The following is a 55000-nucleotide window of genomic DNA, read 5'->3' as shown; positions in this document are numbered from 1 at the left end:
TTGGCAGACCAATCCATATACACGGGACATGAGCCTTCCGATACGAGCCTGTCAGTGTCTTTAATGAATCACTGGTGAGACAAAATTGTATTTTATACGAAAGGAGTAGCCCGGTCGGATGAAAATACAGCCAGGGATTCTGTTAAACAGGAGAGGGCGTACTTCCGATGGCTTCTCAGGTAAGGGCGAAGGGCATCTATTTTTATAAAGCCCACTGCTCATACTATTAATTGCATGTGCATATTATTGAGCGCTTATATGTGATCCCAGTTTGTCTGCACATATTACCTCATAGTCTCACTGTCATTGAGTTTTGCATGAACTTGTTTATATTGCAAATTGAAAATATGGATGTACGTGTTTACTCATGCGAAATCGGTGTTGTTTATTTTTTTCTCGTATATTGTGACAGTAAATATTTAGCTTCAATTTCTATATGAATGATAAGTTTATTACAAATAATGCTATGGTGTTTTAACCTGAGCCAGTCTCCACTCTATATTACCTACATGTACCCCTCTCCTCATCTACTCTCATTCTCTATCTCACTCTCTCTCTCTCTCTCTCTCTATTTCTCTCTTCCTTCTAACTTCTTCACTTTCTTTTCTTCACAAATCGATATAGGAATAAAATTCACTTTGAATTTGATAATATTACTTTAATATTTTTCACGTAGATATTATCTAAGAAGTTGTTCTATATATTCATGTTATATACACAATCATTTATAGTACACAGGTAATAGGCACATTCAATCAAGGTAGAACATTATTTTACCGACTCTTTTTGCAAGTTAACTATAGCGTATTTTGCCATATTCAGAGAACAAGCCCTTCTTTTATTTTTGATTTCAACCATTTACAGATATTTGGTCAATAAAGAAACTTGACATGTCTTGTAAAACATGTCTTAATAGGAAGTTCAAATGCTGGGATGTTCAATTCCAGACTTCCACCGAAAATCGCACTTCAGCTTCAAAGTGTCTTGTCTTTTCTTTTGAATAGTTAATTCATGACATCTAATTATCTGTGTTAAAAAATTAAAACATCTGATACATAGAGATCTACCTGTATGTGAGATCTGTGATTAGATGACACCGTCTTGGACTGACGATGCATAAGTTCATCTATTTTGTAACACAGCACTAATAATAAAATGTAGCTCACTTATTCATCCTAGCAACAAACAGTTAAGATATTTGGTATAGTACTATATGCCTCAGCCCAAATTAACTTGCGGCACCTTTAAAGGGGGAATAAATTACATATGCATGTTGACTTGTGTTGATCTGTAATAGTGTATACATCACATATCATTTGATTTTTATGATGTACATTGATGTCATATATATCATTTTCTTTCTATTATTGTTGTTCCACCTGCTAAAAGAAACCTCCGAAAGCAAATGAATTTATTTATCTATATACTATATATCTTCTGACTCTGAATGAATTTATTCCGTCCTCTCTCGGAAGAGGTGGCGCTACACCTCTTACATCTTCCACTTTCTTTTAAACCATGTTAACAAAGTTGAATGAATTGACTTTTGCACATACAATCATTTTCAACTCTCTCTTCAGTTTCCATGAAACCTACCATATTAACCTTTACATTCATGTTTGGATGAAATTCTTGAAATGTAAAAATAAAAAGATCCAGTTGTTTTAGACACACAGCATTTTCATTTAAACTTGTGTTTAACTAAAAATGAGAACTCCAAAAGAAATACTAAGCAGGTCCTATGATGGCGACAACTGAACATAAATAATGGTCAAATCAATAAACTGCTGATGCAAAAAGGCTATACAACGTTAACGTTGCAACCGAAAGTCTACTGCAAGTCTACTGAATATCAACATCACCATGCAAGCCGATACTTACAAGCAGCAACTGATCAAAATGTATAATATATAATAAAATGAATAAAATAATAATACAAATAATCTGCGACAATTAACAGAATATGTTTGTGTTTGTGTTTGTGTTTGTATTTGGAAGGAGGGGGCGGGGTAGGAAGAGAGGGGGGCATTTAAACATGACGAGCAAAACATCGTTTTGACGTGAAATGAAACGTGGCTACAGATAGTGTATTTTCAAAATAATAATTGCAACCCCTCCCCCACACAGACACCCTCACAAGTTTGACGTCGGGTGTCTGAAAACTACATCGAAATGAGGGAGTTTGTTTATATTCTTCTTTTCATTTGTTTTCAATGGCTATTTAAGAAAATTAGGAGGTTACCTGTTGCAGAAAACAAACATGTTCACGATGAGGGAAAAGGATGTCCAAGGGTAAGTCTGCTGAAGGAAAAATGAAACATGGAAACACAAAATATTTATACAATATTCATTTCGTGCATAAACATTTTCCTTTCTTCTTAATGTTTTTTTTTTCTCTCTCTCTTTTTCTCTCTTTCCGCTCTTCTCCCTAGGACAACTACCCCCAGACAACTACCCCCAGACAACTACCCCTAGGTCAACTACCCCCTAGGACAACTACCCCCTGGCATTTACCCCCATGAATCGTTTTCCGGTGGTAGCTGTCCTAGGGGGTAGTCGTCCTAGAGGGTGGTTGCCCTAGGGGTGGTTGCCCTAGGGGTAGTTGTTCTAGGAGGTAGTTGTCCTAGAGGTGGTTATCCTAGGGGTGGTTGTCCTGGGTGCAGGTGTTCTAGAACCCTGTGCGTATGCGGCACGTGTATTTCTTTGTGTAGTAGTAAAGGTCATCTGGGGCAAAATGTCAGACAAAGCCGCCCGTCGGAGCTTAATTATCTCGCAGTGGTAATCCCTCATTTGGTTTTAAAAAAAATTGATGTATGGTTGTATGTACATGTATTTGTGATATACTCAGTGATCTCCGACGTTATTTTTGACACTACAATTTCTGGTCCAACTGCCAAATTAATTTTAGAACATTTAACGCATGCGGGTGTACAAGAGATATTAAACAAATTCTTGACGATACGTATATATTTCATAAATATGGAGGCAACCAGTCATGTAGAACGGCCGTGCAGATACGGAGAGAAAACCATACGCCGAGTATTACAAAGTGAGATTGTAAACTAAAAGCACTCGTTATAATTAATTACATGTACGTTATGATGAATGAGTATTGCTTCTGAATCCCATTAGACCATGTCGGAAGTGCAAAATTAAATGATAAATTATATATCAACGGAAAACGAATAATCCACAGACGAAAATAACATCAATGATATGGGTTTTTAGTGTCTGTCACAGGAGTATAACAGCTCTCTGAAAATGCGAATCTAAAGGAATGAAAATCGCAAGGTGTCGACCTAACGACTAGTTTCGACTTTGAAAATTAGGTTTTAATTTGCTTTTGTGCAATACTAAAAAGGGATTTTTTTTTGCTTTTCCTTTTTATATATTATTCAACATTCATTCAGATATCCATTGATTAAAAAAAAAGTTTGAATTTTCTTCGGGTAGGGTCTTTAATATCTCAAAGTCAAATGGCATGTCGCTAATGTTACATCAATAAGCAAAACTATGACGTATTGGGCAAAAGATGTTAGTATATCCATGGAAATGCTAAGCAGGTCCTATGATGGCGACAACTTAACATAAATAATGGTCAAATCAATAAACTTTTGATGCAAAAAGGCTATACAACGTTAACGTTGCAACCGAAAGTCTACTGCAAGCCTATTGTATATCTACATCACCATGCAAGTCGATACTTACAAGCAGCAACTGATCAAAATTTATAATAAAATGAATAAAATAATAATACAAATAATCTGCGACAATTAACATAATATGTTTGTGTTTGTGTTTGTGTTGGGAAGGAGGGGGCGGGGGAGGAAGAAAGGGGGCATTTAAACATGACGAGCAAAACATCGTTTTGACGTGAAATGAAACGTGGCTACAGATAGTGTATTTTCAAAATAATAATTGCAACCCCTCCCCCACACAGACACCCTCACAAGTTTGACGTCGGGTGTCTGAAAACTACATCGAAATGAGGGAGTTTGTTTATATTCTTCTTTTCATTTGTTTTCAATGGCTATTTAAGAAAATTAGGAGGTTACCTGTTGCAGAAAACAAACATGTTCACGATGAGGGAAAAGGATGTCCAAGGGTAAGTCTGCTGAAGGAAAAATGAAACATGGAAACACAAAATATTTATACAATATTCATTTCGTGCATAAACATTTTCCTTTCTTCTTAATGTTTTTTTTTTCTCTCTCTTTTTTTCTCTCTTTCCGCTCTTCTCCCTAGGACAACTACCCCCAGACAACTACCCCCAGACAACTACCCCTAGGTCAACTACCCCCTAGGACAACTACCCCCTGGCATTTACCCCCATGAATCGTTTTCCGGTGGTAGCTGTCCTAGGGGGTACGCGTCCTAGAGGGTGGTTGCCCTAGGGGTGGTTGCCCTAGGGGTAGTTGTTCTAGGAGGTAGTTGTCCTAGAGGTGGTTATCCTAGAGGTGGTTGTCCTGGGTGCAGGTGTTCTAGAACCCTGTGCGTATGCGGCACGTGTATTTCTTTGTGTAGTAGTAAAGGTCATCTGGGGCAAAATGTCAGACAAAGCCGCCCGTCGGAGCTTAATTATCTCGCAGTGGTAATCCCTCATTTGGTTTAAAAAAAAATTGATGTATGGTTGTATGTACATGTATTTGTGATATACTCAGTGATCTCCGACGTTATTTTTGACACTACAATTTCTGGTCCAACTGCCAAATTAATTTTAGAACATTTAACGCATGCGGGTGTACAAGAGATATTAAACAAATTCTTGACGATACGTATATATTTCATAAATATGGAGGCAACCAGTCATGTAGAACGGCCGTGCAGATACGGAGAGAAAACCATACGCCGAGTATTACAAAGTGAGATTGTAAACTAAAAGCACTCGTTATAATTAATTACATGTACGTTATGATGAATGAGTATTGCTTCTGAATCCCATTAGACCATGTCGGAAGTGCAAAATTAAATGATAAATTATATATCAACGGAAAACGAATAATCCACAGACGAAAATAACATCAATGATATGGGTTTTTAGTGTCTGTCACAGGAGTATAACAGCTCTCTGAAAATGCGAATCTAAAGGAATGAAAATCGCAAGGTGTCGACCTAACGACTAGTTTCGACTTTGAAAATTAGGTTTTAATTTGCTTTTGTGCAATACTAAAAAGGGATTTTTTTTTGCTTTTCCTTTTTATATATTATTCAACATTCATTCAGATATCCATTGATTAAAAAAAAAGTTTGAATTTTCTTCGGGTAGGGTCTTTAATATCTCAAAGTCAAATGGCATGTCGCTAATGTTACATCAATAAGCAAAACTATGACGTATTGGGCAAAAGATGTTAGTATATCCATGGAAATGCTAAGCAGGTCCTATGATGGCGACAACTTAACATAAATAATGGTCAAATCAATAAACTTTTGATGCAAAAAGGCTATACAACGTTAACGTTGCAACCGAAAGTCTACTGCAAGCCTATTGTATATCTACATCACCATGCAAGTCGATACTTACAAGCAGCAACTGATCAAAATTTATAATAAAATGAATAAAATAATAATACAAATAATCTGCGACAATTAACAGAATATGTTTGTGTTTGTGTTTGTGTTGGGAAGGAGGGGGCGGGGGAGGAAGAAAGGGGGCATTTAAACATGACGAGCAAAACATCGTTTTGACGTGAAATGAAACGTGGCTACAGATAGTGTATTTTCAAAATAATAATTGCAACCCCTCCCCCACACAAACACCCTCACAAGTTTGACGTCGGGTGTCTACATCGAAATGAGGGAGTTTGTTTATATTCTTCTTTTCATTTGTTTTCAATTGCTATTTAAGAAAATTAGGAGGTTACCTGTTGCAGAAAACAATCATGTTCACGATGAGGGAAAAGGATGTCCAAGGGTAAGTCTGCTGAAGGAAAAATGAAACATGGAAACACAAAATATTTATACAATATTCATTTCGTGCATAAACATTTTCCTTGCATCTTATTGTTTTTTTTTCTCTCTCTTTTTTCTCTCTTTTCCGCTATTCCCCCCCTCTCTCTCTCTCTGTCTCTCTCTCTCTCTCCCTCTCTCTCTCTCTCTCTATCCACCTATCTCTATTTTTTTTTTTTTGCTGTATGTATTTTTGTTTAATTGCTGGAAATTCGGGCCCTTTGTTAAAAAAAAGTTATCATAAGGAAATGTTTAGTTCGAATATAATTATGCAATAACACAATAACTAACGAACCCTCCGTACATAACCTATCGTATCTTTGTAAATATATGTAATTATAAATAAATATACATCATATATACAATAAAACCACGAACAAATTAATTTATACAGGCAGTTTGCACGCAGACTTACTCAGTCCTTATGCAAAACGCTACACAAAACAAAACTTTCTTTTTGTTTTTTTTTTACCCAGGAATTTCTTTTCAAACGGATGCCAATTTTAATTTACATGCATTGCTTATTTTATCTTTCAACGTTCCCCCACATGACACTTATATTCTATATTATCTCCTTTTCATAGAAATCAATAGAAACTTATTCCATATACATTAGTGAAAGACTATATTTGATGCATGATATAAGTAGGCGAAAAGTAAATATTGGCTATCTGGAATGACACAAAACAAACATTAATCAAACGCATGATGGTCGGTGTAAACGTGAAAGGGAACGCAAAACATTAATCAATACCACGTTGATGTAATTAGGTTGTTTAATTTCCAGTTGTTATGGTAGCTGCATGGCCTCCATTGGCGCTATTCCTATTGTTGGTTTAGTCCAATAAGGGAGTTTACAGATAGCACATGGTACAAATGACCCCAAATATCCACAGATCTTTTACACATGGAGAAGTTCCACTTTGAGCATCTTAGAATAATAACTGCCTAAGTCCTAGATGTGTTTCTAAATACCTTTTGTTTGCCCTCTTGAAAAGAATACTTCCACCTGCGTATCTTAGAATGTACCGTTGGTGCATAAATGAATAATGTTACATAACTTTCATGAGCGTATATCCAGTATTCATCTCTGGTGAGTTTTACCTTTTTGGTCCAAATGACCTTTATCTGCCCATGCGCAGATTGTATCTGTAAACTCCCTTATTGACCTCTCTTTCCCGATATCACTGATGAAAGACTGGTCGTGGTATAGTGGTTCATACACTTGACTCCCGACCTAAGGTATGAGGATCCGAATCTCAGGCCGACACTGACGTCATTTGGCAAGATGTTAATCAACATTAAATGAGTAACCTATCGCTTTGGTAATGATACTCGCAGGGCCTTCAGGGAGAACACTAGGGGCTTTTAAATTTGCGTAGACTGAAACGTGTGACGTCCATTCAAGGCAGTGCATTTAAAAGGACGTCGATCGTAGCAATCCCCGTTGTCTTCGTGCGAATCTAAAAGTCCCTAATATTGAAGCTGATGAGACTTCCCTGGATTAATAATGTTATATATGGTAGGCCTAAAATCTTGCCCGTTTGCAACTCTTTGCACGCCTTTCTTCGTAAACTTACAGTTCATGAAGAGTCTTCAAAAACCGACCGCACACTTTACGATCTCACCAGGGTCCCATCCTGGAAGAACTTGCAATAGCATTTTAATATGAACATTCAAACTTCTAAACTCTTAATGATCGATTATTAGAACAGTTAAATGATTAATCAAGTCATTACTCCAATGAATTTCAAGCTTCCTTAGAGGGAAACTGAACAGTCGTAGTGGCGTCATCATACCAAAGTGCCACAATCTACGATTTGAAGCCTTTTTCGCTCTTCATTCTATGAATGCTTAAATGCAGTAAAATTCCGGTTATTAGTATTCTTATCAGTTTTCATAGACGTTAAATAAGGAAGATGATCTTTGTTTAGATTTCTATATACAATTACCAGTTCTGTGTACACTATGCGATGCGATGGGCTTACCAAGTTCCTTTAGACAAAAATCTTTTTTCCATTGCGGTCAATATTTTTAGAAAAATGTAGTTTTTCTTTGTGTGGATTTTAATCCGGAGTCAACGTTGAACAAGAGCAACTAAATACGTACACATACTGTAAAACATGACTTAAAACTCTCGCTAGTTTCTTTGATGAATTATTTTTGTTTCTCTCGATTTATAGCATTTATTCATTTTTCCATCATATACATTTCCGCTATCAGTATTCCAGTCGAATAAATATAAAAAGCGCCATCCGAAGATTTAAAAGTCGACATATTTGTATATGGTTGCGACTATAGGCCACTCAGTATTGGCAGAGACAGAAAGAGAGAGATTTTTGTGTGAGTAATTTTTATTTAGATTTCATTCAATATCAAAACAATACAAATAAGGTTTTCAAATCCCATTCTTTTTCATTATGATAACATAATACAATTAACTTAATTCATGTAAAATTCCTAAATGACGACCGAAAAAAAATGACTGAATGAAATCAGTTTTAATATACTAATCAACCTCACTACATCGCCCTAACAAAACCCGCTACCAGGCGCCTACACAGGGGGGGGGGGGAAGGAGGGGGATTAACCCCATCCTCAATTTTTGTTTATGTGTGTGTGTTTTGGAGGAAACTCCCGTCCCCCTCAATTTGTTTAAATAAACGAAATTATAATAATTATTAATAATTTTTGCTAAAGGGTGACTAACAAATGACCATACGCCCCCCCCCCCTCCCCTACTGAACGAAATATCGGTCGGAATAATTTTCCAATTTTCGGGACAAAAAAATATATGTGCGCTAACCCATCCCCCCCCCCCCTCCCCCAAACAGTAGAGGGCGTACTTCCGATGGCATTTCAGGTAAGGGCGAAGTGCATCCTTTTTTTCTTTTAAAGCCCACTGCGCACACTTTTAATTGCTATGATTGACAAACATATTGTAATTTTTAATTTTATCAGATTTGAACATTGGTATGACAATTCGTACACATGCAGACTTTATAGCGACTCGCAACCGTTAAGCCCATGATACCCAGACGTTCAACTGTTTAACTATAATATTTCACTATGAGACTGTCAAGAATCTCAAACGGAAATATCCCATATGCTCGAGTTTTCTTTGGGAAGTCCTTTGCAAATTGTTCAATCAGTTCGTAAACCTATGGGCCCAAATTCACAAAGGAGGTATGTCGACTAAGCGATGTATGTGCGTCATAATGACGCGTTTCGAAGCGTTTCCATCCTAGGTTTGAAACGCGTCATATGACGCACTAGACCTTGGGTTTTTAGACAAACCTCCTTTGTAAATTCGGGCCATAATGTGCGTACTGGGGGAGTGGGGGGGGGGGTGAGGCTTTAAAGTCACACTGATTGCCCTACAGCTGCAGACACTCCCCAAATCTCTATTGGGCAATGTATATATGTGTCCTTGTCTGAATTTTGTTGCCCCCCTCCCGCAAGAACCGCTGTAGCTTTGACGGTTCATTAAATAATTAGAGAAAGGAGACGATTCGTTATACTGTTTTCGACTCTCAATCCTTGTCTGAATTCAGTTTCCCCCATCCCGCGCGAAATACTGAAGCTTTGACGGTTCATTAAATCATTAGAGAAAGAAGACGATTCGTTGTACTGTTTTCGACTCTTAATTCTTGTCTGAATTTAGTTTTCCCCCTCCCGCGCAAAGCTTTGAAGTTTCATTAAATTTTACTCTTAATCCTTGTCTGAAGCGAAGCGCGGAAACTTTCATGTTTCATAATATTATTAGAGAGAAAGACGACGATTCGTTGTACCGTTCTCTACTCTCAATTTTTTTCTGAATCCAGTTTCCCACTCCCGCGCAAAGCGCGGAAGCTACGACGATTCATTAAATTATTAGAGGAAGAGGAATACTCGTTGTACCGTTTTTTACTCTTAATCCTTGTCTGAATTCATTTTCCCCCTTCTGCACAAAGCGCGGAAGCTTTAACGTTTCATTACATTTTTCTCTAAATCCTTGTCTGAAGCGAAGCGCGGAAGCTACGACGATTCATTAACTTTTTAGAGAGAGAAGACGATTCGTTGTACCGTTCTCTACTCTTCATCCTTGTCTGAATCCATTTTCCCACTCCCGCGCGAAGCGCGTAAGCTACGACGATTCATTAAATTATTAGAAGAAGAGGAATATTCGTTGTACCGTTCTTTACTCTTAATCCTTGTCTAAATTCAATTCCCCTCCCCCCCCCCCTTCTGCACAAAGCGCGGAAGCTTTAAAGTTTCATTACATTTTCTCTTTATCCCTGTCTGAAGCGAAGTGCGGAAGCTACGACGATTCATTAAATTATAAGAGGAAGAGGAATATTCGTTGTACCGTTCTTTACTCTTAATCCTTGTCTGAATTCAACCCCCCCCCCCCCCTTCTGCACAAAGCGCGGAAGCTTTAAAGTTTCATTACATTTTCTCTTAATCCCTGTCTGAAGCGATACGCGGAAGCTACGACGATTCGTTAAATTACAAGAGGAAGAGGAATATTCGTTGTACCGTTCTTTACTCTTAATCCTTGTCTGAATTCAACCCCCCCCCCCTTCTGCACAAAGCGCGGAAGCTTTAAAGTTTCATTACATTTTCTCTTAATCCCTGTCTGAAGCGATACGCGGAAGCTACGACGATTCATTAAATTACAAGAGGAAGAGGAATATTCGTTGTACCGTTCTTTACTCTTAATCCTTGTCTGAATTCAATTCCCCCTCCCCTCCTTCTGCACAAAGCGCGGAAGCTTTAACGTTTCATTACATTTTCTCTTAATCCCTGTCTGAAGCGAAGCGCGGAAGCTACGACGATTCATTAAATTATAAGAGGAAGAGGAATATTCGTTGTACCGTTCTTTACTCTTAATCCTTTTTTTATTTCAGTTTTCCCCCTTCCGTGCAAAGCGTAGCCTATCCGATATGCGTCGGGCTTTACAAGTATACCAATCGCGTTATGGAGACTAACATCGGCGTGGGCGCTAGCTCGGGCTGACGCCCGCGCCGATGTCAGTCTCCATAACGCGATCAGTATATTTGCCATAAAGCCCGACGCATATCAGATAGGCTATGCAAAGCGCGGAAGCTTTGACGATTCATTGAATTATTAGAGAAAGAAGACGATTCGCTGTACCGTTCTCTACTCTTAAAGATAACGGCCAGTTCTGGTCATGCGATTGCATTGTGAAAGAAACGTTGTGGAATCGATCAGAAAAGGCTGATCATCTAGCATATAAGTATTGGTATGTACTGCAAGGTTCTGGAATCATCAGAATGATAACAAATCTGGCCCAGTCTTGGTAAAGTTACAAGCACTGTACACAGAAAGATGTATATAGGACTACGCGTCACGTGCGCGATATCTATCCGGACCGGATAGATATCGGATAGATATCTACTAATTTACCAAATATATCAATTAGTAGACGGTTTCCCTGCAAAATTTGAATCATCACGTATTAGTCAAAACATATTCTTCCACATGATTGGTAATAAGAGCTTCCATTTCATTTTTTGAGAGGGGGGCGTTTCCAAAACTGGTCTATACCTTTAATTCTTGTCTGTATTCAGTTTCCTCCTCCGCGCGAGACAAGGAACTTTTTACGTTTTATTAAATTATTACTCTTAAACCTAAACCCTCCCCCTTTTCTCATTTTTCCGGACAGCAGCGCCATTTTACCGCAATCTCCTGACAGGTGGGGTGTCTACCCCCACACCCCCTGTAGCAAAGCCCCTGGTTGTTTTCCCTTCTCAATATAATCCCTTACCCCCTTTTTTCTCCTCCGCCTTTCCCTCTTTTCTTCATGTTCCACTGTCTTTCTTTTCCCCTCCTTTTTCTTTCCCCTCCTTTTCTCCTTTTCTTCCTTTTTCTTTTCCCCCTCCCCCCCCTTTTTAACGGAGGGGGGGGGGGGCACAAGCACCCTGTGTCCCCTGCATCCACCACTGTATATCGTTTGAGTCTTTCATGATTAAATTGTGCTTATTAAAAAAAAACATCAGGATTTTTTTGTTTCCCTTCTCTATAAAATGTAGATTTTCGCACTGCGACCTCAAAAATCTTAAAATCTTTGCTCGCTCGCTCCGCTCCCTTGCAAATAACATTTTCAGATCATCACCCCCTACTGAAAAGTATGATGCCTATTAAGCAAAGTATCTTGGATCATGTAAAAATAATGTCGAAATCCTCCCTGATAATGTAACCTCAATACAATGTCTCAATGTCTAAACATTATATATTTTCGCTTTAAGGTATTCCTTTGCAGGTTTCCTTTCTTTCGAGAAAGTGCCCCTTTTTCTTGGTGCTCCCCCCCCCCCTACTTTGTAAAACGCTCCGCCGCCCCTGGAAATGGGAAATGGTTATTAAGGAATCCAAGAATAGAGGAGAGACGGGGGCAGAGAAAGAGACAGGCATGGAACGAGGTAGACGTTGTTACGAATATGCAAATTAGATGATTCGCAATATGCTAATGTTAGACGTTGCTCGAGTTTGGATCAAAAGGTAACAAATCGTCTCGATTTTCTTATTATATTAATATAATTCTAAGCTGTGAAAGGGCAAAATGTGAGTTAATTGCCCCGACTCAACACATGTGCGTGCGGGTGCTGTGTACATGTATGTAACAAAGAAAGAAGGATGGGGTGTCAGCCTTTCTCACTTTATACTTAATATGACCCGGGTATCTGATGATAGTCTTGGGGTTCCGATTAATAAATCTTATTATCAATAACATGAAACGATATGTGTTGCATGTGAATGGCCATGAGTAGATATCTCATAGATCTTTGGCAATTGTTATAATTGATAAGGGGCTTTATGAACCAGGCCCGGATATACATGTGCCTATATTCGACAATTTGTCGATTGCATGTGAAGGAGTAAAGACAATTGTAGAAAACTGTTGTATCCGAAGAATTTGATGTCCTATTTCTGATACCTTTATGTGCGTCTTATAAGGACGAACCCATTTTCTACTAATTTTGAAGAGATTTGTGCCAATTAAATAAGAGCCGACATTTCCCATTGTAATGTACGTCTGCTGACTATAGCGGAAATGAAAAGTAGGTTATCCTACATAAAAAATAATAATAATGATATTTCGATTTCAAAAATGTATGTCTACAAAACATGTATTTTTCCAGATATCTGAACAGGATCTTCCTCATAACAAGAAAAAGCAATTGAATCCAAGGACATAAATAAACCTATACAGTATAAAGTAGAAATACACCCGACGTACGGTGGCCTGTACTTATAGCGAAAAAGAAGAAGAATACAGAAGAATTACCGGGAAAAATTACCTAATACATCCGCCGTGGTAATCAGATCACGTACTCTGAGGTATTTGAGGTCACAGCCACACCGCCAAAACAACTCCACGCAGACTTTCCAAACCATACGATCTTTGACTTTGGCCATTCGGGAGTAATCAGGGGCGGATCTAGCTTTTTGTTAAGGGGGGGGGGGGGGTTGACCAAAATAATGACGATGCGGAGCATCGTCCACGAGCCGCGAGCCGATTTTTTCGGGGGTGTTTATTTGAACCCCGTAAGTGATGTTTTCCTGGCATCTATTAACACAATGGAGACCATAAAAAGCAGTGCATGATAACGTCTTTTTTAAATCAAGTAACAGTTTAATATACAGTTATATCCAGAGTTATCATGTGTTTGGTTAGGTTACCAGATGAGTTGAATATCTTCTCACAATATTTGCACTTGAAAGGGTTTCTCTCCAGCGTGCGTTCTTTTTTCTTTCTTTTTCTTCTTTCTCCCCCCTTCTTTTTTTTGGGGGGGGGGGGCGCCCAAGGGGGGGGTATAAACCCCCTAACCCCCCCCCCCCGTAAATCCGCGCCTGGTAATCGTTAGTGTACTATTTTGTTCGGTATAATGTGATCGATCTGGTGTTGGTCTCGTTGACGTGACTAGGGTCTTACGGATGAAAGTATTTAAATGGTAGTTGAATTGATGCAGCGACTAGTTATTCAAAACATTGCGTTGTTGGATGCACATGCACAGAGAGGACTTTTCCCGCTACCAATTCTTGATAGAGATAATTATGTTAAGTCGACGCAGCATGTGCAGTGTTTCGGTTTTGGCGTTGATCTTTGTCGCCGGTCCAGCCATCATCGAGTTGCCAGGAGCTGAAGCAGGGATGTGCGGATGCCCACCTCTATGGACGGGCTTTAATGATCATTGCTACCGGTGAGTGTGTTCCCTGCTCCAATTAATTTAGATTGGATAGTAATTCCTCATGGAATCAGAAATCTAATCCTCATTTGCCACTTTCGATCCAGGTGTCGATGGGTACCTGATAGTTGACGGGGTAATGACAATTGCAGGAACCTCAGGAAGAACAACATTGATGCTGACGAGGCTTCCTAGCTGGGTACAAAGGGCTTTCAAATTAAAAGCCACCGAAGTGTCGAGTTGTTCTGGTCCAGTGCATCGTTTTCCAACCGGGGTGCCGCGAGAGTAATTCAGTTAGATGATTTCAGGCAGCGTATAGACCTATAGTGCCTAAATACCGCCGTATCCAATCAACGAAGTGCCTAAGTATCCTCCTATTGTACGATGAAGTGCTCGAATATCGTCATATTCGGGAAGCAAGCTCCCCGACGTATAACAATTTTTACATTGAAAGTACAACGCGATGCCCGAGTAGTCATATTCGTGTATCTAGATGACCCGAATACTATGATTTTTGTATCAATGTACATATTCTGCGTCGAGGTGTCCGGATATATAACTTTATATTTTTTTCTTTTATTTTTATTTTTTTTTTTCTCTCCATCCAGGTGAAGCAAATAGATTCAAATTATTATGGTATAGATGAGCTAAATTTAGGGTAAGGGTCAAGGGTCATTATGGCTCAAGGCATGGGCACACAGAAGATTTTATTTTTTTGGGGACCCCCAAAATCGCAACGACTCAGTCAGCCGCTGAATAAGCGGGGGGGGGTGTTAACCCCCCCCCCCTTCCCCCTCCGACCGCGCCTGGAGAGAGCTATATAAAAAGAGGGTCTTCTAGGAGAAATAAAACGTACAAAACGTTCAGAGGACACGAAATTGTCTTCCTAATAACAATGTCTACTTAATGACTCATTTTTTCACTCAAAATGTCCCTCTAATGACGCCTTTAGAAAAATATCTCTCTCTCTATATATAATTGTGTGCGTGAGTGTGTGTGTGCGCGCGCGTGTGTGTGAGGGTGCGTGTGCATGTGGTGTGTGAGCGTGTGCGTGTGTGTGTGTGTATACATTTATATATTTAAAAACCGCGAACACACTATTCATCAAAACAAAAGCATTAAATGCCTTTCGTTCCATAGATTTTTCACCTCGGCAAACATCTCCTGGTTTGATGCTGAACTAACCTGCCGAACCTTTAGTACACCATGCGGTGAGGAAAGCTCATCAAGCAGGCTGGGCCATCTTGTCTCCATCCATTCTCAAGACGAAATGGACTTCATTGTAGCGATGTACGAGTCGCTCCGATCCAAAAGGGTGAGTATCAGGGGCTGATCCATGATTTTGTAAAAGAGTGGGCAATATAATAACAATTAGAAATTTGCTTACAAGGAACAAACAAAAAAGAAAGAAAAAGAAAAGAAAATGCCGCCCCTAATCAGTGGAAGCACATTCTTGGGGACCCATTCTTATCTATTTTATCTAACCTAAAAACCTAATCCTACATAGTTCTGACGAAATAAGGCCGGATGAAGTGTAGCAATGTTACCGTATCTTCTTCAAGATCATCATTGTCTCATCCAAGAAAACGTTAATCACTTCTTTTTGTCATTATACAGCCGACGATAGACATACGGACCTGGATAGGTCTGCATGAGCGTAGGGCCGAGGCATCTTTACAGTGGGCCGACGGCACCGACTTCAATTACACATCCTGGGCACCTAGTCAGCCTAACGACCAAAGTGGTTCCAGTGACTGTGTGTTCTTTTCCAAATATTACTGGTACAAGTGGAATGACAACACATGCAGTGTCAATAACCGTGTCGAGTCCTTCATCTGTAAGATTCGGCAGTGGTGAACTTCGGGACGAGTTTGGTCTCGCGTCGTGGCACTCATAATTTCAGAAGGTGTGTAGTTACGACCATTAAAAGAGGGTTCTATCAAAATCTCGGAGTAATCATTGTTCAAGAATATAATTAATGAACCTTATTTCATGTTTGTAATTACGAACCTTCGGAATAAAGAGCAGTCGGAAATACGAGCCTTAACTCTTAGCAGCGAACTTTCGGAGTGACAAACCTTCGGAATGACGAACCTTCGTAATGACGAACCTTCGTAATGACGAACCTTCGTAATGACAAACCTTCGGAATGACGAACCTTCGGAATAACAGAAATTCTGGCCAATGTACAGAAGGAAATATGAAATCGGGGGGGGGGGTTCGTTCAAGTACAAATGTATATACGACCTGATGTAGCCTAAATGTAAGTTTACAATTGTGAAAATTTCATGAATGGGGGGGGGGGGGTCCCGGCCCCTCTTTTCCCAGCCCAAATAGCCAGCCCTTCGTCTATTTTCTAAGCATACTTTGTCCATGTTATATTTTAAAACGGCATCTGAGAAACTTACAGTTCAACGCTTTTCTCGTGCTTTTTTGTCCTTTCATTGCATACTTTTTGTGATATAATCATTCTTGTGGAGGGAAAACATATGGGGAAAAAAATTGTTTTGCATGAGAAATAAAATCATTCGAATCATTTGAATCATGTGCTGTTTGTATGAATAATTGAAACAATAATCAAACAAATCCAACTTCTTGTTTTATACGTATTTGATGATTATTAGATGTTTTTAGTGTAATATCCCACCATGAGAGTGAGATAGAAATAAATACTGTTGTTTTTAGAGAAAGCGAGAAAACGAGAAAAAGCACATAAAAAACAAAAACACCGATGTAAATCAACTATACAATTTCTAGTGGGCATCACGGAAAAACCCTACTCTTGACCTTCCATATTACTAAAGTAATTTTTTGTTTGTTTTAGTGGTGCATATTCAAATTACATGAATATATTGATATCATTAAATGGAAAGGAGGAAAGGTGGACTACAAAAGACAAAGAGTAGACCAGAGAGAAAGAGTGGCAGAGAGCAAGGGGAGAGAGAGAGAGAGAGAGAAGAGAAAAGAGAGGGGAAGAGAGAGAGAGACATAGAGGAGAGCGAGAGAGAGAGAGAGAGAGAGAGTGAGACATAGAGGGAGAGGGAGATAGAGGGAGAGAGAGAGAGACAGACAGAGAGAGAGTGGCATAGAGGGAGAGACAGAGAGTGACATAGAGGAAAGACAGAGAAGACAGAGAGAGAGAGTGACATAGAGGGAGAGACAGAGAGACAGAGAGAGGGGAAGGGGTGCCTGGATAGAGGGCGTATCGAGGGGAGAGAGAAAAGCTAGGAAAGAGGGAAGATTCGAGAAAGAGAGAAAGCGAGAGAGAGAGAGAGACAGAGCGAGACAGAGGCAGAGAGAGAGAGAGAGAGACAGGGAGACAGACATACAGGCAGACAGAGACCCCCTCTCATTGCCCTCAAGTGCGCCCTCATAGTTCACCACCCCTGTTCAAATGAGTGCCCGTCCCTTTTGCCTAGACCCTTCTACGCCATTTGCTGGGAATTAGGGTGGGCGATATACTCATGATTTTAAAAGCGATATAGATTATTAGCATGGTAACATTTCCATATTTTTGTATGTATACTTACTTTTTTTAATTTTAAACCCAGCAACTTACCAGATTGATATGATTATTCTACTACAAGAAAACAGATGTTTATTGATTTTATTTGCCTTCCCTTTTATATACTATATATACATCCATGGTGATTTATATGGAATTGTGTGGAGGAAAGGTTACTCTATGGTACATGACTGTACAGGTAATTTTGACTCTGATTCAACTGTTAATGTTGAGGCCAAGAAGATAAAAAGGTACAAAATAGGCCTATTAGGCATACTTGTAGTTTCAAACGAATACCTATATTTTATCAATATTCGCCATTTTGAACGGCTCAACTAATCTTTATTTGAAGAAGAAAAAAAAAAGAAATTGTAATTGCAAAACGTAGCCTTTAAATGGCAGTTTCATATAGGCTGAATGAATCAGTCATGTCACCGTTGGCGTACTAATGAGGGGGGGGGGGCGGTCCACCAACTAAAATTCAAACATGGTTCAGTACTTTTAATTCGATACCAGTGATTCACAAAATTGTTGCTGAAATGGCATAATTTTTACCTGAGCTTCCGGGGGTCCGCCCCCTTGACCCACCAAGGGCCCAAAGGCGGGCCCCTGGATGCTCATCTGCTCGTAATTTAATGCCTTAAACTCTTGAGCTTCTGGACCCCACTCCAATTAGTGACCTGCCAGTGTCACAAATATGGTATCAAAATATGCTCATTCTGACCGTAATTAGATATGCCTAAATGCAGGCGCGGATCTAGGGGGGGGCCGAGCGTGCCTTGGCCCCCCCCCCCCCCCCGCAAAAAAAAAAAAAAAAAAAAAGGGAGAGAGAGAAGGAAAAGAAGGGAAAGAGGAGAGAAAGGAAAAAAAAAAGAGAATAAGAAAAGAAAAGAGGGAAAAGAAGGAGATCGGGGGGGGAAGGACTTGCCTCCGCCCCAAAGCCGACCCCCCCCCCCCTCCCCCCCTCCCCCCCCCAATAAAAAAAATAAAAGAGAAGGAAGGAAAGGGAAAAAAAAAGATAAAGAGGAGATAAAGGGAAGGACAAAATAGGAAGAAGAAAAGAAAAGAAGGGGGATATCAGTTGCAATTTTCCCGCCAACAAGTTGTGGATCGAGGGGGGGGGGGGGGCAAAAGACCCTAGCCTCCCCCCCCCCCCCCCCCCAACCCCCGTCCCCGCTAAAAAAAAGAGAGAAGGAAGAAAAAGGAAAAGAGGAGAGCTAAACGGGAACAAAACGAGGAAGAAAAAATAAAAGGGAGAAAAGAAGCGGAGATCAGTTGCGGTTAATCCCGCCAACAATGTGTGGAGCGGGTTGGGGACCAAAATGACCGTGCCCCTTCCCCCCCCCCCCCCCCCCAGCAAACCTAAAAGAGAGATAAGGAAGGGAAGGGAAAGTGAAAGAGGAGAGAAAGGAAAGAAAAAAAAAGAGAATGAAGAAAGGTAAGGGATATCAGTTGCAATTTCCCGCCAACAAGGTGTAGATCGGAGGGGGGGGGGGCACTGGCATACTGATAGAGGAGGGGGGGGGTTGGAGAAATAGAATTCAAACGTGGTTTATTTATAATTCCCTAACGGTGGTTAACAAATAATGCTGAAATGAGATAATTTTCCTCACTTCATGCGTTTGTTGGAAAATGACAAATTCCTAAATTTACAGCCAGGCAAGAAAAAGCTTCTTGAGATGCCTACATATCAGGGCCCACGGAACGGCGGGGATCGGGATCCTCGAGCCCCTCCCCACACTTTCTTTGAAAAAGTATATTAAAGAGAAATAGAAAGAAAGAGAGCGAGAAAGAAAAAAATAGTTAACTGCCAGTGACTGCCAGTGTCACATTATAATGGGGTATCAAAATATGCTCATCTGACCATGATTAAAATTAATGCCTAAAATCCTAAGGGCTCTGCCCCCTGGATTCCACCTAGGGCCCTAAGGCGGGCCCTTAGATGCTCATATGACGGTCATTTAATGCCTCCTGGACCCCACGCCAAATAGTGTCCTGCTAGTGTCACAAATAATAAGGTATCAAAAATGCTCATCTGACCGTAATTAAACGCCTAAAACCCCTGAGCTTCTGGGGGCTCTGCCCCCTGGACCCAACCAAGCCCTTAGGCGGGCCCCTCGATACTCATCTGACCGTAATTGAGTGCCTAAAACCCTTGAGATTCCGGGGCTCCGCCCCCTGAACCCCAAGCCAATTAGTGACCTGCCATTGTAACAATTAGGTATCAAAATAATACTCATCTGACCGTAATTAAATGCCTAAACTCCTGAACTTCCGGGGCTCTGCCCCCTGGACCCCGTCTAGGGCGCTATGGCGGACCCCTGAATGCTAATCTGACCGTAAATCAAAACCTTAAACCCCTGAGCTTCCGGGGCGGACAAGGTATCTGTTCATCTGACAGCAGGCGCGTAGCCAGGGGGGCGGTGGGGTGGTCCCCCAATAAACGCCGGCCAAAAAAGAGAGGAGTGTAAAGGAAGAGGACGTAGGAAGAAAAGGGAATATACAAAGAACATATTTGAAATTCAGACAAGGATTAAGAGTCGAGAACGGTACAACGAATCGTCTTCTTTCTCTAATGAATTAATGAAACGTCAAAGCTTCCGCGCTACGCGCGGGGGAGGCAGGGCGAACTTAATTCAGACGAGGATAATTTTCGGGAACGGTACAACGAATCGTCTTCTTTCTATAATAATTAAATGAAACGTCGAAGCTTCCGCGCTTCGCGCGGCAGAGGGGGGGGGGGGGGGGGGGAATTGATTTAGACAAGGATTAAGAGTCGAGAACGGTACAACGAATCGTTTTCTTTCTTTGATGATTTAATGAAACGTAAAAGCTTCCGCGCTTCGCGTGGGAGGGGGGAAACTGAATTTAGACAAGGATTAAAAGTCATAACGGAACAACGAATCGTCTTGTTTCGCTAATGATTTAATGAAACGTAAAAACTGTATTCAGATGAGGATTAAGAGTCGAGAACGGTACAACGAATCGTCTTCTTTCTCTAATGATTTAATGAAACGTAAAAGCTTCCGAGCTTTGCGCGGGAGAGGGGGGTGAATTAAGACGAGGATTAAGAGTAAAAAACTGTACAACGAATCGTCTTCTTTTTCTAATGATTTAATGAAACGTAAAAGCTTCCGCGCTTCGCGCGGGAGGGAAAAACTATTTTCAGACGAGTAGGCACGTACGGAAGGGGGGGGGAGGGGGTTAGGGGGTTGACCCTCCCCCCTTCGGTTTTTTATCTGTGATTTTTTTTTTTTTTTTTTAATTAAAATTAAATTAAAAAAATATGCCAATGGCTGACCTAAAAAAGGTGACCTCACCCCCCCCCCAACGGAACAAAATGTCAATTTTTCAATTTCGAGACCCCCCCCCCCCCCAACCCCCCCCCCCCCCCAAAAAAGTGTCCTCTTCCCCCCCCCCCCCCCCCCCGCTGAGTCATTTTTTTTTCGGACCAAAAAAAAAAAGTGGGCCCCCCCCCCCTAAGAAATCCTGGATCCGCGCCTGCCTAAATGCCCTAAGCTTGACTGCTTATCTGACCGTAATTAAATGCCTAAAACCCCTGAGCTGCGTGGGGCTCCGCCTCGTGAACCCCAAGCCAATTAGTGACCTGCCATTGTAACAATAAGGTATCAAAATAATGCTCATCTGACCGTAATTAAATGCCTAAACTCCTGAACTTCCGGGGCTCTGCCCCCTGGACCCCGTCTAGGGCGCTATGGCGGACCCCTGAATGCTAATCTGACCGTAAATCAAAACCTTAAACCCCTGAGCTTCCGGGGCGGACAAGGTATCTGTTCATCTGACAGCAGGCGCGTAGCCAGGGGGCGGTGGGGTGGTCCCCCAATAAACGCCGGCCAAAAAAGAGAGGAGTGTAAAGGAAGAGGACGTAGGAAGAAAAGGGAATATACAAAGAACATATTTGAAATTCAGACAAGGATTAAGAGTCGAGAACGGTACAACGAATCGTCTTCTTTCTCTAATGAATTAATGAAACGTCAAAGCTTCCGCGCTACGCGCGGGGGAGGGCAGGGCGAACTTAATTCAGACGAGGATAATTTTCGGGAACGGTACAACGAATCGTCTTCTTTCTATAATAATTAAATGAAACGTCGAAGCTTCCGCGCTTCGCGCGGCAGAGGGGGGGGGGGGGGGGAATTGATTTAGACAAGGATTAAGAGTCGAGAACGGTACAACGAATCGTTTTCTTTCTTTGATGATTTAATGAAACGTAAAAGCTTCCGCGCTTCGCGTGGGAGGGGGGAAACTGAATTTAGACAAGGATTAAAAGTCATAACGGAACAACGAATCGTCTTGTTTCGCTAATGATTTAATGAAACGTAAAAACTGTATTCAGATGAGGATTAAGAGTCGAGAACGGTACAACGAATCGTCTTCTTTCTCTAATGATTTAATGAAACGTAAAAGCTTCCGAGCTTTGCGCGGGAGAGGGGGGTGAATTAAGACGAGGATTAGAGTAAAAAAACTGTACAACGAATCGTCTTCTTTTTCTAATGATTTAATGAAACGTAAAAGCTTCCGCGCTTCGCGCGGGAGGGGAAAAACTATTTTCAGACGAGTAGGCACGTACGGAAGGGGGGAGGGGTTAGGGGGTTGACCCTCCCCCCTTCGGTTTTTTATCTGTGATTTTTTTTTTATTTTATTTTTTTTATTAAAATTAAAATTAAAAAAAATATGCCAATGGCTGACCTAAAAAAGGTGACCTCACCCCTCCCCCAACGGAACAAAATGTCAATTTTTTCAAATTTCGAGACCCCCCCCCCACCCCCCCCCCCAAAAAAAAGTGTCCTCTTCCTCCCCCCCCCCCCCCCCCGGCTGAGTCATTTTTTTTTTCGGACCAAAAAAAAAAAAGTGGGCCCCCCCCCCCTAAGAAATCCTGGATCCGCGCCTGCCTAAATGCCCTAAGCTTGACTGCTTATCTGACCGTAATTAAATGCCTAAAACCCCTGAGCTGCGTGGGGCTCCGCCTCGTGAACCCAAGCCAATTAGTGACCTGCCATTGTAACAATTAGGTATCAAAATAATGCTCATCTGACCGTAATTAAATGCCTAAACTCCTGAACTTCCGGGGCTCTGCCCCCTGGACCCCGTCTAGGGCGCTATGGCGGACCCCTGAATGCTAATCTGACCGTAAATCAAAACCTTAAACCCCTGAGCTTCCGGGGCGGACAAGGTATCTGTTCATCTGACAGCAGGCGCGTAGCCAGGGGGGCGGTGGGGTGGTCCCCCAATAAACGCCGGCCAAAAAAGAGAGGAGTGTAAAGGAAGAGGACGTAGGAAGAAAAGGGAATATACAAAGAACATATTTGAAATTCAGACAAGGATTAAGAGTCGAGAACGGTACAACGAATCGTCTTCTTTCTCTAATGAATTAATGAAACGTCAAAGCTTCCGCGCTACGCGCGGGGGAGGGCAGGGCGAACTTAATTCAGACGAGGATAATTTTCGGGAACGGTACAACGAATCGTCTTCTTTCTATAATAATTAAATGAAACGTCGAAGCTTCCGCGCTTCGCGCGGCAGAGGGGGGGGGGGGGAATTGATTTAGACAAGGATTAAGAGTCGAGAACGGTACAACGAATCGTTTTCTTTCTTTGATGATTTAATGAAACGTAAAAGCTTCCGCGCTTCGCGTGGGAGGGGGGAAACTGAATTTAGACAAGGATTAAAAAGTCATAACGGAACAACGAATCGTCTTGTTTCGCTAATGATTTAATGAAACGTAAAAACTGTATTCAGATGAGGATTAAGAGTCGAGAACGGTACAACGAATCGTCTTCTTTCTCTCATGATTTAATGAAACGTAAAAGCTTCCGAGCTTTGCGCGGGAGAGGGGGGTGAATTAAGACGAGGATTAAGAGTAAAAAACTGTACAACGAATCGTCTTCTTTTTCTAATGATTTAATGAAACGTAAAAGCTTCCGCGCTTCGCGCGGGAGGGGAAAAACTATTTTCAGACGAGTAGGCACGTACGGAAGGGGGGGAGGGGTTAGGGGGTTGACCCTCCCCCCTTCGGTTTTTTATCTGTGATTTTTTTTTTTTATTTTTTTTTATTAAAATTAAAATTAAAAAAAATATGCCAATGGCTGACCTAAAAAAGTGACCCTCACCCCTCCCCCAACGGAACAAAATGTCAATTTTTCAAATTTCGAGACCCCCCCCCCCCCCCCCCCAAAAAAAGTGTCCTCTTCCTCCCCCCCCCCCCCCGGCTGAGTCATTTTTTTTTTCGGACCAAAAAAAAAAAAAGTGGGCCCCCCCCCCCCTAAGAAATCCTGGATCCGCGCCTGCCTAAATGCCCTAAGCTTGACTGCTTATCTGACCGTAATTAAATGCCTAAAACCCCTGAGCTGCGTGGGGCTCCGCCTCGTGAACCCCAAGCCAATTAGTGACCTGCCATTGTAACAATTAGGTATCAAAATAATGCTCATCTGACCGTAATTAAATGCCTAAACTCCTGAACTTCCGGGGCTCTGCCCCCTGGACCCCGTCTAGGGCGCTATGGCGGACCCCTGAATGCTAATCTGACCGTAAATCAAAACCTTAAACCCCTGAGCTTCCGGGGCGGACAAGGTATCTGTTCATCTGACAGCAGGCGCGTAGCCAGGGGGGCGGTGGGGTGGTCCCCCAATAAACGCCGGCCAAAAAAGAGAGGAGTGTAAAGGAAGAGGACGTAGGAAGAAAAGGGAATATACAAAGAACATATTTGAAATTCAGACAAGGATTAAGAGTCGAGAACGGTACAACGAATCGTCTTCTTTCTCTAATGAATTAATGAAACGTCAAAGCTTCCGCGCTACGCGCGGGGGAGGGCAGGGCGAACTTAATTCAGACGAGGATAATTTTCGGGAACGGTACAACGAATCGTCTTCTTTCTATAATAATTAAATGAAACGTCGAAGCTTCCGCGCTTCGCGCGGCAGAGGGGGGGGGGGGGGGGGGGGAATTGATTTAGACAAGGATTAAGAGTCGAGAACGGTACAACGAATCGTTTTCTTTCTTTGATGATTTAATGAAACGTAAAAGCTTCCGCGCTTCGCGTGGGAGGGGGGAAACTGAATTTAGACAAGGATTAAAAGTCATAACGGAACAACGAATCGTCTTGTTTCGCTAATGATTTAATGAAACGTAAAAACTGTATTCAGATGAGGATTAAGAGTCGAGAACGGTACAACGAATCGTCTTCTTTCTCTAATGATTTAATGAAACGTAAAAGCTTCCGAGCTTTGCGCGGGAGAGGGGGGTGAATTAAGACGAGGATTAAGAGTAAAAAACTGTACAACGAATCGTCTTCTTTTTCTAATGATTTAATGAAACGTAAAAGCTTCCGCGCTTCGCGCGGGAGGGGAAAAACTATTTTCAGACGAGTAGGCACGTACGGAAGGGGGGGGAGGGGGTTAGGGGGTTGACCCTCCCCCCTTCGGTTTTTTATCTGTGATTTTTTTTTATTTATTTTTTTTATTAAAATTAAAATTAAAAAAAATATGCCAATGGCTGACCTAAAAAAGGTGACCTCACCCCTCCCCCAACGGAACAAAATGTCAATTTTTCAAATTTCGAGACACCCCCCCCCCCCCCCCCCCCCCCAAAAAAAAGTGTCCTCTTCCTCCCCCCCCCCCCCCCCCCCCCCCCCCCGGCTGAGTCATTTTTTTTCGGACCAAAAAAAAAAAAAGTGGGCCCCCCCCCCTAAGAAATCCTGGATCCGCGCCTGCCTAAATGCCCTAAGCTTGACTGCTTATCTGACCGTAATTAAATGCCTAAAACCCCTGAGCTGCGTGGGGCTCCGCCCCTTGGCCCCCGCACAGGCTTTTCCCCTGGACCCCCAGGCCAAGTTACGCTCCACTTGCTTCGTTCTACCTGATCGCAAATACTTCACCCCCCCCCCCCCCCCTCTTTGAAAAAAACGTTACGCGGGGCCTGCATGACGCTGATGCGGGTTTTTTTTTCTGCCTCCCCCAAACATTTTTGCTCATTACGCCACTGCCTGTCAGGGTGATGTATGTCAATTTTATTTTTAGATGACCTAGATTATAATATGCTATTCATTGTACATTTTGGGATGTGCCCAACGGAAGAATGCGCTTTCAAAAGAGAAAGAAAAAAATTAATGATATTCGTACACACCACATTAAACGGGAGAGTTATTCGTATCCTACTAGCCTATACGTCACAATCTGAATCTGAATCCGAATCTGAAAATAATATACGTCCGGCTCAGGGGCGTATAGACAACGGGGGGATGAGGGGGATGCATCCCCCCACCTCACAAGGTGGGGGGATGGCATGTACAATCATCCCCCCCCCCCCCAGGTTTTGGGGAATGATATTTGCTTACTTAATGAGTCATAATGACGATAATAATAGTAATAATAATAATGATAACAATTATTATAATATTAATAATAATAATAATTATGATGATGATAATAATAATCCTCATATCATTATTGTAATTGTGTTTATTGTTATTAGCCGCATTCACACGGTGAAAGCCAATTCAGACGGTAAAAAAAAGAAAATCTTACAAGTATTTTGTGGTTATCTTGTGGTTTGGAAACCACAAGATAACCACAAGATTAAACAGGCGCGGATCTACGGGGCGGCCCAAAAAACAAACAAACAAAAAAAAGGGGAAAAAAGAAGAAAAAAAAAAAAGAAAGAAAAAAGAACGCACGCTGGAGAGAAACCCTTTCAAGTGCAAATATTGTGAGAAGATATTCAACTCATCTGGTAACTTAACCAAACACATGATAACTCTGGATATAACTGTGTATTTAACTGTTACTTGATTTAAAAAGACGTTATCATGCACTGCTTTTTATGGTCTCCATTGTGTTAATAGATGCCAGGAAAACATCACTTACGGGGTTCAAATAAACACCAAAAAAAAAATCGGCTCGCCGCTTCGCGGCTCGTGGACGATGCTCTGCATCGTCATTATTTTGGTAAACCCCCCCCTTAGCAAAAAGCTAGATCCGCCCCTGAGTCATCCCCCCAGGTGTACGAACCTGTCTACGCCACTGGTCCGGCTCGATCCTGAAGGAGTGGTGGAGTACGTGAAACGAGTCATAGACCAAATTGCCTATTTTATAGAGTTAGTGATGGCATATTTCAAACATTCCTTACTCTCTTATATCGTTAGTCCGATTTATTTAAACATTCGCCATTCTGTTTCTCTTTTTTTGTAATGCTCGTCAACATTTCTTTCTCCCTTATGGGATATGCTGGCTATTACAGATAAACTTGAGTTCTGGTAATGCGATTGCATTGTGAAAGAAAAGGTGTGGAATGGATCAGGAAAGTTGATCATATAGCATGTAAGTAATGGTGTGTAATGCAAGGTTCTGGAGTCATCACCAGTCATCATAAATTTGGCAGAGTCTTGGTAAAGTAACAATCATTTACACAGAAAGATGTATATGGGACAACACACATGGTGTCGGGGCTAGTACTACCCTGGTTTCCTTATCTTTCTATGCTCATTACTCAGCCAGTATACATGTTCCTCCAAAATTGTTTGGCACATGACATTTATTTGTAATCTTGAACATTTAGTGTAAGTTTCGTTAGATTCTGTGAGAATTCATTTTCTTTTTTTTTACCAGAACTCAAGTTTATCTTTAACTGTGGTCATTGGTTTAATTTAAAGGCCATGTAAGGGCTAATGAGGATAATGATGGTGAGGATAATAATAATAACAATCATAACAGTAACAATAATATTATTATTTAAGTAGCCCAACCGGCCGGCCCCATCCATGGTCTATAATTAGAAATGCAAGTTTAGCGCACCCAGACTGGGGTCTTTTTGTATGCTAAAGAGATAGATACATTGTTTTGTTCAGGTCAAAGTGAAAGTGGTATAAAACACACAATTCATTTATGCGGGTAAATGAAGACCAGACGCTCCCGGGGAGCAGGGGGGGGGGGGGGCACACAATGCCCCCCACTTTTTCAAGTACGCAACAAAGTGCCCGTTTAATTTGGTAAGAATTGCCCCTTTTTACATAGGAAAAGTGCCCTTTTACTTTGACAAGTGCCCCTGTTAAATTTTAAAAGTGCCCCTACCCCTTTCCACCTCTAAAAAATGCCCTTTTTTAAAAGGTACCCCTTTTCTTTGACAATTTCACATTTTCCTTTGCAATAAGTGTCCATTTTTCATTCTCATAAATGCCTTTCTTAATCTATAGTAAGTTCCTCTTTTCAGGTACAAGAAGCACCCCTTCTTTTGATACGCGCCCCTTCACCTCTGATAATTGCCCTATTCAAATCTGAGAGGTTCCCTTTTTGCTTTGACAATTTAGCTTTTTCCTTTGTAAAAAATGCCCCTTCCCCTTGTAAACTCCGATAAGCGCACCTTAATTTGTGCCCCCTTTAATTCTCATAAGTGCCCTTTTTCATCTCTTGTAAATTACCCTATTCAATTCTGAGAGATGCTCGTTTTGCTTTGACAAGTGCCCCTTTCACTCCTGATAAATGCTCTTTTCATCTTAAATAAACGCTCCTTTTATTTTGACACGTCCCCTAAATGCTCGTTTTCCTTCTTATAAGTGCCCCTTTCATCTTTGATTAGTGCCCCGTTTATTTTTTTAACATGTGCCTCTTTTCTTTTTAATAAGCGCCACTCCCCCTTCTCATGAAATCCACCTTTCCCCACCGATAAATGCCCCTATTAAAATTTAATCAGTTCCCCTTTTCTCTAAAAAATGCACATTTCCTATATCATTAGTCCCCGTTTTTCATTCTCATAAGTGCCCCTTTTTCACCTCAGATAATTACCTTTTTAAACATGATATGTGCCCCTTTTTCTTTTATAATAAGGAGCATATCCCTTTTTCATGAATGCCCCTTTTCACTTCTTATAAATACCCTTATCACAATCTGATGGGTGCCTCTTTTCCGTCGACAAATGCCATTTCCCATTCTTATAAAATCCCGTTTCATCACTGGTGCGTGGCTCTTCTTTTAGGTGTAAGAAGTGCCCCATTTTTACCTCTAATAATTAGCCTTTGTACTTCGACACGTGCTCCTTTTCTTTTCTAATAAATGTTTTAACCTTTTCGATAAGTGTCCCCTTTTCCTCTCATCTTTAAACGTGCCCCTAATTTCAAGCGACTAATAGCAATTTCCCCCAAAGCACGCTCGATCACTACGCTCGCTCGTAGTTATAGCCTATAATGATGTAACTTATTATCAATTAAAGGTCTTTTTAGTCTTCCATTTTGAGAATGTTATATATAACCCCATCAGGATTGGGTTTTTCCCTCTTTATAAGATGTAATTTTTCTCTCTACGACCTCACAAATCTTAACAATTTTCAGACCATCATACCCAACTGCAAAGTATGATGCTTAATCAATATCTTATATGATGTAAAAAGAGAAACACATATTGAAATGCACCCCTCCCTCATAATGTAATCACAATATAGGGGTATATACCAACGTCTAAAAATTGTATATTTTCGCTTTGAGGATTTCCCTTTAAAGGTGCCCCTTTTTCCCAGAAGGTGCCCTTTTTTTGTTGCCCCCCCCCCCCACACACACACACCTTAGAAGTCGCTCCGGAGATTGATTGTAAGATTTTATTGACTCTATAATTGACCCCCTCTCGGGGTCTGAGAGTGAAAACATATTTACAACACAGTTTCAATATAAGTTGATAAACATCTGATAATATGAACAATGATAACCATGTGGTGATATGAAGTTATGAACAAGGACAAACATATGATAATCATATTGAGAGTTTGGACTTTGCTTATCCTCCTATCTCGCCTCCTCAGTCAGATCCGAGCTCCCGTTCCTTTACGCCGCCCGCATCATCTTGCTCGATTGAGCCCTTTGAGAAAGTAGACCGACTTTAACGATCTGTGCTTCTATTAAACACGTATTCACAGTTTGCCGTCTATTATTTACACAACTCATTCAACGTTTGGTGCAAGCTGGGCCATTGCTATGGCATTTGCGTGTAAATAAATTTCTGTGTGTGTTTTTTCGTGCGAAGCTAGCTAGCTAGCTAGCTAGTTATTGTACGTGGAGTGAATTAGCGTCGCGATCGAAGCCCACATCCACATTCCCTGACAAGAATGGTGTTATTGGTAAGTTTTGTTCAAATTTAGTTTAATTGTATCACTTATGAATACAGAATTCAAAGCCCTATGACAATAACTCTATGTATCAGTAAATCAGAAAGAATTTTGCAATAGACGTAGATCTAGGTCTAGATATCATTTGTTGATGATCGGAATTCGTTGACATTGAATTGATTGTGGATTGTGATTGTCATTGATTCTGCAGTTCTGTGACCAGTTTGTGTGTATGAAGGGGTGACCACCAAAGTTCGCGGAGATTTTGACAATATTATAAAATGTGATATTCGATCTATGATTTCTCATATTCTTCATAATTTGATTCATAATCATATCAGAGATGCCAAGTTCGAAGATGAGCTGTGCGTGACATTTTCATGACTCGGTGCGAGGGCGTAGCGTATGAAGGGGTGACCAAAGTTTGCAGACATTTCATGATTTTAGAACATAGGCTATTAGTCCAAAATGTGATATTCGATTCATGATTTCTCATATTCTACACAAATTTATTTGCTTCAATTACTACCAAATGGACGGCAAAGTTTTTTACTACAGATTGGTCCAACTATTGAACTAGAAAATTTATCGTCAAAGGATTTCAGAGATAGCCCCACCTGCGATCTAAACATTTGATGTCCGAACGTGCGTGCGCGCTGCATCTAAAAAAGTCATCAAATTAAAAACACAGGACCTAATTTCATGCACGAAGTTTACAGTTGATTTATCCAAAAATGTGATCCATCAAAAATAATTTGCAAGGCAAGATATCATTCATACAATCAGTTGGTACCACTACCATTTCTTACTTACAATTTTGAGGAAATCTGCTCTCAAATTGAAGACTTTCAGACCCTTATCGGTAAGTTGATAATTTTTCGGGACAGATGCAAAAGATTTCACAATTTGCTGATCTTTTGTCAAAATCTTCACAATTTCATACCCAATCCAAAGAAAATTTCATTTCTGGGTAATTTTATGTTCCTCCTTCCATTGATGATATCAGATTTTCGAAATCTTACTGATTTTTTGAGATAGCGAACTTAGGCCACGCGCAAACTTTGGTCACACCACCATACGTAGACGTACAATGTAGGCCTAGACTAGATCACTCTAGTCTACATGTACATGTATAGCACGCTATTAGCGTAGGCTTAGAGACTATATCATACTCATAGTCTATGTTTCAAAATCACGCGCGCACATGAAGCGACGTGATAGCCGGCCTGCATGCATGCTACATGTACATACATGTGATATACTACGTACACTAACCCCACAAGGAGCTACATGTAGCTGAGGCCTCGAGGCGGTCGGCCAGTACGTAGTCTTAGTCTAGCAATTACTAGTTTTTTCCCCAGTCTGGCCCTGAAGCGTGACAAAAGTGGGTGCCATGCTAGACAGAAAAAACCGTCTGGTATGGGTCATTTCTTTAATTAAACTGACATTTGTTGACATTCCCCATACACAGACGGTATCCCAGACGAATCGCACCGTGCGGATAATCTAGAGCCGAAGCGGAACCTCTTTTAGGTCCCCAAATTTTTTCCCCAGATTTTCTTTATTTAGATCCTAGAGTAAAGGAGGGGGTTTTCGGCCGTCGGCACTTTTCCGTCGGTCCGTTGGATGCATGATAAAATCCCTTTAAAATACATTGCATAATATAGCATATCACATATCCCACACATACCATAACATGCAAGAGTCACTGAAGAACCACATTTGCAATGGAAAATATATCCTTCAATATCACATTTTAGCGATGTAATCAGCGGTCCCGCTACCCAAACTAAAGCCTAAACCTAAATAACGTGTACACTGTAATATCAAAATATTTACAGGTCATCAATAATGATTGGTACACAACAAAAAATATATACAAAATTAAAAAGTGCCAAGAAATACAAGATATTTTTTAATCATGAACATAATATAATGCGCAAAACGAAGCCACAGAGAAAAAAAAAAATAGAATACTGTTTATTAAAATGGGGAGTCCCCCTAGCTGCCAAGATAAAAAAACTAAAGCCTTTCTTAATCTTAGTAACTAACAATCTTAGTCTTAATTACAACTCAATACAACTTACAGTACAAGACTTTAGAATTTACTAAACGGCTACCAGTACATACTGTATGTACATGTACATACAGTATGTACATGTATATAATACACTACTTTACCATGTTTACGCATGTTGAGTTACATACACATGTAGATGCCATGCCTGGAGGCTGGATATGTTATTTCAATTAAGGTAAAAATCTAAAGTAAAGTAAAGAAAGTCTAATCAGTCGACACTTGCAATTTAGTCTATTCTGAACATCAAATATTGCAGTAAAATTGTAATTCATCTTGTATTTGTATTTTCTGTTTACACAGATGTTGCATCGATCAACGCACCAACCATCAAGGTAACGATTAGAGCACGAGAAAGAGAGAGGGAACATCAATAGAGAGAGATCTGTAGTACAGCACATCTGTTACAGTCACCAAGGCATTTCATTCTGTCCCTACACAGAACCTCAGTCAACAAAGTACAGTTTGGTATGGTGTCAGCTGTCTCAATCCCACACTGTCGCTGTGCAGTAAACACTAGCACCAAACCAAGTTTGCATTGCCATTTACCACGTTCATGGTTGACGACCGTCCATTAGGCAGAACACAGAGAGAGAGAGAGAGAGAGAGATTACACCTACACGTTCGTGAATCAACCCTGCATCACGCACATCATATACAGCAAGAAGGGAATATGTTTGATAATTGTTTACCACAATTGTGATAGCGAAGCCTGCATTATATACAACAAGAAGGAGTACATTTTAATTCATTTGATTTCGAGGAGCTGTGCAATATCATAAGCCCTCGACTCTTCACATGCCATTCCCCACTATGGCCTTCTGCAATGCATCTATCAGCAAAGGTGACCAGAGGACTTGTACAGTGCCACACTGCTAGGTGCGCATGCCATGACATTAAGAAATAAACAAACAATATCCGAAGAAAACGCTTGTCATTAGAACTCTTTGCTAGTTCCAAAGTGGACTGGTCATTTAGAACTCCAAGATGAATCAGTACCAGGTTACGAAGCAGCTGGGAGACGGAACGTACGGGAGCGTGATTCTCGGCTGCAGGTTCGATAATGGGGAGAAAGTCGCTATCAAAAAGTAAGTTCAGAATTAACATGCAATGTACTCCACATGTATTTGAAACTTTGTACATGTACATGTACATGTACATATCTACATGTACATTGTATCTAAACAAAGGAAATATGTTTAGACTACTTCATGTACATGTACTGAACAGTGTACATGTACTGTACAGTTGGTCATAGAGGTACAACCGTACATGTACCGGTTTGAACATTCTAACTTGATGAAATGCACAATGAACATGTGCATGACTATTTATAAAATCAGTGGAATTTTTTTTAATTCAATGTAATGATATTAATAGAAACATTTGTCTAAAATTATTATACAGCTGAAAAGTAAGAGAAAAACAATTGATTTGATTGATTTGATTTGATTTTATTTCTGCATTTTTTCCATATAAAATATAACTGAATAACAAAGAACATATAAATGTAAGGTATAATACAACATAAACAAACAATAATTTCTTCATGTCAAAATGTTTTTTACATAATATATGTACACTGTACATACAGTATGATAACAAAACTTAATATTTCTATAACATATAATCATAAATTTAAAGTATTATCCGAACTTTTCTATTGGAAAAGTGCAGGAGACCATGTAGATGGAAGTTAAAATTCATATTACAATGTATTTGAAATTCTTATTCAAAGAAACATCTGCTAAAATGTACATGTGTGTTTACATGTACTAGTATATTTTATGCACAATTTTGTTCCTTCTCTTTTAAATATCGAAATTTAACCTTTGCCCTGTAGGAATATCTGTTTAGTACATGTAGTTCTCTCAGACTTAACAAGTATTACATGTAGCATCAAGAAAAACATTCTGAGCTTTATTAATGAAATTTGTATTCTTCACTACAATGTACAAAGAAGAAGAAAGAAATATGACAGAGTGCATAAAGAGAACAAAACAAAAATCTACATATCCTGTACATGTAGAAAAATCGGCTAAATTTGGTTAATAATACTGTACATGTGTATACATGACAAATTTTACAAATACTACATGTACAGTGTACTGTAGCTAAACTTTTTCTTTCATGCATGGGAACATAGTGATCAGTGCTTTCAGTTTTAGTAAGCAATTATGAACCCTGGCCTGAAAAGTCTAGCAAGGCAATATTAATTACATTTAAAATTCTATTTACATGTACCGGTACATGTACAAAGTACATGTGCTGTCTAAAGCCACAAAGCTTTACACTCAATATGCTTGATTTGAGCCAGTCAAAGGGAAATATTGGTGTTGTGGTTGAAATCTGGTTACCACGGGAACGGGACGCTGTCTGCACAATAGACGGATCATTTCCGCGCTATTGTGCTGATGGTTCATAATTGCTTTTCAGTGTACCGGTACTCGGCTCGTATACTGTACATGCTGTGTACAGTATGCTTAAAAAGTAAAAATCCTTATGGAAGGCTTAGCAACAGAGTCCTGGAGTCCTAATGCAATTAATATATTATCCATTATCCATTATCTCAAACAACGTGTCATCACCATGGTATTTTGCCTTATAAATGAAATTATCTATTTCTTTGAAATCTTGCTTTCTGAAGAGGATTCCAGTTATTCCCATCTTTGAATTTTAACTTTCTTCATATTCTTATTGTTTGTAGGATGAAAAAGAAGTTCTATTCCTGGAATGAATGCATGGAGTTGAGAGAAGTAAAGGTAAGCAACCGATACATGACAAAGAACGGGAAAAAAAACCAATATAATATCAAATGAGGGCTTTATTTCACATTAATAAGAGTTGACTGTGCACAATGTGTCATGAATCACACTGTTAATGGCATGTATTTTAGTGAGCACCTGTGACTATATTTTTCGCAAAACAAACAAAGGCTTGTAGTACATTTGAGTCTTTATTGAACACATCTCACTTGTCTTTTCATACGAGCTCTGAATCCTACACTTCAACTCAAGTACATTGTAGAGAGCTTTTATTTATTCAATCTCTTCTCTAGTTGAAGTGCAGTCAGTCTGTTTTTGCACGAGAAAAGGCCTTTAGTTCAGAGCACTTGTATTACCTGTAGATGAAATAATGAAATGAAGGAGAAAAAAATGAATGCTGTGCACTCTACTCAATAATCTGTGTGTGCTATACAGTACGTATGCCAATTATTGAGTGATCAAAAGAACAAGAACACTGTCACTAAAGGAAAAGGAAGATAAATCTGACCATCTGAACAGAACAATGTAAAAATGGGAGAAAAAAAAATGAGAAAAAAAAATTGTATATAACAAAGCTGAAAAACATAGAATACACTTTAAATTCAGAGATGCTTACATTGTACATGCATCACATGTTTATCATTGCGGAATAAGCCATGTGTGGAATGAATAGTGACAAGGGTATGCTACTTATTAGACTGTATAATGCTTGGCATTCTTGCACGAGCTCATCCTTTGTTACCTAGCAACAGTAATCAATGCAGACCGTGTATCAATGTGTATCCTAGACTGCCCCTCAATACGAAGCTATCCGTTCTGCTTGTCTATTTGAACACTGTCTAGATATGTGTGTATGGCGCCGTACAAGAGATTAAAATCATGATCAACCCCCTTCAGACACAGTACTGTTAACTGTCTAAACTGCTAAATCGTAGAGTACTGTAAAAGGGCATACATTTAAGAGAAAGTGTAGTTTACATAAGTTGTAAATGTAGAGTACAATGTACACATGTACAGTATTATGCTATAGTCACAAAGGTTTTTACGAACACTAATTTCGTACAAATCTCCCTATTTTTCCATTGTCTTCCTGAATTTCCATTGTCTGAAAATCAATTGTACGGCGTTCGTAGCAGTTCGTAATGGCATTTGTGACCGAGGCTTCAACAAAAAAAGAAAAGGAAAAGAAGAAGCTGCCTGAGTATACACCTGTACCTGTAGTCCAGTCATGTCAAATCATGTACATTGTACTGTATGTTGGTCTTACATGTAGTTTGTTGCACCCAGCTTTTTTTCTTTTTGTCTATTGAATTCTTGAAATCACTGTAGGGCCTTTGTTGAACACTTTTAGATGTACACATGTTTGTAAGCTTTAATATGTCACATTCTCAATAGTATATACATTGTACGTTGGGACAAATCAATTGTTAACTGTGTTTAAAAAATGACAAAACTCAATATGGGTATGAAAAATTTAGTTGTTACCGGTAACTGTAAAAGTGAACAAGCAATATATCCTTAACATGTACACTGTACATTTTACAGCACATGTACAGTATGTATATCAGGACAAATCAACATTTAGGCAATGAGTGATCTTTTGTGTTATTCATTCAAAGTCCTCTAATAATCTTTGGCAAGACATTAATCTACAAAGTACCTTTGCCAGTTGCCACACTCCACCCAGGTACATGTGTACCTGGCAGAAATTAATTCCCTGAAATGCTAGAGCCCCGCAACGGCAGCCATGCTAAAGCCAGGGTAATAAATGTGGAGCTCCGCCAGGAGTGTCAAGTCTGACAGATATTGGCGCTATACAAGAACGCATTATTATTATTCTTATGCTTACATACATTTATTTTTCTTGCAGTCTCTGAAAAAGCTGAACCATGCCAACATAGTTAAGCTGAAGGAAGTCATACGAGAAGACAACATTCTTTATTTTGTGTTTGAGTACATGACAGAGAATCTCTATGAACTCATGAAAGGAAGGTAAGTTTATCCAAATCTGTTTTTTGTTGCAAATCTCATACTTGTGCTTACAAGTATGATATTGATATGCTTGATATTGTTCATGTTTTTGTTGCATTACAAGTACAAGTACATGTTGACATATCGTACATGTACATGTACTTACATGTATAATGTGTTAAACTTAAATTGGGAGTCACTTTTCATTACACGTACATGTAGCATTGTTTTTGTTGTCGTTTTGGTTTTTGCTTCTTTTTTAAAGATTAATTTTGAAGTTCATAGTGGAACATGGGGCAGATGAAAATTTTGACCTCATTTGCATGAAATGTTATTTTTTCAAGGGTCTATGATACACACAAAACTATGTACCCTCTATATACAGTGCACATGTATTTATGTTTTATACTCTTTTGCTTTAACAGGGATAGGTTATTACCAGAACCAGTCATCAGGAATATTGTATATCAAATTCTTCAGGGAATGGCATACATCCACAAAAATGGTGAGCATTTCTCAAATTTTCTATAAGGAACGATGTTGTGTTTCATACCTTAGTCAGGAAATTGATTACTTTGCGTTTTGTTTTGTTTAGAGACACAAGTTTGTACACAGGGAGTCAATGCCCTTGTGGTTCCAAACAGAAGATTTACGTTTATACCATTCAGAACGATCAAAACCATAACAGAAACTTTAAAGGGATCCGGTAACTTTGTCTCAGATTCTGAAACAAAATTCTGGATTTAGCTCATGATGCAATGATAATTATAAACCTTTAGGTCAGTCAGGAACCCCATGACTTTTACAAGCTGATCGCCCGTCTGATTATCAAGATATTTATGATTGGTATTACAAATTTTAAAAACCGTTCGCCGGACGGTTTTCATAACACTACACTCTATTGGGTAAAACGAGTATGGTAAAACCGGTCACTCAAAGATATTTACTTTTTTGAGGCACTTCTTGATCATTTTGAAGCGAGATTTTTTCAGGGCTTCGATATTACACCATATCACAGACACTTATAACAGGTAGGGCCGTGTATCTCAGATTTAACATTGTTAAACGATCCCTTTAAGAGAAGGTGATCAGACCTACATGTACATGTGCATGCCCTAGGCTTCTATTAAGTATAAGATGTATCCATGGTTAAACCATTTCAGGTCAGGATCTATATTTATGGTTGAATCACTCGCAAGTATGACAGTCGTCCATGGATGCGAATGTACATGTAGAGCTTGAAGAAGAAAAACAAAACAAAGGTGAAAAGATGATTAAAAAAAAGAAAGAATAAAGCCGGGCAGCAAACTTGCTCATGGTTGCTAGGCAACCGTATCCGGATGCTATTGAATGGGATGAATAGCCTCATTTCAACCTGGCACAATGGATACATGTAGATCTAATCATTCATTAGTCTATGCGCACAAACCTTTTGAGTCTATGCGTGGGAAATGTAGTGTCTGATTTAAGAGACTATAATGGAGACTGCATGGTTGAGTGCACTGTATAGGCTCTGGACTTTTTACGTCGCCGGTCCTGACAAAGCCAAAGACTGACAGAGCTAGGCTCTGCTCAAGAAATTATGGAATTGTATTTCAGTATCAAATTAGAGTCTGTGCATGCAGACTAATCATTCACTGAGTGTGTCTAGATTGCCAATTAAAATCAATAAGAGATTGGGCTTTGGGGAATTGGATTTTAATGTATTGTGCTTTACACTGTACAAGCTAATTGGTTTGATATCTGTCCATTAGAGCGTATCCTGTTTTAAGCATTTGTGTGCCCAGTTAAACATACATGCAGATTTAAGTTTATATCAGAATGTATTTTCACGCATTCCAATTTTAGAAGCACATGTACATTTTGTACATTCACAAAATTCTTTCAATTTTTTCATAATTTTTGTTCTTCAAATTTTTCAAAGAAAACTCAAAGAATTCCCTCAGACAGAAATGTAAAATTATACAGTGTCTATTTTTCAATCATAAAAAAAACATTTAGCTCTGTAACAAATTATTGTAATGTTCAGTATTAAAGATAATCTTCTATTACATAGTGCAAGAAAAAAAGCAAAACAAAGGTAAAAAGATGATTAAAAAAAGAAAGAAAAAGCCAGGCAGCAAACATGCTCATGGTTGCTAGGCAACTGTATGCGGATGCAAATGAGTGGGATGAATCGACCATACACCTGTACAGCGCTATGCAACTACAGTAATGAGAAACTTTAATATCTACTTACATATTACATGGATGTATTGTACATGTATATTTTCTACTTCAGGTTTCTTCCATCGAGACATGAAGCCAGAGAATCTCTTATGCTGTGGACCAGAACTCATCAAGATCGCTGACTTTGGTCTAGCGAGGGAGACTAGGTCCAGACCTCCATACACAGACTATGTATCAACAAGATGGTAGGAGTTGCTATAATAATAATAATAATAATATTAATAATAGCTCACATTTATGATGCACCTATTACTTTACTATTCCAAAGTGAAATATATGTTGTAGTTATTATTATAATTCTTGTTATTATTGTTCTTATTTTGGATTATTGTTATTATTTAGTAGCAGTAGTAGGAGGAGAAGAAAAGGGAGTACTTATAGTAGTACAAGTAGTAGTTGTTGTAGTATTTATTTGTTTACTTATTTATCATCTATTTATTAATTGATTTTATTGATTTATTCCATTATGATAGGTATCGAGCGCCAGAGGTCCTACTGCGTTCCACCAAGTACAGCTCGCCCATTGACATGTGGGCAGTAGGCTGCATCATGGCTGAGCTCTACACGTTAAGACCTCTATTCCCAGGAAGCAGTGAGGTGGATGAGATCTTCAAGATCACTACTGTCTTGGGTACCCCTAAGAAGGTAGGCAACAACAACCCCAAACAAAACAAAATACTAATGATGATAATAATAATAACACTGATAATGAAAATGATGATGGTTATGGTGATAATGATGGTGATGATGATGAGGATGATGATAAGGAGAAGGAGGATGATGATGATGATGATGATGATGATGATGATGATGATGATGATGTTGATGATGATGTTAACTCTGTCTTGATATTGGACTCTTTATTTTTCAAACTGTCCTTCAATGAACATCGTCCATCTGTAACCATACTCCTTGCCCCTCATTTGATCTCTCCAGGAGGAATGGGTGGAGGGTTTCAGGTTAGCGTCCCAGATGAACTTCAAGTTTCCGCAGTGCGTAGCCATGCCCCTCAAGACGATCATACCCAACGCCAGCCCCGAATCTATTCATCTCATACGCGACATGCTCCTCTGGGATCCACAGAAGAGACCCACTGCAGCACAGGTAAGTCTTCTCCCGTCTTGTCTTGTCTAGCTCAAGGGCCTTTGTATTGATGATGCAGCAAAGTACTTCGAACAAAATTCCACCTCGAAAAAGGAGCAATTGTGTGTAATATGTTTTTCTCTCTAATGTGATTGTTTAGTGTGGTCAAACAAATATTGATTGTCATTCAATTCCATTAAAGAGTGGACAAGATCTTTAATCAAACCTGAATGAGAGGGTTGCTGTAACATCCATATCTAATGTGCATCTGTACATCTGAGCCCCATCCAATAAAGAGTTTTGATGGATCTGAATCAATCGAAAGTCCTCCAACCAATTGCATGTTTGCAGTCCCCCCCATCTCTTATATACATAGTTGCGATTGATATCACATGCAAATAAATTGCGAATAATGGCAACTGTTCATAATACTGGACCCTGATCTACATCTAATCTAAGGTATGTTGGCACTTCCACCCTTTGATGCTGTAATGCTGATATACTCTTCATTGTGTTTGCTTTCTCAGTGTCTTAAATACAAGTACTTTCAAGTCGGCCAGAACCTGGGTGCCAAAGCGCAGCCCCCCGCTCAGCAACACCAGCAGAACCAAATGGCTCAAAGGCAGGCACCCAACCAGAACTCGGCAAAGAGGAGAGTCCTTGCAGAACGCGAACCTGCGCCGAGCCCTCTCTCAAAAGTACAACCCAAGAGGGACAATGCCCAGCCTAAGGACAGTATGGATGATTTTTTTGCCAATCTGGGCAAGTCGAAAGACGTGGAACCCTCAAAGCCTGTCCAGGAGAAGGCTCCGAACGCTGGAAACAAGAGTGGGAGGAGAAAATGGGAGACGGGGAAGAAAGTGGAAGACAGTTGGGATGATTTTGACTTGGAAGGAAGTCGAGGGTTCGGTGGTACCAGTGCCAAGACGAAGAAGATCGGAGGAATGAAAGGCAAGGCGTTGCCTACAATCGGAGCGGGAAATGCAGTTGGGAAGAAGGCCTCGTTGGATTGGGAAGACGATGATGACTTTTTGAAGTGAGTAGAAAGGATTGTTTTATCGTTATTATATTGTATTTGTATCCATTGTAAAATGTTGTATGGTATTACTATGCAAAGTCTAATCCCCTTCAGTACAGTCCCATTAACTTTCAGAATTTCTTGAAGGGATTAATGCTTTTAGATATATTTTTTTTAAATGATTGAATTTAGAACATATTTTGACTTACACTGTACATGTATATACATGTACATGTAAAGATTAAAATTCTTTTTTTCCCTTTTTTGAGGGGGGGGGGGGGGGGAGGGGGAAGGGGGTTCTTTTCAGGAGTCAATTGGTCATGGTGGTGATAAATGTTAGCATATATCTGGGTGGTTTTGTGACTTAACAATGTAAATTATCCTGGCTTTCTATGTGACATTCTATTAATTTTCATATCGGTTGCAAACAATTTCTTCACTGGAATCAAGATATGATAATTCTCACCCTCTTTCTCAACCTAATTAAACAAAAAATCTGACCCATCTTTTCTTGCTTTGTTGTCCTATCCCTTTAGGAGTCCAACTAAGCACAGAGTAGGCCCTCTATCGACAAGAAACCAACCTGGAGTGGCTAGGGTGGGACTAGAGTCTGGAAAATCATCTGCTTCATCAGCTAAACAGTTCTACATGGGCAAGGCCAGATATCTACCAGGTAAAAGATCTCTAGTTGTTACTGTACTTTATTATGCCACTCTCCATCCAGGTCTACCAAATGGGTACATGGTAGGAAGTTAGTCCTCTAATGCTTTCTGCACCTTACACCAGCTTGGCTCAATCCATGGTAGTCATAATTTGTAGGTGCGTTTAAATGAAAAAATACTACCATTTTCTTTGTAAAAATGAAACAGGTACCCTCATTATAAATTTCATTCCATTGGGATAAGTAAATACCCCTTTCACAATGCAACAAGTTACTTTTGAAGGTTTAATTATGACAATTGTTCGAAAACCTGCAGGAACAGACGTTTTCACTAAAACATAATTTCATGAAGCTGTGAGCTTTGCCTGCCTTTGTCAGTGTTTGGCTGCTTCGCCGCTCTAGAACAGGGCCTGCAGACTCTAGTCTACTTTAGTTTATGTAGTCTATTTACACAGGTTTGTGCCTGCAAATCCAATTGAATTGAATTGAAATGTTATTTATTATAAAATCCACATGGGAGCCCAAGGGTAGAATTGAATGGAGTTTACAGAGTAAAAATCTAAAAATAATGTATACAACTTACAAGTATCATAGTAATACAAAAATATGAAGGAGAGAAAGAGAGAGACGAGACTGGAAAAACGCCGGTATCGAGGCAGAGTTGATACAGTCTAATAATAATAATATTGGATTCTTATATAATGCACATATCGACCTTGCAAGGTCCTCAAGGCGCTCCAACATTACCCGGCTATGCTAGGCTGCCGATTTCGACGCTCACAGCATTTTAAGGAATTCCTTCCTACCGGTATTCATTTAACACCTGGGTGGAGAGTGGCAAGTGTAGATTAATGTCTTGCCTAAGGACATTAGTGCCGCGGCGGGACTCAAAGAATAAGAAAAGATTGTAAATTCCATAATAAGTGAGTTGATTGATTAACTAAATGATCATCTGTTATGCCACTTGATACACTCTAAATTTAGGATGACAGAAATGACACAGAACAATGGAAAAATCAAATGAACTTTTGCATAATTCATGTCATATTATTTTCTTTGTCAGGTATGAACGTGAAGAGCCCCAGGAAGGATTCGGGCCATGGTTTACCTGCACTTAATAAAGTACCGTCAGGCAGTGCACATAGAAGTAACATATTAGGTGAGTCAAATAAAGGACCCCGTGGAAGACAGATTACCTGTATCTTGTATCCTTGTATCCTGTATGTAGACTTCAGTATCCTCTACAATAGGCACTGTATAAATCCAGTTACTATTATCGTTGTCGTTGTTATCATTATTTTTATCATTACTATTATCATCATCATTATCACTATCACATATAATCTAAAATCATTATTATTATTACTATTATTGTTATTTTCTTCTGTCCATTCCAGGATCAAATTACGCAAGAAGAACGGAGAACAACTACGGAAATGGTGGAGGAAACGGTGGAGGAGGAAACTATATGCCATCATTTTCCGCTAAACAAGACAGCTCTGCTAGAATAGGGGGCTACAATGGTGAGACTAAATTCCCTTTCTTTCCACACGCTTATGTGTGTGTGTTAAAGGCCATCTGTACTAGTTTGGCCAGGAGGGATTAGACCACCCAGGGTGGTCGCTGACAGGATGCTATCTCATCAAATCATCTCTCGATTAACATAAGAAAAAGAGGATCATGGGGGACCAATGTTTCACTGATTAGGCATTGTGTTCTATATCGAGGGAGCAAGTAGCTACAAGTAGTATTGTGGGGCGTTAAATATGCAAGTCCCAGTTTATCCTGGGGGGGGGGGGGGGGGGGGGGGAGCATTATCATTTCACCGAAGAGATCATAACTCAATTCTGTTGTTGTTCTTGGTGTCGGGGGGGGGGGGGGGGGGGGGGGTGTCACCTTGGAAATGCAGTCTCCCAAGAAATAACACTTATCTATATTTACTTATTTATGCATATGTAACTTTTTGATCGTTTCTTTGTTATTATGACATTTATCCAATAAAGTAGCCTGTGAAGGTCTAAATATTGTTCTTTTTAATTGAGGAATGAAATCTATACTTGTATATTTTTGCAATTCAGCAAATCCAGCAATGAAAAATTATTCTTGAAGGCTTTTGATTAGTGCTTGCACTGTGGATTAGTTGTATCCACGTGTCATTTTATTGTGTATTTCTATATCTTTTTATACTCTTATCAGAACCATGGAAGACAACAACAAAAGCAGGTGTAACAAATACCTTTGGAGCTGCCAGGAACAACGGATTACGAGCGCAGCCGGTCCATGGCCGAACAGATTGGGCGTCCAAGTGAGTGCTTCTCATAATAGTACTTTACAATAGTTAAGATTAAGCCCTTGCTTACGGGAACCAGTCGGTCCCTGTATTCAGCCTATAGAAATTGCCCAACATCATTCGCTGACACCAGACGCAGTTGAATGACCAATGTGTACAGGTCTCCCAGGCAGCAAAACAGTATGCTTACCAGAAATGAACTCCAGCTTGCCTTCAAATTTGGAATGCCTGGAAAAAATATGATGCTGGTATTTTTTTAAAGGTAAAGACCAGTATTGGAAACGCCCCAATTTCAAAAAATGAAATGGAAGCTCTTATTACCAATCATGTGAAAGAATATGTTTTGACTAATACATGATGATAACAATTTTGCCGGGAAACCGCCTACTGATTGATATATTTGGTAAATTAGTTTATCTATTGGACTGTGAGAGATAAACGCATGTGTCTCGCACGTGTGCGTATAGTCCCATATACATGTACATATTTCTGTGTACAGTGCTTGTAACTTTACGAAGACTGGGTCAAATTTCTTATCATTTTGATGATTCCAGAACCTTGCAGTACACACCAATCCTTATATGCTAGATGATCAACCTTTTCTGATCGATTCCACAACGTTTCTTTCACAATGCAATCGCATGACCAGAACTGGTCTTTATCTTTAAGAGGCATTAGGTGGAGGGTGCATTGCATTATATAAGAGCCATCAGTGGTAAAAATGAAATCTACTCATGATGTACAGTTGCCAACCATTCCTATTTTGGAGGAAGGATTCCTATTTTTGGCTGTCCAACTGATAAAATGAACGCTAGAATCTTCTTTATTTCTGAAAACTCCTGTGTTAAAAGTATATAAAGTAGAATCTATTTCTAATGTTGTCTTGAGAGATCCCTGCTTTCTGCCGTTAAATGCTGGCCGGTATGTTGATGATTGACAACACTGACTTCTAATTGAGGTGAAAAACCTGAATGGTGTCGAAATCCCCATGAGGACCCACTACCATGAGTCTTTGAAGATGAATAGATTAATTCTAACCTATTCTCTCTCTCTCTCTCTCTCTCTCTCTCTCTCTCTCTCCTTACAGGTACGGTGGAGTGCGGTAGTATCAGCTGAACTTTGATCCAAAACAGTGCAATCACCAGAGGTTTATAGAACAAGCTCCCGTATCTTAAGCTCATATCAACTTTTGTAGGACGGCAGAGGCCTTCATGGATTAACAGAAATCAAATCAATCGGATTGGCTAACTAATGTTTATAAGAACAGCATCTGAGAAATTGGAGGAAATTGGGTTTCTAATTTGTAGTGCTTATTGAAATGTTCTTGAGCCCACTCTTACTAATTTATGTATTCATGAATGTCATGAATATTCATAATGTCATGGTGTGTTATGAATATCCATCGTAAAATCATGAAGCTTTCATAGCCTGACAATCCACTCCTTGCACTGAATTTCTGCATTCGAGTTAGATCTCACAGTATTTGAACGTGTTTCTTTTTAACATCACCTTGACTTATGTTTTAATTACATGCAAAGCAACAGCTGCGATCTGTTTTATTTGTCTAGTTCTCAATGAAGCAATGTAAACTTTGATCTGTACAGTTGTTGTCTATAAATTGGTTGCCTATCATGGACATGGGAATATTGTTTTGTATGTATAGTCATGATAGGAGTCTCAGTAATTAATGGATTGTTGCATCATGTGACGATGATGCATTTGTCGTATATATACTTTTTGTAAATATGTATGTAATATCTGTTTAAGCTAATTTTAACAATCAGAGCAATTTAAAAAAAGTAACATTTTTGCCCTAAATTGGTCACATGAGTTGAGCTTTGGAGGTAGATCTGGTTTTTAAATTTTGAAGCAAAATATAACATTACATTATCGCTGCTTTTGGTAATTTTCAATTGAAAAATAAAAGAATTGAGTCGATAAATAGTTACATACATTAAAAGCATTGCAACTGTTTAAACTTTTATGTGAAATAACAGTTTTTCAGTCAATACCAGCTTAAAAGTGGTCAATATTTTTTTTTTTTAACTATAAGTTAATGCTGAAATAAAAGATTTTATCATATTTACTTTTTGTAATTTTGATTGAAATCAGAAGATTTTAATCCTGTAATCAGTATTTTAACTGAAATGGTGAATTATACAAAAGCATTGTTCCTATTGTGAATATGTATGTCTTAATTGCTATTGCCTTATTAAACTCTAAGAGTGCATGATTAGGTGCTTTATTTTCTACAGCCCTTGAAACCGGAGCTTTGTCGAGTGTAAACCAAACGGTTCGGTCTCGTATCCTTTTGGCGCTGCAAAGAAAGTTAGCCAACGGTTCTATTTCAGCTTTCCCTTGTTTTTCTAGTCATCTGCAGTCTTTTTAGTGTTGAAGATGAGGAGCCATTGCTTGTGCGCTTTTAAAGGTACTGTAAGAAAAAAAAAAAGAAAAGAAGAAAAAAAAAACAGCCACAAAATATTACATTTCAATGCCAATAGCCTCCTAGAAGAACAAATAATTTATTCGCTATTCTCATGATAACACAGATCTTTTTAAGGACCTCTTGCTGTATTTAATACGAGGCTTTCACCCGTATAGTATTTTGTATAAAAATGTTCATCACCTTGTTCAAACGTTTACCAAAGCTGTAAATCTCAAAATGTTTTAGTGATGTGTGTTGGTAAATGATTTTATGTTCATGTCAAGTCTGTAAATGAAATGTCAGAAATTTGTTGAAAGGTGTTCAACAAATTGCACAGCCATTAGATTGCTTTCAAGAGATATCTATGGTGTGATATAATTGAAATATATTTCACAAGCGATTTGGCACTGTAATCTAAAAAAGCAATACTTTTCACTCATGGGTCTCGCATATTTCATTGGAAATCCAGATTTTGATTCAGAATATTAGTACCGGTATGTAAAGATTATGCTCGGCATGTCTTGAAATTACTGTTCCTTCACATCAACTGATTGCATTCAAAGTCAAGAAACAAGGGAATTCTGAACTTGCAATCAAACAATAATGTCATTTGACCAATCAGAATGAAGTATTCTTCTGATGTCATCAATTGGTGGAATTTGATTGGCTGATTTTCAGAAATTAGATTTCATTGCACTTCTCCAATCAATCACATCTTTCCTATTAGCCAATCAGAATCAAGGATTCTGTTTTACATTAAGACAATGTGGATTCTGATTGGATAATGGTCAGAAAGTATTTGATTGCATGTGAAATAAACCAAGTATCATGTGTTTGGTATTTCTGATTTTCTGGTCGATGTTGTACTGTCACTGTCTGGTATTTAGCGGCAAACTCTGAAAATATGAAACAATTATATTCACAGCCTTTATAAATTACCTCCGGAATGAAATGTACATACAGCTTTTTTTAGATGGTCGACTTACGCTTTCTTGCTTTTATATATATATATATGTCGGTTAAATGCCTTCTCTTCCATCAATCGAATGTCTGTGAATGTAACTAGTTGTTTTCTCTTCCATTCTTATCATCAGTCTTCTTGTTAAGTATTACATGTTCTGACAGTTGAAAGAATATATGTTTTCCGCTTTGGTGCGAGAAGGATGATAAAGGGCTATGTAAATGGCCTTCTACCGCTGAACAGAAAAATTAGCACGTACTAGTTTTGTGATTCTGTGGTATGTTTTGTGCCTGGCAATAGGGTGGTAGTACAGAATAACCAAAACATTCTCAGAGATGAAACAATAATTCGTTTTTTTTTGTAGTTAGAATGGTGTTGACTTGTATACTGTAACACAATCCAATTAAATCCTGTATCATGGTGTCTCATCAAAGGCGCTGACGGGACTAAAAAATTACCTAAATATCTGGTCATGATTCACCTTGGGAGTAATAGGTGGTGACTGGTTGTAAGCAATGTGGAATAGGTATGTCTTTAGTTGGGTTTGAAAGTAGAAAGCAGAAACCCGTTTCACAAAGCCTTTTTTCAATGACAAATGACAAAATTCAGTGACAAATCTGCTGATAACCAATCAGAAGCGAGGATTTCAGTAGCTTCAACAAAAACTGCCGTTTGTCACCGATGACAAGTTCTGTGAAATGCCCCCAGGTCACAAGAGTAAAGAGACTGAAGAAGACTGTTCCTCAACCTGGGTGCTGAAGCAGTTAATGATCTATCACTCAGCGGGGAACATGTACGAGGGCTCTAAAGCTGATATTTACCTGCTGATCGTAAATTTACTTGAGGATTATAAAGGTTCAGCGAGTCTAAAGTGTACAGAGAGTTAATGCCCTTCTGGCTCTTAAAGGTAATACAAAGTTTTGGTATGGGGTCATGAATTTGGTTCAAATGAACATATTGGAAGCATATACGATCCTACAATATTCAGTGATCGTTGTCGCGGTCGAAATCGACTCTAAAGTTATGAAATTGTAAATAAAAAACACTTCATGTTGAATAGCTCCCTCTCAAGGTCAAGATATTAATTAAGCTATAAAACAATGTTTATTGACTAAAATCGACCGATTAGCTATTCTCGTTCGGAAATTATATACCACAACTACATACTCTGAGATTTTCATGATCGCAGCTACCATTGTACGGCCATAGGAGCTATTTGAAATTTATCAAAATTTACCGGGATCACCGGTAAATCTTTATATTCAATTCTTCTCGAAAGCAGAAGTGGTTTAGGGGCTAAAATTTCTGGTGTTTTTAATACATCCACAGGGGCATCCAAATATATCAAAATTGTAAAGAATCACTATCCACCCATTTTTCAAAATTTCCCAAAACTTTGTAATACCTTTAACAGATTCATTATCGGTGAGCATGATATTAGTTAGGTGATTCAGTAGTATATTGCGTTTGTTGCCGAAGGGTATTAATACAGAATAACAAGCTAACATCAGTCTTGTTTGTATGCCCTTTGTGTTCTAAATGAAACAGAATATAAATGAACTTGATGTTGGTCTGGTTATTGAGAAGAGAGTGAGTTAAAGGTAAAGACCAGTATTGGAAACGCCCCAATTTAAAAAAATGAAATGGAAGCTCTCATTACCAATCATGTGAAAGAATATGTTTTGACTAATACATGATGATAAGAAATTTGCCGGGAAACCGCCTACTAATTCATATATTTGGTAAATTTGTTTCTCGCATGGTCTGTGAGAGATATAGGGTAGTCCCATATACATCTTTCTGTGTATAGTGCTTGTAACTTTACGAAGAATGGGCCAAATTTCTTATCATTTTGACGATTCCAGAACCTTGCAGATGCTAGATGCTAGATGATCAACCTTTTCTGATCGATTCCACAACGTTTCTTTCACAATGCAATCGCATGACCATAACTGGTCTTTACCTTTAACACCCTTCTGGCTCCAAACAGTAGAGATACAAGTAGGCGAGTTGCCTTGAAAATGCTTGACTTCTCGCTCATCTTATTCTGATGTTTCTTCAAGACACCCTTTTATTTTCTAACTGTAAACTTTTTTTTTGAATGTTTGTTCTGCAGTGTTGTGAAGTAAATCTTTAAATTCCATCAATGTCCTTTTCAGAAAGTCAGATCAAGTCATTCAATTTAGAAATAGCAATACTTGAAATTTCTTTCATTTTGTAGCATTGTCATTGTATGTTCTCTATATCTCTGTCCCACCACAGGCATGCGTGTACATATGTGAAGTTAAGTATTGCGAAGAAAGAAAAAGTATGAAGATTGTGATGATTTATAGCTGTCTTAGATTTGATTGTAATTATTTTGGTTGGAGCAGATAAAACAGGGTTTTTATCAAGAGATGCCACTTGAAGTGACAAATATCTACCGAGTAGAGAAACGGCATATACCCTCTTTGAAAGTGACGAAACTCGTGTGGCGTCATACACATTACAACAAATGTAAAACGTTTGAGAAATTAAGCAACTGCAAGTTGAGAGTGCGCATAAAAATAATTATGTAATTATGTAATTATGAGGTGTCATTTATTAATGGGGAACATAAGTCTTGTTTTGCTTTGGTCAATTCTTTACCCATCTTTTAATATCAATTCAACATTTCTGAACTTTTTTTAGATCTGGTTCTGAGACATCTTTCAATGTATTGTGTATTCTTTCGCATTATGTATTCAGATACTGAAATGTGTAGATCTGGTAAATCTCAAGAATATCTGCACAAGCAATATATGGAAATGGTAAAAGCATGTAATCTGGAAGGGATAATAAATACATCCAAATAACTTGTGTGTGTCTTACAGGTAGTATACAGTTGGGGGAAGTGGTACATTTGACATGTATTGCATTGTAAATGAGATTGTATTATAAGATATGATTTGATATCATGTACATTGCAAATTGTATAATAATGAATTTAATAAATTCTTAGATTCTCAAATGAAAGTAATATGCTGGTGGAATGCTTTACTTTTTGTATTGTGGAGGAAAACGTCCAAATAGTATTAACATGGGGAAAAATCATGCAGTAAAGAGAGAGAGTGAGAAAGAGAGAGGCAGAGAGAAAGGGGACAGAAGGAGGGAGAGATAGATGGAGGGGGTGGGCTAGAGAGAGAAAGAAAGAGAGAGAGAGAGAGCGAGAGAAAATATTTATGTTGAGGGTGGAGGAAAACTATAGAGTATAGACTGATGAAGAATTGGATGATGAGGATATTGGTGGTAATTGTGATGATATTGATCGATGTGATGAAAAAACAGAACCTGAATAGCGCCACCCTGTATTACAATGTAGAAAGGGCAAATAGAGAAATCGCATCAAGGAGTTACAGAAGGCCTATGTTCGTTAGAAAACAAGCCCTCAAATAAATACAATCATATCATATTGTCAAAATACATCGTGAAAAAAAAATTATCCTTCAATATGGTACCACAACTTCGGTAATGGAATCTGGGGTTTTAGTGTGTTGGTGGCGATCACTTAATTTTACTATTATTACCAACAAATAGGCCTATTCGAATTCATTTACATAGATTGAAATCATATTTTTTAGATAATTTACTTTCTGTAGACATATTTCTTTTCCGTTTTTAAATAAATAAATATATAAAATCATCTTAGTGTCAATTTTACCAAGATGTCCACGTGCTTTTAAAACATATAAAAACTGAAGAAATACTATAATAAAGTTGAGTTGCAATATTATTTCATTTTGTCATATTGGCTCTCGGATCGAAGGCCATTGATTGAGAAAACTTCCACTGCGGTTAAAGGAAATAACACATCCTTACGACAATAAAAACAAGTCCTGAATAACAATGACTGATAAACCACGACAAGTACTAATATAGTACACTCAATTGCCACGACACAGTGTGAAATATGTGGGCGTATAGGTCTATAGAGCATGCACGTCAAGTGTGATGACACTATGAACATGACAGACAATGAAAGCGGACAAAATATACAGTTCCTCAGGTAGACAAAGGAACATCCCTTCACTGCTATTATGTAAAAATGTGTAGAACAGGTGAATATGCATGTGACACCTGTTCTACAGGTTTTTACATAATAGCGGTGAAGGGATGTCCCTTTGTCTACCTGAGGAACTGTATATTTTGTCCGCTTTCATTGTCTGTCATGTTCATAGTGTGAGATCATCCGCGTGCCAACTTAAAAACAGGGGAATACCCTGTCTGAAGAAATCAACGCAAGGTCAAAGGGATTGACCTATGCGGGAACATCTGGTGCTAGTTTTCCTTACAAACTGTCTTGTTAAAATGATACGTCTGACAGTGAAGTCTAGCAAATAAACGGGTTTCCTTGCATAATTTGAATATTAGGACACTGCTAACGTTTAAATTTCACAGATTGGACATACATGACATATTCATGGTTCCTGCAGAATTCTACAGAATCTGGTGTTGGCTGCAAAAGGGACATAGTATCTTTAAAGACGGTTTCGAGATCGAACCTTTCCACTGTTTAAAAAAAATAATTATCACATCAAATTCAAAATCTGAAAAGCTGTCATACAGTCATTATTGTGTACCATTGAACTAAAAATGTATAATTTAGCCTTGAACTATCGGAACTCTGTTTCACTAACATCTTAATTTTTATTTTCTTTTTAATTCAAATAATTATTTAAGCCATGTCGATTGATTTTGTAGCTCCATGAAGTTTAAACCAATGAATAATAGGTACTAGTTTACCATGATCTATGTCATGAAAATTCTTAATAGACAGAAAATTAATGAGCGCTTTCCTATTTTGCATGTACGTTATATTTTGAATAATAAAATTATTGTTGCTTATTGTAACCTCTTTAATAATTATTTGTGTATGTCACACGACTTTAGGTAAAAATATATATCATAAAATCGAATCTAGTCGAAAAAAACAACATATTAAGCAATCCTCATGATTACATTTCAAATAGTGACCATGATTTTGGCTCAATCCATTCAATCACTATTTGAAGTGTAGTATGACCATCTTGACATACATGTACATGTAAAAACAAAGTTTCTTATCGCACAACCACTATATCTAAGCTCTATTTCAAGGAGAAGAATAACTGGTGAACAGTTTTTCCAACATTTTTCTTCTAAAATGAAGGCTAATATAAAAGAAAATGAAATTGTTTGTATTTTTGTTGTTGCTAAAGCGACCGGCGTTTAATGATTTTGTGTTCAGATACAAGTTTCTGAAGTAGGCATATTATTGTGCAACACCGGAGGTAAGAAGAGAGCGGGAAAGAGATATCATGCGTTGTTTATTTTGGCACTGGTCCAATTTTATAGGGGAAAAATGGTATGACATTTCTACGGAAGCGTTAAAGTGCCATTCTACTTGACGACATGACGAGATATTTCATCTTGTCAAGTCGACTTAATATCCACATAATATCCACATGAACTTTTTGTGAAGTCGACTTGGCAAGATAATTTATTTCGCCATGTCGACATTACTTTTTGGGTAGTCGACTTGGTAAGATAATATATGTCGCCATGACGACATGTATGTTTTAGAAGTCGACTTGGTAAGATAACTTATGTCGCCATGGCGACATGAACTTTTTGTGAAGTCGACTTGGCAAGATAATTTATTTCGCCATGTCGACTAATAAAAGTTGATAAGTCGACATGGTAGGTTAAATATCTTTACATGTCGACATGATATGGATATTAAGTCGACTTGACAAGATGAAATATCTCGTCATGTCCTCAAGTATAATGGCACTTTAACGCTTCCGTACATTTCTGCTGGTGTTATATACAATGCAAAAAATCTTGTTTGTCACGTTCGTTGAAAGAAGGGTGACACATGCACTTCCTGCATAGGCCTTTATAAATCAGGGTTTGTGCACATACTTCATGAATAGCCAAGCTATAGATTGCACACCTGTTGACTTGTTATTCATACCTGTTAGTAACGGCTCAACCCATCTTTTCTCTCAGCTTTCATACCGCCCCGAGGGGTATTTTAAGTTCCTTCTTATTATTTATTTCATTTCCTTTCATTTCATTTTATTTCAACACAGATCATTTGCTTTAGCCAACGGTTGTTGTTGTTCTTCTCTTTTCTTCTTCTTCTTCTTCTTCTTCTTCTTCTTCTTCTTCTTCTTCTTCTTCTTCTTCTTCTTCTTCTTCTTCTTTTCCTTCTTTTCTTTTTCTTGTGCTTTTACGTGGGCCAACTTATGATACCATAATCAACTGGATATATCAGAGTCTTTTCAAATTCCGCAATGCCAATGGTCGCCGTGAATAGAGAGGCAGATAGAGCAAAGAGGGGATTTCCACGACGTGTACGTTATTGCCAATAGCAAAAATTCTCCCTGGAGAGCCGCGACACCGCTCTGTTATCTCATTATAACTCGATCGGTATTACTGTAAAACGATTATTGGATAATGAGATATGTTACAGTACTGAGCGTGTCCTATACTGTTAGTGATAAATTCTAAACTTGCTGCAAGACTCCTCGCCCCCCCCCCCTCCTCCATGGCCCCATCCCCCCCCCCCCCCCCCCCCCCCCCCCCCCCCCCCCCACCCCAGTCCAGGATCGGAGGGACCGCATTCGTGTTCCCAAAATCTCCAGTAAAAGGGGTACTTTTCACGCAACAAATTAAAGTCCGGCCCGTATTTACGTAGGGCCTACAAACCGAAGATATGGGGTGCTTTCAAAGGGAGCGACCGGGGGTGGGTGGGGGGGGGGGGGGACCCAGAATTCGGCATGCCCTTTTTTTGGTTTAAATCCGTTTCGTTTTACCCCTCATGGAGAAATCATATCGACGGTGCTTTAAATTACAAGTATGTGCTTTTTTTCAGGGGGGTGAGGGGTACATATTGCTTGCTTTCCGCATGTATGACTATGTTATAAACATAGAAAGAAAGAGAGAAAGAGAGAGAGAGAGAGAGAGAGAGAGAGAGAGAGAGGGAGAAAGAGAGAGAGAGAGAGGGGGGGGGGGGTATTGAAATGTTATACTGTCACATTTAGTTCTTTTCAATTTTTTTTTATATTTTAGTATGTTTAGGAAAGGGGGGGGGGGCAGGGGCCAGTCATGAATCAGCGCAAAGTCAACCCTCGGAATTATAACCGCCATCGACATGATTGACTGATAACATTGTTTGATTTGCATTGGTTTGAGAGCTACCATATACTTGTACTTCGACCTAATGACAACATGCCCGGGAAGTTTAATTGATATCGTTCAAAAGTAGGCCTACATAATTATAGGGCCCAATATGACACCATATAGTTTACTGAAAAAGGAGGGGGATGATGAAATTCGATCCAGCCTCTTATGATCCAAATATGATTATTTACATACATAATGCGGTACAAATTTCTCTGTAAGAATCATTATACCCCGAGTCATTGAAGTGTCCACTGTGTATAAATCAATTGCTGAAAGAAACATGAATTCTGATCACATGAAAAGAATAATAATAACAATTGCTATATAGTTATACAGTCATGCAGCAGAGTTGACAATGTTTGCCATTGACCAACATGAATGGGGGAAGGGGGTGGAGGCTCCAATAAAAGTCATGGGATGGGGCACAGGTCGAACTAAAAGAAACTCGAGGTAGGGGCAAGCTCGCCCTGCTTTAGAAGCGCGACCCGAATACATCATATTGTGTTAAAATCTATTGATGAAGAAGCATTTTAATGTTTACCGTTAGAAATCCCCAGCTACGACAATGGATCCTTCCTATAATGCTCAAC

The 55000-nt window shown here is 39.2% G+C and overlaps 2 protein-coding genes across 2 annotated transcripts; both read left to right on the top strand.

The window, feature by feature from the left end:
* Nucleotides 1–13809: 13809 nt before the first annotated feature.
* LOC589857 (echinoidin) lies at nucleotides 13810–16348 on the top strand. The gene is made up of 3 exons (XM_011667046.2): nucleotides 13810–14150; nucleotides 15276–15450; nucleotides 15753–16348. The coding sequence occupies exons 1-3, from the start codon at nucleotides 13951–13953 to the stop codon at nucleotides 15990–15992; spliced, it is 615 nt and encodes a 204-aa protein (XP_011665348.1). The 5' UTR covers nucleotides 13810–13950; the 3' UTR covers nucleotides 15993–16348.
* A 13296-nt stretch (nucleotides 16349–29644) lies between these two features.
* On the top strand, nucleotides 29645–47658 carry LOC591372 (serine/threonine-protein kinase dyf-5). The gene is made up of 14 exons (XM_790939.5): nucleotides 29645–29754; nucleotides 32123–32907; nucleotides 34527–34581; nucleotides 36455–36576; nucleotides 36981–37060; nucleotides 38837–38969; nucleotides 39258–39429; nucleotides 39721–39888; nucleotides 40395–40903; nucleotides 41422–41558; nucleotides 42610–42705; nucleotides 42944–43069; nucleotides 43743–43851; nucleotides 44924–47658. Exons 2-14 carry the CDS (start codon nucleotides 32807–32809, stop codon nucleotides 44940–44942), a joined length of 1827 nt encoding a protein of 608 aa, XP_796032.4. The 5' UTR covers nucleotides 29645–29754; nucleotides 32123–32806; the 3' UTR covers nucleotides 44943–47658.
* Nucleotides 47659–55000: the final 7342 nt, after the last annotated feature.

This window comes from Strongylocentrotus purpuratus, unplaced genomic scaffold (assembly GCF_000002235.5).
Source record: "Strongylocentrotus purpuratus isolate Spur 01 unplaced genomic scaffold, Spur_5.0 spur5_scaffold_13, whole genome shotgun sequence".
In the NCBI taxonomy this organism is placed as follows: domain Eukaryota; kingdom Metazoa; phylum Echinodermata; class Echinoidea; order Camarodonta; family Strongylocentrotidae; genus Strongylocentrotus; species Strongylocentrotus purpuratus.
The sequence above is the reverse complement of the archived record's forward strand: the minus strand, read 5'-3'. Positions and strand labels throughout refer to the sequence as shown.

Coding starts and splice junctions, on each gene's coding strand:
- LOC589857 (XM_011667046.2), top strand. CDS start 13,951: ATGCACATGCACAGAGAGGACTTTTCCCGCTACCAATTCTTGATAGAG. Junction 14,151..15,275: donor TTTAATGATCATTGCTACCG/GTGAGTGTGTTC, acceptor TTCGTTCCATAG/ATTTTTCACCTCGGCAAACA. Junction 15,451..15,752: donor AGTCGCTCCGATCCAAAAGG/GTGAGTATCAGG, acceptor GTCATTATACAG/CCGACGATAGACATACGGAC.
- LOC591372 (XM_790939.5), top strand. CDS start 32,807: ATGAATCAGTACCAGGTTACGAAGCAGCTGGGAGACGGAACGTACGGG. Junction 32,908..34,526: donor GAGAAAGTCGCTATCAAAAA/GTAAGTTCAGAA, acceptor TATTGTTTGTAG/GATGAAAAAGAAGTTCTATT. Junction 36,577..36,980: donor TATGAACTCATGAAAGGAAG/GTAAGTTTATCC, acceptor TTGCTTTAACAG/GGATAGGTTATTACCAGAAC.